Here is a 72089-nt window from a genome sequence, read left to right on the forward strand (position 1 = left end):
TGGGAGAGGATAGACATGGATTTTGTCGTTGGTATTCCGAAGACCTTAGGCATGTTTGATTCGATTTGGGTCATTGTAGGTGTTACACCCCGTATCTTCGAAGAGCACTTATCAAATTTGAAATATAAGTACGATGAGTTATGGTTAAGTAAAACCACTTTGGAATATAAGGAGCAAGCATTATTAAGTATATTTAATGAGTGAAGGATTTATATAAGGTATACCGGAGGGTTTTATAATGAAATGAGTAGAAGAAATGGAGTAGTACAACTTTGGAGGAAGGATGGGTAAAGTTTCGTGTGAAAATTTTGGTCCAACTTGAGGGATGAATATCTCTTAGTATATGAAGTGTTTTGAAGTGAAACAAAATCCTAAAATGAATTTCATCGAGTCTAGTTTCCAACGCAACAAACTGCTCATCGATAGGACATCAGAGTAGAGAATTATGGACGTTACAAGTTCGGCTGACAAAGCAGAAACGCGTGCTACAATACTGCTACAGTGCCCCACCCGAATTTGAACCTTATAAAAGGGGAAAACCCCCATTTTTTCACCAAAAATCAGATTGGGAGCTCAGCAACGTATAGGGGTATTTATGTCATAAAGAAAGTGAGGAATTGGAGTGATTTTTATTAGTCGAAGCTCGGGTAGCGCATAATCGTAATTCTAGTATTGTTGTGTGGTGGATTTTGATGTGGATTCCAAGTGGATATTGAAGATATTGCTATTTCAACAAGAATAAGGAATGAATTCTCTTTATTAATATTACTTTTGGTTTATTCACGAATATAGAGTGATTAAATGGTCGTATAATAAAGTTGTTGGTTGTGGAAATTGGAAAAACGTCGTGAGGGATATTTTATGGTACATATTGGTGTTGGAGATGATGTTATTAATGTTGATATTGTTGTTGCTGTTGTTGGTTGTTGAATTGTGATTTCAGGCTAGGCATATAATGTCACGACCCAACCCCGTAGGCCGTGACTAGTGCCCGATCTGGGCACCCAAACACATTTATCAAATGCTATCTCTAAATGTTTTTTTCAAACGCATTCAAGTATATAGCAGAAGCCGACAAAGCTATATTCCAAATTTAGTTAATTTCCAAAAAAATTTCGGCAGAGTTTCCTTTGTTTTACAGACTATCCAAGATAACCCTGCACACAGAAAATACCAACAAAGGCCACACCGGCCAACAAGGCAACATGTAAACATATGCGGACCGGCCGCCGCGGCGAATGGGATCGCCCAAACCCAACATATACACACATCCGTACAGAAAGACCCCAACCCACGAACATGTCTACAGGCCTCTAATACAGACAACAGAATCATATGGCGAGACAGGGCCCCGCCGTACCCCAGAATAGTCATAAACACAACAATATGTACAACTGAACGATCTGTACCAAAAGGGTGGGCTCCGGAACAAAGGAGCACTCCCAAAAGCAGACTATGTACCTAGGCTGGCGGACCTCCACAGTAAGCGTTTGTACCTGCGTGGCATAAAGCGCAGCCCCCGAAGAAAGGGGGTCAGTACGGAATATGTACTGAGTATGTAAAGCCTGGAATACAGAAAATATAAACATAACCGGAACAACGGTACCAAAGCAAGTATGCTATCCAAAATACCAGAGTGCTTACCTTCCACACACGAGTCATCTATATATTTATACGACGTTGTCGGAGGCCAGAAGAAATACAATAATTACGTGAATCATCCTGTGTACCAAAAGCTCACCTACCAAACTCAGGGTGTGCATGACAGGGTTCGTATCTCTTATATGTATTTATCAAATAACATGCCCCGGCCCTTTGTGAGGGGCGCGGAAAATGGAATCATATATGTTAACATCATATATCAAATGTTCATGTATCGTGCCCCGACCCTTGGTAAGGGACGCGGTGAATCATATATCAAATATGCCAATGTCATGTATCATATATGCAAGTAACGTACCCCAGCCCTTAGGGAGGGGCGCGGTGAATCATAATTCATGTATGTCAATGTCATGTATCATGCATGCATATAACGTGCCGCGGCCCTCTTTTGCGGAACGCGGTGAATGGAGTCATGATATGCCATCCTAGCCACCTCCCCGTAATCATACCATGTACATATACGTGCCCTGGTCCGCAAGTGAGAGGGACGCGGTGAATAATGCAGAGAAGTACGCACGAGAACATATCCTGGCCCGGGCTCAGTGAAATCCAAATCAAAGCTTGCACGAACAGAGTAGAGCGAAACCACATGCACACAATCAAGACCCGAGATACACACATACTTATATGCAAATACATTATCGACATCTGGAGGTCCAGAAACAAGCTTCGGGTCAATCGGAACTGGTATACGAAAGTTACGAGCGTTCGAAGTACAGAACGCTCCATAAATGTTTCGTAAATCAATTATTGCAAAACCAAAGTGTTAGTCATATCAGATATCTTTCGGATGATGTATAGATCAAATTAAGTACAACTTAGCTTCATACGCACATACCATTACATATCAAGGTATTAATTATATCACTTATTTTATTTTATTTTATTTTCTTCTTTATATTAACAACTAAGGAACATATCAATGGGTCTTTAGATATCGCGCCAACTTCATATAGATTAAATCAAATAACTTTCGGAATCATATGTACGTATCATAACATATCAAGCCTCGGTGAAAACATCATACGTGGTGTCGTATTTACAAAATCTTCTTTACAACATGCTTCACGTAAGTTGGAGACATTATGACTCATAATATTCTTTCCGATACAAATTCTTTATACTTATTTCGTTACTCAATCATGTCGTAAGGTGGATCATGTCAGGCATACTTCTATCAATATAATTCAGAATCATAGGAAGACTCGGAACATTTTAGCTAGCACTTTAGAAGTGAATTACTCCTGGATATCTTACGGATCAGACCAAATATAATTTATAGGATCGCGTGTACATATCAAAATATAGATTAAAAACTCAATGGAATAGTAAGACAACCATCGTTTGGTAATCGGGACAACAACCAAGCGTTTCCTTTAATAATCTCACGGAATTAAGCCAAGTAGAACAATAGGGGAGGATTCGGGAATAGTGGGTCCACCTCGGATCAAGTCGAGGTGGCGAACATGAACCTCGGATATTAAGGGCTATAGAGTCATCCAAGGAAGTTTCGAATCGATTTGATTATATTTACAAAAGTTTCGGACGTTTGATTACTTTCCAACCAAAACATGAGATTTATAGTTCAATTAGATTGAATGAATAGTGCTCAAATTCAATTTCGGATTTCTATGAACAGAATTGCACCCGAGGCTCAAGTATCGACCTACTATGCCTAGGACATGCCAAAAGAAGGAATAGGGTAGCCTTACATACCTTTCTCGCGGCTTATGCGCGCGCAAAATCAAACTCCGTCTCGTCCAAAATCTGCAATTGGTCATAAGTGCCAAATGTGAGTTGTGAACTTTTAAGAATTCAATTTAGATTCATATTTGTCTACCGAAATTCCGGCAGCATTTCCCCTATAAATTCAACCTCCCCGAGACTCAGCTCGATCATAATATCAACAACAACAACCCAGCAATACCAACGACATCAAAATTCACAACGAAATAGATTCTAACATCAACGTTCTTCCTTTCTACATAAGGCGACAACTTCCATTCAAACTTTGCAATGTCAAACTAATATCAACATTATCATGTTCGTCTACTAATTCAAGGTTATTCAAACGTATTTCAACAACATTCCAAGCAATATACGTGAATTCAATTATTCCCGCAAATTTCCATATTCCATCCGAAACTCCTACAAATGCGACACAACTACTAAACCGCGTCATCTTCTTTCCAATTCAATAACAACAACGTTAATTCACATTTTAAATTCTTACCTTCACAATTATATAAAAACTATATAGAAATCATATAATTTCCATAACAACCCGCAACCATTTTCAATGCCAATTCAACCCGTTAAACATTCATTCACGTAATAAATGCCACAACGACGCAACTAGCGAGCTAAACAAAATCTAATTCATCTTCCCTTGACCACACCATGGCTCACGGCCTTACACCTACTCACACACCTTCACGGCTACCTCCATATATATTCGCAACACACAATTTCACGCTTTCATTCATTTCCACACGTCACAACACATATATAATCTTCCATAACATAATAAAATCATAGAATTCTTACCTCTTCTTCCAACTTTCACTTGCCACAAACGTTGCCTTCTCGCCAAACTAATTACACCACGTTGTAGAGCGTCTTACACTTGTTAAGAATCCAAGAAGAGGAAGATTTTTGGGATGAAGATTGAAGGACTAAAATTTTCTCTCTTTCTCCTTGTTGTGGCCGAAACCCCCTTAGCCTTTAGCTCCCTCTTTCTCTTTTGTTTAGTTTCTTGAATGTTCTTGAAGACTAAGTCTTCTTATATTAATAGAACACATGACCATCACATGACTAATTAGTTCATGGATTTGGGCGAACTTATGGATCATGGCCGGCCACCCCTATGGTTTAGGGCCTCAATTTTTTATTTTTTTTTAATTTGGTGAGCCCAACTTGTTAAAAATCTCGTTTTATAATTCCCAAAACAAATTTCCGAAATTCCAATTTCGCCCTCGGCCTTCTTCAACACTTCCACAATAATATTTTCCATAGACAACACACACATATATTAATTCAAATCAACATACAACCTTTTTCCTTACAAATCAAAGTTATTTCAAATTTTCCCGAATGCGCGAAAATACGGGATATAACATCCTCCCCCCTTTAGGACAGTCCTCAAATGTTCAATTAACCTTAGGGGTGGTCGTGTAATACTTCGGGGAAGTCTCTTTCCTCCCTTCATAACTTTTCAAGAATTATAATTGCTATCTACTTGTCTTCCATTTACTCACCAAACACTTCCAAACGCCTATTTAGACTTACCCTAGTTCCAGAACTGTATTGTGTTTCCTTCTTCTTCACCGACCGAGTCTGCTTTGGTCTACCCGATCTATCTAAGGTTCCTAACCATTTGGTACATTCTTATTTCTTTTAGGTTACCCCTGGTTTCCCATCTTTTATATTTACATTTACGAAAATTTTGGTGTACTTCCCAGGGGGTCACCCATTCCAAAATTGCTCCGCCCCTAGCACGCTTAACCCCGAAACTTCCGGGAATTTTGATGCATTAGTGCTAGTATAATCGCGTCGACTGCCTCACACGACCTTTGTCACGCACTTTACGGCAGGTCGGTGTCTTAACACTTTCCGAAAGGTTCTCGTAGCGGGTCCCACTCTGATCTGGAGAGGATCGTTTATTATTATGAAACTACCGGGTTAGCCCTCCTTTTTTTTTTTGAACAAGCACTTTCATCTGTACATATGACTACCACAGACGGTTTTATCGATTCGGGTCTCATCCCAGTTTTACTAGCAATCGAGGGGGGAAATATATATCAATACATATTCATTTCGGAAGAAAGTTAATAATATACCTGTAACTGCATCTGGTGGTGCCTCCTGATCCTGTCGGCTGGCCAACACATACAAGCTGTTTGAAGGACCACTGGAACTGGGAGCTCCGCCACGACCTCTGCCGGGGCCTGCTGGTATCGGCACACCCTGCCCCGTGGGGCCCATAGCTACGGAAAGGAGAGACGAGCCAGCAACTGACCCAATGGGCTGAGCTGAACCACCTGAACCTCCCCTATACGGGCACTCTCTCATAACATGGCCTTGACGGCCGCAAGTAAACCAAGCACCGGTGGCGCGACGACACTCTCCCAAATGGCGTCTACCGCACTGGGAACACTGAGGCATAAGTGACCTAGTCTGGCTGAGCCCGCCACTTACCTGTGAATCGGGAGCCCTAGAGCTCTGGCCAGCTCCTGAATATCTAGCACTATCAAATCTCCCACCGGTAGGCCGTGGGGGAGCACTTTCCGCGGGCTGAGAAGACTGTTTGACATACTGTTAAGGCTGTCCGCCTCGAAACTCCCCAGAGTATCCCATGGACCTGTCCCTCTTGGGCGGCCTCCTATCTCGATCCCTACTAGGATAATCAGTCCTGTGTCGGTCCTCAATACCCTGAGCATAGGCCTGTAGCCGGGCGATATCCATGTCTGTCTGCAATGCCACTGCCAGCAGCCATCAATCAAATAGCGGTCTAACCCCATCACGTACCGGTGCATCCGGTCAGTCATATCTGCTACTATAGTAGGTGCATACCGGGCCAGAGAATCAAACTCCAAATTATACTCACGAACACTCCGACCCCTCTGCTGCAGATGCAAAAATCGATCAACCCGCGCCCGCCGTAACTCTGGTGGCAAAGAGTGGTGGGTAAAAACAGCCACGAACTCGTCCCAAGTAGCTGGGGAAGCACCCTCACCCCTGGATAGCTCCCAGGACTCATGCCAGTGAGCAGCAACATCCCGTAGTCTATGCGAAGCCAACTCAACAGACTCAGTCTCTGAAGCCTTGACCAAATCTAGTGAGCGCCGCATCCCCCGAATAAAGTCATGGGGGTCCTCGTCGGGCTTAGACCCGAAAACCTCTGGGGGGCCACATAATAGGAACTCTTGAACCCTCAGGCTGTCACGCCTGTCATCATCATCCTCATCTCTCCGCTCGCGTCTGCGAGCCTGCCCCGCTACCAGTGTGGTCAATAACTGCACAGCCTCCCTCAGCGTCCTGTCCTCCGCCCCTGGCTGAGGAGCTGGAGGCTCGGGTGCTGGTACTCGGGCCCCTGGAGCTGCTGATGGACCTGCTCCAGGCTCCGCCGGTGGTGTAGCAGATCCCTCTGAGTGGGGTACAACCTCGGAAAATCCTGAACACGAGCCCGGGTAACTCGCAGCGCTTGACTGGTCTCTCCGACCATCACCTTACCCTTCTGGGCAGCCGTAGCCTTCTTTGGAGGCATCACTAAAAAACACAACAACCGATCAGAACAGAATGACCCTAATAGCACAGCTCTATGGCACGATCTAAGATCCAAAGAAAGGTAACACTCTAAATGTCCTGTAGCCTCCCGTTTATATATGTGGTGCACAACACACCGATAAACAAGACTCTACTAGACACGGCCTGTAGACATTCCGAGGACAAACCGCTCTAATACCACATCTGTCACGACCTAACCCCGTAGGCCGTGACTAGTGCCCGATCTGGGCACCCAAACACATTTATCAAATGCTATCTCTAATTTTTTTTTTCAAACGCATTCAAGTATATAGCAGAAGCCGACAAGGCTATATTCCAAATTTAGGTAATTTCCAGAAAAATTTCGGCAGAGTTTCCTTTGTTTTACAGACTATCCAAGATAACCCTGCACACCGAAAATACCAACAAAGGCCACACCGGCCAACAAGGCAACATGTAAACATATATGGACCGGCCACCGCGGCGAATGGGATCGCCCAAACACAACATATACACACATCCGTACAGAAAGACCGCAACCCACGAACATGTCTACAGGCCTCTAATACAGACAACAGAATCATATGGCGAGACAGGGCCCCGCCATACCCCAGAATAGTCATAAACACAACAATATGTATAACTGAAGGATCTGTACCAAAAGGGTGGGCTCCGGAACAAAGGAGCACTCCCAAAAGCAGACTGTGTACCTAGGCTGGCGGACCTCCACAGTAAGCGTCTGTACCTGCGTGGCATAAAGCGCAGCCCCCGAAGAAAGGGGGTCAGTACGGAATATGTACTGAGTATGTAAAGCCTCGAATACAGAAAATAGAAACATAACCGGAACAACGATACCAAAGCAAGTATGCTATCCAAAATACCAGAGTGCTTACCTTCCACACACGAGTCATCTATATATTTATACGACGTTGTCAGAGGCCAAAAGAAATACAATAATTACGTGAATCATCCTGTGTACCAAAATCTCACCTACCAAACTCAGGGTGTGCATGACAGGGTTCGTATCTCTTATATGTATTTATCAAATAACATGCCCCGGCCTTTTGTGAGGGGCGCGGAAAATGGAATCATATATGTTAACATCATATATCAAATGTTCATGTATCGTGCCCCGGCCCTTGGTAAGGGACGCGGTGAATCATATATCAAATATGCCAATGTCATGTATCATATATGCAGGTAACGTACCCCGGCCCTTATGGAGGGGCGCGGTGAATCATATTCCATGTATGTCAATGTCATGTATCATGCATGCATATAACGTGCCCCGGCCCTCTTTTGCGGAACGCAGTGAATGGAGTCATCATATGCCATCCTGGCCACCTCCCCGTAATCATACCATGTACATATACGTGCCCCGGTCCGCAAGTGAGAGGGACGCGGTGAATAATGCAGAGAAGTACGCACGAGAACATATACTGGCCCGGGCTCAGTGAAATCCAAATCAAAGCTTGCACGAACAGAGTAGAGCGAAACCACATGCACACAATCAAGACCCGAGATACACACATACTTATAAGCAAACACATTATCGGCATCTGGAGGTCCAGAAACAAACTTCGGGTCAATCGGAACTGGTATAGGAAAGTTACGAGCGTTCGAAGTACGGAACGCTCCATAAATGTTTCGTAAATCAATTCTTGCAAAACCAAAGTGTTAGTCTTATCAGATATCTTTCGGATGATGTATAGATTAAATTAAGTACAACTTAGCTTCATACGCACATACCATTACATATCAAGGTATTAATTATATCACTTATTTTATTTTATTTTCCTCTTTATATTAACAACTAAGGAACATATCAATGGGTCTTTAGATATCGCGCCAACTTCATATAGATTAAATCAAATAACTTTCGGAATCAGATGTACGTATCATAACATATCAAGCCTCGGTGAAAATGTCACGACCCAGCCCCGTGGACCGCGACTGGTGCCCTACTTGGGCACCCAAATGGACATACCAACTAAATCATCATTTTTAAACAGAGTTGAGAACGAATATTATCTTGCGCGATTGCGCGTACAAAACATTATATATCAGAATCAGAAGAGGCAGCGAAATATACATCGCCGAACATATGCACATATATCAAAAAGCCGGCAAGGCTATCAAATATGTCAAAAGCCGACAAGGCTGTCAAATGGCACAACGGCCCAAAACGCATATACAAATGCACGCCGACAAGGCTGCCACAAACATATACAAAATGCACGCCGACGAGGCTGCCATAACGAATAGAGTCATGCAAACACATCCGTACAGAAGTAAGCACACACACCCACAAATATGTCTACAGACCTCTAAACAGACAAACCGAATCATACGGCGGGACAGGGCCCCGCCGTGCCCCTGAACAAATACATATATACATAGCGAACGAATATATACCGAAATGTGTGCTCTGAAATGAGAAGAGCACTCCAAACAGCAGAAGAGGGTGTCCTGAATGGGTAGATCACCAAACTGTGAGTCTGTACCTGCGGGCATAAAACGCAGCCCCCGAAGAAAGGGGGTCAGTACGAAATATGTACTGAGTATGCAAAGCAGAATATACAGAAAGCAAATCTGAGACATAAACGAAATGGAAGTACCAAACATAAGTGCAAATCCAACATATCAAAATTTGCTTACTTTCAAAAATATGTAACTAATGCATAGGGTACAGAAGAATATGGTCGCCCACCCGTCGATGGCGCCATAACACAGCATAACACTAGAAAGTTTCAAATCTCCGTATCCCCGTCACATATCACATCACAACATAACGCCATACACAGCATAACACCAAATATAGGTGGAACCCGACCCTCTTTTGCGAGTAGCTCGGTGAACCATAAACACAGCATAACTCCGGAGTATATCAAAATGCGCACGACAACAGAACCGGCCCAGGACTCGGCGAAAGGAATAACAGAATGCACGAGTAGAGTCGTGAGTAGTCATATGCATAAAATCATTATCATAAATTCAAACATAAGTAAAATGATCATATTTGAAATCGGAATAATAATCATACCAAATTCTTTCAAAGATTCTCTGAATTACATAAAGGAAAGTCGCGGGACCCACGGATGGGTATTTACCCAAGTCGGGCCCGCCTATGGAAAACATACGTATCATACATAATGCAAACTTTTATAAAAATATTGGAGCAATCCAAGCATTTATGTGAAATGTATGGCATTCAGAAATTTCGAAGTTCTTTAAAGTGAAACCTTTTTGCGCAAAGTTCGGAAAGCGATTATTTCAAATACATAAAGGTTCATATTTCATCAAATCATACATAAGAGTGCCAAGGAACATATATAGATCATATCATGCTCGGATTTCGGATTTGGAATTTCCTTAAGGCTCTAATCTAGCCTATGTAAAACTAAGACATGCCAAAAAGAAGGGAGGTTGCTTTACATACCTCGTACGCACTCCAAGATGGCCAATCTAAAGTAAATTCCAATCTACGCCTCGGGCTCCCCAAGGTCTACAAATATGCCAACGAATATCCAATATTAAACATAGGCACTTAAGCCATTTATTCCAACTAACATTAAATTCTACAGACAATTCGGCAGCATTTCCCCTGTAAATAGGTCATCCCGAGAATTTAACTCGCTCAAAATCAACAACAACAACCACAATAACCAACCTAGCAACATCGATAATCAATTCGAAAGGCAAAATAATAATAGTAGCTCTCTTTTACACCATTCGACAACTTTCCAATTATTCAATTCAATGGCTTACTTTCAAGCCACAATATCGTTCGTACATTCGATTATTAACCCAAACTCATACTAACAACATTCGAGAACATTCTAAACAATTCACATAATTTTTCCAACAATCCACAATTTCTCCAAATTTTTGGCCAAAAACAGCCCCTACCCGTGAGCAGCCCACTGGGCACACTTCCGACTTTCAATTCATGTTTTGTATCACAATTCACAATATAACGATACCATTTTCATAAAATATACAAATTACATCAACGCACAATAACCCTCAAATCAGCCCGTACAATCTCAACATCAATCTTAAGTCATTAAATGCTCAATTCCAAACTAGAATTCGTAACGACGACACGAAAGCGCTTAAGCGATAATAATGCGATATTCGGCATAATCTATGACTCACATTCGTTCACACTACACATATTCATATGTTAATGGTTCTCATATATAAGGATTGCATTAAATGCACAAAGTTCTCCAAATCAGTCCGCAACGCTTACTATATCAATTCGGGACATTTAACTCTCATTTCCAACATACAAATCATCACAACAACCATTACGACGCTAAGCGATATTAATTCATTCTTTGCTACCATTTGGAGGCTATATACACGGCTACACTACACATATACATGTATCGATGATTTTTATTCTCTTCTCCACTCTACGACAATCAATATGCTACAAGCAATTAATTCATCAACCCAATACCACACCACACACATATACTTCACACGGTCAACACACCCAACACAAGACCCAACTTCAACATTTCATATTTCATGATTTTAATCCATTTTAGCATACTACAATATGCATACAACATTTATAACTCCAAAAACAAGATTAGAACTCACCTTTATTCTCCAATCCACCAATAGGCTAGGGTTTGCAAATGGGCAAAATGAGTGGTTCAATGACCCAAACAATACTTCCACGCTACTTAGGGACCTCCAAATAGTGGGTTTTCTACCAAAGAAATAATTTTAGAGAGGCAAAAATGGGACTTGATTTTTCTTGGTTGTGGCCGAGAACCATGGGGGAGTGGAGGCTCTCCAAGTCTTGTTATTTTTCTTTAAGTGTAGAAGTGGGAAATGAGAAAGATGACTTAGTCTTTTTTTTTTTTTTAAGTATCCACAAATATCTCCCTTTGTTTATGGCCCACACATGTGTTGGACCAATTAAAATTGGCCACACAATGAGTGGGACCATTTCAAGTCCACACGGCCACCATGGCTTTTGGTGCAAGATTTTTAAATTCCAATTTTATGAATTGTGGTCCCAATTTTTCCTAAGTGTCCAATGCCCTCAATTTCATATTCAACTTATGTCACAAAATAAAAGCAAATGGTCAAAAGTCCCGACTTCAAATCCCGGAATAGTCTTGGCCCTTAATTGTCATAGTTAATCCGGGTTGTCCCAAGGTATAAAAATACGGGACGTAACAGGAAACATCATACGTGGTGTCGTATTTACAAAATCTTCTTTACAACATGCTTCACGAAAGTTGGAGACATTATGACTCATAATATTCTTTCCGACACAAATTCTTTATACTTATTTCGTTACTCAATCATGTCGTAAGGTGGATCATGTCAGGCATACTTCTATCAATATAATTCAGAATCATAGGAAGACTCGGAACATTTTACCTAGCACTTTAGAAGCGAATTACTCCCGGATATCTTACGGATCAGACCAAATATAATTTATAGGATCGCGTGTACATATCAAAATATAGATTAAAAACTCAATGGAATAGTAAGACAACCATCGTTTGGTAATCAGGACAACAACCAAGAGTTTCCTTTAATAATCGCACGGAATTAAGCCAAGTAGAACAATAGGGGAGGATTCGGGAATAGTGGGTCCACCTCGGATCAAGTCGAGGTGGCGAACATGAACCTCGAATATTAAGGCCTATACAGTCATCCAAGGAAGTTTCGAATCGATTTGATTATATTTACAAAAGTTTCGGACGTTTGATTACTTTCCAACCAAAACATGAGATTTATAGTTCAATTAGATTGAATGAATAGTGCTCAAATTCAATTTCGGATTTCTATGAACAGAATTGCCCCCGAGGCTCAAGTATCGACCTAGTATGCCTAGGGCATGCCAAAAGAAGGAATATGTTAGCCTTACATACCTTTCTCGCCGCTTATGCGCGCGCAAAATCAAACTCCGTCTCATCCAAAATCTGCAATTGGTCATAAGTGCCAAATGTGAGTTGTGAACTTTTAAGAATTCAATTTAGATTCATATTTGTCTACCGAAATTCCGGCAGCATTTCCCCTATAAATTCAACCTCCCCGAGACTCAGCTCGATCATAATATCAACAACAACAACCCAGCAATACCAACGACATCAAAATTCACAACGAAATAGATTCTAACATCAACGTTCTTCCTTTCTACATAAGGCGACAACTTCCATTCAAACTTTGCAATGTCAAACTAATATCAACATTATCATGTTCATCTACTAATTCAAGGTTATTCAAACGTATTTCAACAACATTCCAAGCAATATACGTGAATTCAATTATTCCCGCAAATTTCCATATTCCATCCGAAACTCCTACAAATGCGACACAACTACTAAACCGCGTCATCTTCTTTCCAATTCAATAACAACAACGTTAATTCACATTTTAAATTCTTACCTTCACAATTATATAAAAACTATATAGAAATCATATAATTTCCATAACAACCCGCAACCATTTTCAATGCCAATTCAACTCGTTAAACATTCATTCACATCATAAATGCCACAACGACGCAACTAGCGAGCTAAACAAAATCTAATTCATCTTCCCTTGACCACACCATGGCTCACGGCCTTACACCTATCACACACCTACACGGCTACCTCCATATATATTCACAACACACAATTTCACGCTTTCATTCATTTCCACACGTCACAACACATATATAATCTTCCATAACATAATAAAATCATAGAATTCTTACCTCTTCTTCCAACTTTCACTTGCCACAAACGTTGCCTTCTCGCCAAACTAATTACACCACGTTGTAGAGCGTCTTACACTTGTTAAGAATCCAAGAAGAGGAAGATTTTTGGGATGAAGATTGAAGGACTAAAATTTTCTCTCTTTCTCCTTGTTGTGGCCGAAACCCCCTTAGTCTTTAGCTCCCTCTTTCTCTTTTGTTTAGTTTCTTGAATGTTCTTGAAGACTAAGTCTTCTTATATTAATAGAACACATGACCATCACATGACTAATTAGTTCATGGATTTGGGCCAACTTATGGATCATGGCCGGCCACCCCTATGGTTTAGGGCCTCAATTTTTTATTTTTTTTTAATTTGTTGAGCCCAACTTGTTAAAAATCTCGTTTTATAATTCCTGAAACAAATTTCCGAAATTCCAATTTCGCCCTCAGCCTTCTTCAACACTTCCACAATAATATTTTCCATAGACAACACACACATATATTAATTCAAATCAACATACAACCTTATTCCTTACAAATCAAAGTTATTTGAAATTTTCCCGAATGCGCAAAAATATGGGATATAACATCCTCCCCCCTTTTAGGACAGTCCTCGAATGTTCAATTAACCTTAGGGGGGGTCGTGTAATACTTCGGGGAAGTCTCTTTCCTCCCTTCATAACTTTTCAAGCATTATAATTGCTATCTACTTGTCTTCCATTTACTCACCAAACACTTCCAAACGCCTATTCAGACTTACCCTAGTTCCAGAACTGTATTGTGTTTCCTTCTTCTTCACCGACCGAGTCTGTTTTGGTCTACCCGATCTATCTAGGGTTCCTAACCATTTGGTACATTCTTATTTCTTTTAGGTTACCCCTGGTTTCCCATCTTTTATATTTACATTTACGAAAATTTTGGTGTACTTCCCAGGGGGTCACCCCTCCCAAAATTGCTCCGCCCCTAGCACGCTTAACGCCGAAACTTCCGGGCATTTTGATGCATTAGTGCTGGTATAATCGCATCGACTGCCTCACACGACCTTTGTCACGCACTTTACGGCAGGTCGGTGTCTTAACACTTTCCGAAAGGTTCTCGTAGCGGGTCCCACTCCGATCTGGAGAGGATCATTTATTATTATGAAACTACCGGGTTAGCCCTCTTTTTTTTTTTTTTGAACAAGCACTTTCAGCTGTACATATGACTACCACAGACGGTATTATCGATTCGGGTCTCATCCCAGTTTTACTAGCAATCGAGGGGGGAAATATATATCAATACATATTCATTTCGGAAGAAAGTTAATAATATACCTGTAACTGCATCTGGTGGTGCCTCCTGATCCTGTCGGCTGGCCAATGCATACAAGCGGTTTGAAGGACCACTGGAACTGGGAGCTTCGCCACGACCTCTGCCGCAGCCTGCTGGTATCGGGACACCCTGCCCCGTGGGGCCCATAGCTACGGAAGGGAGAGACGAGCCAGCAACTGACCCAATGGACTGAGCTGAACCACCTGAACCTCCCCTATACGGGCACTCTCTCATAACATGGCCTTGACGGCCGCAAGTAAACCAAGCACCGGTGGCGCGACGGCACCCTCCCAAATGGCGTCTACCGCACTGGGAACACTGAGGCATAAGTGACCTAGTCTGGCTGAGCCCGCCACTTACCTGCGAAGCGGGAGCCCTAGAGCTCTGGCCAGCTCCTAAATATCTGACACTATCAAATGTCCCACCGGTAGGCCGTGGGGGCGCACTTTGCGCGGGCTGAGAAGACTGTCTGACATACTGTTGAGGTTGTCCGCCTCGAAACTCCCCAGAGTATCCCATGGACCTGGCCCTCTTGGGCGGCCTCCTATCTCGATCCCTACTAGGATAATCAGTCCTGTGTCGGTCCTCAATACCCTGAGCATAGGCCTGTAGCCGAGCGATATCCATGTCTGTCTGCAATGCCACTGCCATGCAGCCATCAATCAAATAGCGGTCTAACCCCATCACGTACCGGTGCATCCGGTCAGTCATATCTGCTACTATAGCAGGTGCATACCGGCCCAGAGAATCAAACTCCAAATTATACTCACGAACACTCCGACCCCTCTGCTGCAGATGCAAAAATCGATCAACCCGCGCCCGCCGTAACTCTGGTGGCAAAAAGTGGCGGGTAAAAGCAGCCACGAACTCGTCCCAAGTAGCTGGGGAAGCACCCTCACCCCTGGATAGCTCCCAGGACTCATGCCAGTGAGCAGCAACATCCCATAGTCTATGCGAAGCCAACTCAACAGAATCAGTCTCTGAAGCCCTGACCAAATCTAGTGAGCGCCGCATCCCCCGAATAAAGTCATCGGGGTCCTCGTCGGGCTTAGACCCGAAAAACTCTGGGGGGCCACATAATAGGAACTCTCGAACCCTCAGGCTGTCACGCCTGTCATCATCATCCTCATCTCTCCGCCCGCGTCTGCGAGCCTGCCCCGCTACCAGTGTGGTCAATAACTGCACAGCCTCCCTCAGCGTCTTGCCCTCCGCCCCTGGAGGCTCGGGTGCGGGTACTCGGGCCCCTGGAGCTGCTGATGGACCTGCTCCAGGCTCCGCCGGTGGTGTAGCAGATCCCTCTGAGTGGGGTACAACCTCGGGCAAATCCTGAACACGAGCCCGGGTAACTCGCTGCGCCTGACTGGTCTCTCCGACCATCACCTTACCCTTCTGGGCAGCCGTAGCCTTCTTCGGAGGCATCACTAAAAAACACAACAACCGATCAGAACAGAATCACCCTAATAGCACAGCTCTATGGCACGATCTAAGATCCAAAGAAAGGTAACACTCTAAATGTCCTGTAGCCTCCCGTTTATAGATGTGGTGCACAACACACCGATAAACAAGACTCTACTAGACACGGCCTGTAGACATTCCGAGGACAAACCGCTCTGATACCACTTCTGTCACGACCCAACCCCGTAGGCCGTGACTAGTGCCCGATCTGGGAACCCAAACACATTTATCAAATGCTATCTCTAAATTTTTTTTTCAAACGCATTCAAGTATATGGCAGAAGCCGACAAGGCTATATTCCAAATTTAGGTAATTTCCAGAAAAATTTCGGCAGAGTTTCCTTTGTTTCACAGACTATCCAAGATAACCCTGCACACAGAAAATACCAACAAAGGCCACACCTGCCAACAAGGCAACATGTAAACATATGCGGACCGGCAGCCGCGGTGAATGGGATCGCCCAAACACAACATATACACACATCCGTACAGAAAGACCCCAACCCACGAACATGTCTACAGGCCTATAATACAGACAACAGAATCATATGGCGAGACAGGGCCCCGCCGTACCCCAGAATAGTCATAAACACAACAATATGTACAACTGAAGGAACTGTACCAAAAGGGTGGGCTCTGGAACAAAGGAGCACTCCCAAAAGCAGACTATGTACCTAGGCTGGCGGACCTCCACAGTAAGCGTCTGTACCTGCGTGGCATAAAGCGCAGCCCCCGAAGAAAGGGGGTCAGTACGGAATATGTACTGAGTATGTAAAGCCTGGAATACAGAAAATAGAAACATAACCGGAACAACGGTACCAAAGCAAGTATGCTATACAAAATACCAGAGTGCTTACCTTCCACACACGAGTCATCTATATATTTATACGACGTTGTCAGAGGCCAAAAGAAATACAATAATTACGTGAATCATCCTGTGTACCAAAAGCTCACCTACCAAACTCAGGGTGTGCATGACAGGGTTCGTTTCTCTTATATGTATTTATCAAATAACATGCCCCGGCCTTTTGTGAGGGGCGCGGAAAATGGAATCATATATGTTAACATCATATATCAAATGTTCATGTATCGTGCCCCGGCCCTTGGTAAGGGACGCGGTGAATCATATATCAAATATGCCAATGTCATGTATCATATATGCAAGTAACGTACCCCGACCCTTAGGGAGGGGCGCGGTGAATCATATTTCATGTATGTTAATGTCGTGTATCATGCATGCATATAACGTGCCCCGACCCTCTTTTGCGGAACGCGGTGAATGGAGTCATCATATGCCATCCTGGCCACCTCCCCGTAATCATACCATGTACATATATGCGCCCCGGTCCGCAAGTGAGAGGGACGCGGTGAATAATGCAGAGAAGTACGCACGAGAACATATCCTGGCCTGAGCTCAGTGAAATCCAAATCAAAGCTTGCACGAACAGAGTATAGCGAAACCACATGCACACAATCAAGACCCGAGATACACACATACTTATTTGCAAACACATTATCGGCATCTGGAGGTCCAGAAACAAGCTTCGGGTCAATCAGAACTGGTATACGAAAGTTACGAGCGTTCGAAGTACGGAACGCTCCATAAATGTTTCGTAAATCAATTCTTGCAAAACCAAAGTGTTAGTCATATCAGATATCTTTCGGATGATGTATAGATTAAATTAAGTACAACTTAGCTTCATACGCACATACCATTACATATCAAGGTATTAATTATATCACTTATTTTATTTTATTTTCTTCTTTATATTAACAACTAAGGAACATATCAATGGGTCTTTAGATATCGCGCCAACTTCATATAGATTAAATCAAATAACTTTCGGAATCATATGTACGTATCATAACATATCAAGCCTCGGTGAAAACATCATACGTGGTGTCGTATTTACAAAATCTTCTTTACAACATGCTTCACGAAAGTTTGAGACATTATGACTCATAATATTCTTTCCGACACAAATTCTTTATACTTATTTCGTTACTCAATCATGTCGTAAGGTGGATCATGTCAGGCATACTTCTATCAATATAATTCAGAATCATAGGAAGACTCGGAACATTTTAGCTAGCACTTTAGAAGCGAATTACTCCCGGATATCTTACGGATCAGACCAAATATAATTTATAGGATCGCGTGTACATATCAAAATATAGATTAAAAACTCAATGGAATAGTAATACAACCATCGTTTGGTAATCGGGACAACAACCAAGAGTTTCCTTTAATAATCGCACGGAATTAAGCCAAGTAGAACAATAGGGGAGGATTCGGGAATAGTGGGTCCACCTCGGATCAAGTCGAGGTGGCGAACATGAACCTCAGATATTAAGGCCTATAGAGTCATCCAAGGAAGTTTCGAATCGATTTGATTATATTTACAAAAGTTTCGGACGTTTGATTACTTTCCAACCAAAATATGAGATTTATAGTTCAATTAGATTGAATGAATAGTGCTCAAATTCAATTTCGGATTTCTATGAACAGAATTGCCCCCGAGGCTCAAGTATCGACCTAGTATGCCTAGGACATGCCAAAAGAAGGAATAGGGTAGCCTTACATACCTTTGTCGCGGCTTATGCGCGCGCAAAATCAAACTCCGTCTCGTCCAAAATCTGCAATTGGTCATAAGTGCCAAATGTGAGTTGTGAACTTTTAAGAATTCAATTTAGATTCATATTTGTCTACCGAAATTCCGGCAGCATTTCCCCTATAAATTCAACCTCCCCGAGACTCAGCTCGATCATAATATCAACAACAACAACCCAGCAATACCAACGACATCAAAATTCACAACGAAATAGATTCTAACATCAACGTTCTTCCTTTCTACATAAGGCGACAACTTCCATTCAAACTTTGCAATGTCAAACTAATATCAACATTATCATGTTCATCTACTAATTCAAGGTTATTCAAACGTATTTCAATAACATTCCAAGCAATATACGTGAATTCAATTATTCCCGCAAATTTCCATATTCCATCCGAAACTCCTACAAATGCGACACAACTACTAAACCGTGTCATCTTCTTTCCAATTCAATAACAACAACGTTAATTCACATTTTAAATTCTTACCTTCACAATTATATAAAAACTATATAGAAATCATATAATTTCCATAACAACCCGCAACCATTTTCAATGCCAATTCAACTCGTTAAACATTCATTCACGTCATAAATGCCACAACGACGCAACTAGCGAGCTAAACAAAATCTAATTCATCTTCCCTTGACCACACCATGGCTCACGGCCTTACACCTACTCACACACCTACACGGCTACCTCCATATATATTCACAACACACAATTTCACGCTTTCATTCATTTCCACACGTCACAACACATATATAATCTTCCATAACATAATAAAATCATAGAATTCTTACCTCTTCTTCCAACTTTCACTTGCCACAAACGTTGACTTCTCGCCAAACTAATTACACCACGTTGTAGAGCGTCTTACACTTGTTAAGAATCCAAGAAGAGGAAGATTCTTGGGATGAAGATTGAAGGACTTAAATTTTCTCTCTTTCTCCTTGTTGTGGCCGAAACCCCCTTAGTCTTTAGCTCCCTCTTTCTCTTTTGTTTAGTTTCTTGAATGTTCTTGAAGACTAAGTCTTCTTATATTAATAGAACACATGACCATCACATGACTAATTAGTTCATGGATTTGGGCCAACTTATGGATCATGGCCGGCCACCCCTATGGTTTTGGGCCTCAATTTGTTTTTTTTAATTTGTTGAGCCCAACTTGTTAAAAATCTCGTTTTATAATTCCCGAAACAAATTTTCGAAATTCCAATTTCGCCCTCGGCCTTCTTCAACACTTCCACAATAATATTTTCCATAGACAACACACACATATATTAATTCAAATCAACATACAACCTTATTCCTTACAAATCAAAGTTATTTCAAATTTTCCCGAATGCGCGAAAATACGGGATATAACATATAAACAGAGGAGATGCTGCCGAAATTTCGGCAGATTCTAGAAAGGTTTACTTGAAAGTTTAGCACAAGTATACTACGATGAGTCTAACGATAGTGTGAATCCTTTTAAATGTAGACTTGAGAGCTCGGACGAATAAGTGTAGATAATTGGAGGCTGAACAGGTATGTTAAGGCTCGTCCCTTTCTTTCGGAGGCATGATTCCTATGTTATGATTCCATAAATGTTTCCATAACTTCCTCGTTTTCAAAAGCTAGAAGTTCATGATTCTTAAAGCTTCCCATGATGTTAAAGATGAGAATTATTCTATGATGATTATATTGATGATGATGATTTCATTTTTAAAGGTTCCAAGTTTATGATTTCAATGTTATTACGAGAATGTTGAGTTATTTCATGATTTTATCAATTTTATTCATTGTTGTTGATGTCGCCTTATAATAATTATTCCTTCAAGGTGAGATAGAGCGATGATGATTATTCCATAATATAATCGGAGGTTACCGACCTTATATCACTCCGATAGAGTCATAGCGTTCTTTGGGCTCTCATGCTTGCTACTTATGTTATAATGTATTTATATGTATATATTTATATAATCGAGTCCCTTACTAAAGGGCCGGGTATGATTTATATTTATATAACCGAGTCCCTTACTAAAGGGCCGGGTACAGTATATATTTACATAACTGAGTCCCTTACTAAAGGGCCAGGTAAGGTATACAGAGTATATATATGCATGACTCACCATATAAGGTACAGATGCATTGGTATCCCTTGATTATCATACTTATCTCATGTTATCTTTTCATTCAGTCATGACCTTCACTACTGTGTTTCATGCTTTACATATTCAGTACATTTTCCGTTTGACCCCCTTTCTTCGGGGGCTGCGTTTCATGCCCGCAGGTGCAGACACTCAGTTTGGTGATCCGCCAGCCTAAGACTTCTGCCCAGCTGATTGGAGAGCTCCATTGTTCCGGAGCTTGAGTCATTTTGGTACAGATCCTTTGATATAGACTTATGCATATCCAGGGGTATGGCGGGGCCCTGTCCCGTGATATTTCACTGTTATACTCTTAGGTCGGTAGACATATGTGGGTTGTATATGTGTTTGGTCCGCTATATTGACGTACTTCGTTTTGGATATTCCCGTATATAGTGGCAGCCTTGTCGGCTTGCATATTTTGTTATGTTTTGGTTAGCTGTGACTCTTCAGGAGACAGGTTCACTCTAATATATGACATTATCAGCCTACAGCATGCTTTTACAATTTATATATTGTCATTAGTTCAGTTTGATTATATCTAGCAGGTTCATATACGAGTGTCTAGCTCGGGCACTATCCATGGCCCATCGGTTTGGATCGTGACAGTAGGTAGGTTGACTAAGTCTGCTCATTTCATACCAGTTTAGATTATCTACACTACTCAGAAGTTGGCCCAGATTTATATCCGTGAGATTGTTCGGTTTCATGGGGTCCCTATTTCCATCATATCTGATAGAGGCTCGCAGTTTACGTCCTAATTTTGGAAGACTTTGCAGGTCAAGTTAGGCACCTGATTGGATATCAGTACAACTTTTCACCCTCAGACAAATGGTCAGTCTGAACAGACGATTCAGGTTCTCGAGGATATGCTCCGAGTTTGTGTGATTGCATTTGGTGGTCATTGGGTCTAGTTCTTACCGTTGGTAGAGTTTGCTTCTAATAACAGTTACCATTCCAGAATTGATATGACTCTGTTTGAGGCTCTTTATGGAAGGAGATGCTGATCTCCTATAGGATGGTTTGATACCTTTGAGGTAAGGCCATGGGGTACTGATCGTTTGAGAGAATTGTTAGATAAGGTTAAGGTGATTCAAGATAATATTTTAACAGTTCAGAGTAGACAGAAAGAGTATGCGGACCGAAAGGTCTGAGATCTTGAGTTCATGGTTGGGGAGTAGGTTTTGTTAAAGGTCTCACCCATGAAGGGTGTGATGAGGTTTGGGAAACGGGTAAGCTCAGTCCTAGGTTCATCGGTCCATTTGAGATTCTTATACGTGTGGGGGAGGTAGCCTATGAGTTTGTTACACCTCAAAATTGTTTTTGTTCATGCCCAGTGAATAGACTGACGAAGGCCACGACGTACACGGTGTTTTGATAAGTAAGAAATAACATTTTGATGATTCTAAATGAGATTTCGAAGACATGAGAAGTAGGAGACGGAAGTTGTTAAGGAAGGCAAGGCATACGTTATGTATCAGAAAGCATTTTCGAGTAACGAGTTAATGATGATTTGATGATGCTTTGGAGAAGAATTATAACGTCCCTCAGATTGGTATTGAGGTGTTCAACAAGTGTCAAGAAGGTTCCATAAGGATTGGAGATCAAACGAGTCAACGGGAACGACTTTAGAAAAACTGTGGATTGTACGGTCCACTATATGGACCGTACAAAAGATACGGGTCGTAAGTCTGGCCGTATAACCTGTCCAGAGATGAGCCTTCACTGGAACCATTATACGGTCACACATACGGACCGTATAAATTGTACGGACCGTATGTGTGTCCGTATAAATGTGTAGGGACAGATTTTGGGTATTTAATAAGGGGCCAAGTTCATTTCATTTCATTTCCCCTTCACTCCCCTTCTCTCTAAAACATCTCTCTACACTTCTCCCATAATAATTCAAGGGATATTTGTGATCAACTACATCAAACCAAGGAAATCAAGTGTAAGAAACCCATTAAAGTTCATCCAAGGCAAGGAATCCAAGTGAAAGTGAAACTAGGGTTTTGCTCAAGTGAGGAGTTTCCACCCAAGGTTCATTCCTACACCATCTAAGGTAAGATTTATGATATTTCCATGTTGTTTAAGGTATTTGAAAGTTCAAACACTTGGATTGTAGAATAATATAGAAATGGGTCATAAATGTGGGAATAATGTCATTTTGAGTGATAGCTTCCATTGAGTCATGATTCTTGATGTGTTGTGATATGGTTATGTTACAAATGATAGTAAGGACACGGGGGTAAGCATTATATGTGAGAAAACGTACTAGTATACTATGACCATGATTATGGATGAATTGAAGTGGAATTGTCAAATAAGGGTAATGTAGATGAATGACTATTGTTGGTTATGATATAGTGAACGCTATTATAAATGTTTGGGAGTTGATATACAATATGGGGAAGGTTGTGTAAAAAAAGGAAATGTTGCCCAATTTTCTCTAGCTTTAGTAGGCACGTTCATGTAATCGATTAGCTAATGTGAATGTGAATTCTCTTGAAGGTAGAAATGTGAGCATTGTGTCACGACCCAACCCCGTGGGCCGTGACTAGTGCCCGAGTTGGACACCCATACACACTCACTTACCAAATCGACATATCAATGGCTTATCCGTATTCAACATACATTACTTTAGATAGATACTGAGAACAAAATTCGTCTTAAGCGGTCACATATAACAAATATATCATACCGAAGCCGGCGAGGCTATCGGAAAAGATATCGCCTAGATATATACATCCATACACATACATATGGGCCGTTTCGGCCATCACAGCAAACGAGAAAGCTTAAGGCGCAAATCACAGACATAACCGAACAATAACGACCCATGACCGACATATATGTCTACAGGCCTCTACGAATAACAACCGAAACATATGACAGGACAGGGCCCCGCCGTACCCAAAATAGACATATATATACATAAATATGTGCAACAAAAGGATCTGTACCAAAAGTATGAGCTCCGGATCAAAGGAGCACTCCAAAGTAGAAGAATAGGTATCCTAGGCTGGCAGATTACCACACTGAGCGTCTGTACCTGCGGGCATGAAATGCAACCCCTGAAGAAAGGGGGTCAGTACGAAATATGTACTGAGTATGTAAAGCATGAAATACAATAACCAAGATCATAACGGAAATACGAATGTATGGAAAATGAGTATAAAAATTAATATATCAAGAAGCTCGTTTTAAAACACAAATGATGCATATATAAAAGTCATGCATAGGGCTCAGGAACGTGGTCGTCACTACGACGCTGGCGCCACAATACATCATACTCTAGAAGGTTTCAAATCTCTGTACATCCCCGAAACACGCCATAACACATCATGACGCCGTATACAAGCGGTACCCGGTCCTATAGCGGGGGACCCGGTGGACCGTAACACATCATACTGCCGAATATAATATAGTGCGCACAACAACAAAACAGGCCCGGGACTCGGCGAACGATATAATAGTAGTATGCACGAGCAGAGTAGTGAGAGACTATATGCACATAAATCAATTTTAAGATTCAATAGACACGTATACTTACCGACACCTGGAGGCTCAGAAACAAGTTTCGGGTCAATCCGATTTAGTATAAGAAAGTTATGAGCGTTTGAAGTTTAACCCCAGGATTCCAAGCAATCGGAAACTGCATACAAAAGTTTCAAACCTTATACGCTTTAGAACTTCCCAAGAACGTATCGGAGCGATCCGAGCTCGTCTATGAAAGTTAGAGACGTTATTCGACATATAGCTTTTTGGAACAAAATTTCTTTACACATATCTTTTATCCAATCATACAAAAAGACACAAAGACCATAGTTCGATTTCAATAGGAATACTAATATCAAGAAACGAATAAAATCGTCGGCATGCTCGGATCTTATGAATGGAGTTACCCCGAGGCTCATATCATAACTTACTTACAACTAAGACATGCCAAAAGAAAGAAAGGTTAGGCTTTACATACCTCGCTCGCTTCCTAAGCTAATCCCGACTCAAGTCTCGGGCTCCCCATGATCTACAATACCGTCATTAAATACCAAACGTTAGCTACAAGTACTTAGAAATTCAATCCTAACTAGCACTTGTCTACAGAAATTTCGGCAGCATCTCCCCTATAAATACAACAACCCCGAGAATTCAACTCGGCCAAATTTATCAACAACCATACCAACAATTATTTCAACAATACCAACAATCAATTTTGAAACATATTCTAACATTAGTAACCCGCTTTAACATAATTCGACGGCATTCCTTTTACATTCACTTCAACTACATACAATCAAACCAACGCCAATGCTCATATACTCAAACACTAATCCAAAGTCATTCAAACAAGATTCAAGAACATTTCAAACAATCCGCACAATATTCAAAACAATCCATACAAACACAACAAGAACAACAACAACACATTTCCTTCTTTCAAATTCATGAACTACATCAAAAATTCACATGCTAGCAACATTATTTTCTATAAGTACAAGAAACTACATTCAAATCACGTTGACTTCTAAAACAGCCCACAACGAATTTCAACTTCAACTTGAATCATTAAACCTTCATTTGCATCATAGAATCCACAACTAACATACTAAGTAAAATTAATTCATCTCTTCTCCACCACATAACACCCACACGGCCACAACACTTCACACACACCTACACGGCCACACATAACACACATTATTTTCATGATTTTCATTCACTCCTACATACTACATCATACACAAACCTTCCATAACATATAAAAGAAGAATAAATCTTACCTTTTTCCCTTAACTTCTCACTTGGCTAGGGTTGTGAATTTGCAACAAAGAGTAGTTTTCTTGCTCCAACAATTATACCACGTTAAAGAGGACCTTCAAATTAGTAGGAATACTAGAAGAAATAATTTTTTTGATCAAGATTTTTGGTCTTCAATTTTTGGCTCCATTGGCCGAATGGGGTGGTCTTTTGTTTTCTCTCCAAGTTTCTTGATTGTTCTTAAGTTAAAGATGAATTTGTCATCTTTTAGTTACATATATTGAACTCCCATATGGGCCTTGGCCCATTACCTTGGCCGGCCACCTTGGCCATTTATTCAAGCCTAATTTTTTTTTTTGTTTCAAGCCCATTTTATTTCACGACCAATTTTTGTAATTCATGAAAAACTATATTCCTAATTTCCAAATTTTCCCTTAGCCTTCCTCAATATTTCCACATCAATATTTTCATGAACAACTTATGTATTAAACAAGATCAAAATATATCCTTGTCCTTAACTTGTCGCAATTACCTCAAAATATCTGAATGTGTAAAATACGGGATATAACATCCTCCCCCCCCCCCCCCTTTATAACATTCGTCCTCGAATGTTAAATTAGTCTTATAGGGTCTTACAAGTATTCTGGGGAAGTTTCCTTTTATAGTCAGCACATATAATTCATTCATCAATCAATATAATCAATTAAGGAGTTTAAATTACCTGTAGGCATAGGAAATAAGTGAGGATACTTCTTCTTCATCTCCTCTTCAGCTTCCCAAGTCATCTCCTCCCTGTTATTGTTGCGCCACAGTACCTTAACGGAAGCCACATCTTTATTACGCAGTCTCCTCACCTGACGATCCAGGATGGCTACCGGCTGCTCTTCGTAGGACAGCTCCTCTGTGACCTGAATATCTTCCATGGGAAATACTCTGGAAGGGTCACCAATACATTTGCGGAGCATTGATACATGAAATACCGGATGTACTGCTTCCAAATCGGATGGTAAGTCTAACTCGTAGGCGACCTTGCCTATCTTTCGAACAATCTGATAAGGCCCAATATATCTCGGACTGAGCTTTCCTTTTCTGCCGAATCTCATAACACCCTTCATAGGTGATACCTTCAGAAATACCCAATCAATAATCTGGAATTCCAAGTGTCGACGTCGATTGTCTGCATATGATTTCTGTCGACTCTGGGCTGCTAATAACCGTTCCCGAATGAGTTTTACCTTATCAACTGCTTGCTGGATCATATCTAGGCCAATTAACTCAGTTTCACCCACATCGAACCAACCAATCGGTGACCTGCATTTTCTACCATATAGGGCTTCATATGGTGCCATCTGGATGCTGGAATGATAGCTATTATTATAAGCGAACTCAATAAGCGGAAAATGATCATCCCAGCTACCTCTGAAATCAATAGCACAGGCCCGTAGCATATCTTATAATGTCTAAATAGTACGCTCGGCCTGTCCATCAGACTAAGGATGGAATGCGGTGCTAATACTCACCTGAGTCCCCAATCCTTCCTGAAATGACCTCCAGAAGTTAGCTGTAAACTGAGCACCTCTGTCGGATATAATAGATATGGGAACTCCACGGAGTCTTACTATCTCCATAATATATAACCGAGCGTAATCCTCAGCCGAATAGGTAGTCCTGACTGGGAGGAAATGGGCCGATTTCGTCAGCCTATCAACAATGACCCATATGGAATCATACTTTCACGGGGTGCGTGGTAAACCTGTAATGAAATCCATATTAATTATTTCCCATTTCCAAGTTGGAATTTCCATTTCCTGTAACAACCCACCAGGTTTCTGATGCTCGATCTTAACGTGTTGGCAATTTGGGCACTGAGCAACGAACTCTGCGATGTCTCTTTTCATACCATCCCACCAATATAAACATCTAGGGTCATGGTACATTTTTGTTGATCCCGGATGAACAGAAGATCGAGCATGATGTGCCTCTCCCATAATCTGTCGCCGCAGCCCTGCAACGTCAGGTACACATAACCTGCCTCTACATAATAATACTCCGTCAGGTGTAATCTCGAACTGAGTCTTCTCCTTATCAAGAGCTACATCTCTGTACTGCACCAGAATAGGATCCTCGTATTGGCGTCATTTTACTTCTTCCATAATAGATGATTCAGCAACTTCTCGGACAGAAACCCTAATATTTCCAGAATCGGCCAAACGGACTCCAAGAGTGGCTAGCTGACGAATTTCACGAACTAATTCTTTCCTTTCTGACTGCACGTCGGTCAAGCTGCCTATATACTTGCGGCTAAGTGCATCTGCTACAACGTTGGCTTTTCCAGGATGATACAAAATGTAAACATCATAATCTTTCAACAACTCGAGCCACCTCCTTTGCCGCAAATTCAGCTCCTTTTGCTTAAAAATATATTGGAGGCTTTTGTGATCCGTATAAATATCAATATGAACCCCATATAAGTAGTGCCGCCATATCTTCAAAGTGTGAATTACCGCTGCTAATTCCAGATCATGAGTAGGATAATTTCTCTCGTGCGGCCTGAGCTGCCGGGAGGCATAGGCTATAACTCAACCATGCTGCATTAATACACAACCTATCCAAACACCAGAAGCATCACAATAAATAACATACCCGTCTGGCCCCTCGGGAAAAGTTAGAACTGGAGCTGTAGTCAATTTTTCTTTCAGCAACTGGAAGCTGCGTTCACAAACATCGGTCCACTGGAATTTTGCTGCCTTCTGAGTTAGCTTCATTAACGGTGCTGCAATCAAAGCAAAATTCTCCACGAATCCCCTGTAATACCCTCCTAGCACTAGAAAACTACGTACCTCAGTCGGTGTCGTAGGCCTAGGCCAATTCTTTACGGCCTCAATCTTCTGTGAATGAACCCGAATACCATCAGCTACGACGATATGCCCCAAGAACGCCACTGAAGTCAACCAAAATTCACACTTGGAGAACTTAGCATATAATTTCTGTTGCCGAAGTGTCCCGAGTACTGTCCTCAAACGATCTGAATGCTCTTCTTCTGATCGCGAATAAACCAGAATGTCATCAATAAATACAATCACGAACATGTCCAGAAACGGCCTGAATATCCGATTCATCAAATCCATAAACACTGCTGGAGCATTAGTTAGCCCAAAAGACATCACCCTGAACTCGTAGTGTCCATATCGGGTCCTGAACGCCGTCTTTGGGATATCTGCCTCTCTGACCCGCACATGATGATTGCCTGAACGCAAATCTATCTTCGAGAAGTATTTAGCACCCTGCAATTGGTTAAATAGATCATCAATCCGGGGGAGGGGATATTTATTCTTTATGGTCACCTTATTCAGCTATCTGTAATCAATGCACATCCGCAGCGATCCATCCTTCTTCCTTACAAATAGTACCGGTGCCCCCCAAAGTGATGTACTGGGTCTGATGAAGCCTTTTTCTAATAAATCCTTCAGCTGCTCCTTCAATTCTTTCAGTTCTGCAGGTGCCATCCTGTAAGGAGGAATAGATATAGTGTTATATCCCGTATTTTATACGTTCGGATATTCCAAGGTAGTCATAACGAAGTTAGGGGAATGACCATTTTCCAAATGTATTTCAATGAACAAGTGGGTTATAAATATTATTCACAACATTGGTATTATGGAAAAATTAAGAAAGGTTGAGGGCGAAAAAGGAAATTCGCAAAATAGAACCATGGTGATATTATGGAAGGCTAGGGGTAAAATGGGAATTTCACAAAAGTCTTGAAAGTTCATAAAATTTCCATGTTGGTTGTGTGGCATAAGTATATGCCCACATTGCTTTGGGGGCTAAAGTGTACCAAGGAAAACATTTGGTCTTCTTTGACCAAATAAAACAATTCAAAAGAAAAAAAAAAGGGAAAGAAAAATCAAGAAAATGGAAGAGTTTTCTAGAGAAGGGGCATGTGCCCCTCACATGACTTGGAGGATATATGTATATATATATATAAGTAAGGGGCCTTTGTTTTAACTCTAGAATTTTCAAGAAAAAGGAAACAAAGAAAGAAGGAGAGCCACAACCATGGCCATTTCGGCCAAGCTCTCAAATTTTTGCCCCTTGAAATTTTGCTCCTAAAATTATTTTCTTGTGGTATTCCTACTAATTCAAGGGCCCTCTACAACCTGGTGTAATTATTTCGGAAGATAGGCCATCCGTTTCATTGTTTTCCGCACTTTGGTTGAGTAAAGAAGTTGGGAGGAAAAGGTAAAAATTAATCCTCTTTTATATGTTATAAATGGTTTGTGTATGTTGTGGTATGTGGAAATGGAAGAGAAGCATGAAAACATGCATGTTGGAAGCTTGGCCGTGTGTGTACATGTTGTTTAGGAAAAAAATGGAATAATTTTTATATGGTAATTTGATTGTTGTTGATAAGAATCGTATGATGAAAATGAGAACTTGATGATTCAAGTTGGAGTTGAGATTAGTGTGTGTAGCCGTGTGTGTGTGTGGTGTGTAGAAATGATGAATTAAGTGTATTTAGCATGATTATGTGTTGTTGTGATGTGCAAAAAAATGGATGAAAATTATGGAATGTGTGTGTTGAAGGGCTAGCCGAAAATGGACTGTTTTGCATGTCAAAGAATGAACTAATTTTATTTAGTATGTTTGGGTTGTTGTGTTGTGGATTATGTGATGTAAATGAGAGCTTAATGATCTAAGATGGTGTCGTAATTGTTGCGGGCTGTTTTTGGAAACCAATTTGAATCAAATGTAGTTTCTTGTAATTATGATAATAATGTTGTTAAAGTGTGGTTTGTTGGTGTAGTTTGTGAAGTTTGAAGAAAGAAATGTGTTGTGATGGTTCCTATGGAAGTTGGAAGATTTCGGGTTCCATGGTGCATTGTTGGGTTGTTTGAAAAATTGTGTCAATTGTTTAAAGCATTCGTGAATATTGTTTGAATGGTCTTGGATTAGTAATCGAATGCATAAACGTTGATATTAGTAGGAATATTGTGAACGTTGTTGGATTATGTAAAAAGAGCGTTTAATGTTAGAATGTATTTTTGAATTGATTATTGATGCCATAGCTTGGTTGTTGGTTGGGTTGTTGTTGAATTGGGCCGAGCCATATTCTCGGGGTTGGTACATTTACAGAGGAGATGCTGCCGAAATTCCGGCAGAATATAAGTGAATGTGTTTGAAAGATTAGGGCAAGTATTTGACAACGAATCTAATGAATGGATGAATCCTCTTGAATGTAGATTAACAAGCTGGAGGCACAAGCGTAACTAGTTGGTCGCGGCGCAGGTATGTAAGGCTTACCCTTTCTTTCTTTGGCATGTCCTAGAGCCAAGTAAGGTATAATGTGATATGCTGCCTTGGGGTAACTCTGTTCTGTGATTCTGAGTCTGATTATGATTCTAATTCACTTCTTGACCTGAGTTTGTGATCCTAGTTCATCCCTTGATATAAGTATTTGATATAAGTATTTTGATATAAGTATTTTGGTACAAGTATTCTGATATACGTGTTTTGATATAAGTATTCTGATATAAGTATTTTGATATAAGTGTCTTGATATAAGCATTTTGATATCAGTCTTCTGATATAAGTGTTTCGATATGAGTATTTTGATATAAGTATTCTGATGTAAGTATGCTGATATAAGTATTCCGATATGAGTATCCTGATATGAGAATTTCGAAATCAGTATCCTGATATGAGCATTCTGATATGTTTATTCTGGTTCGAGAACTTCTGTAAGATTTAATGTCCCTAACTCCCGTATACGATCTCGGATTGCTCTGAAATGTTCGAAGAGGTTTCTGTATCAAGACGTCCATAATTTTCTTATACGTGGGTATGGTTCCAAAATCTCTGTTTGATCTGATTCGTAAGGACATCCGAAGGTGCCTGGTATACCTATGACTCTAATTCTCCGAAAAAGGCTTCTGAAACGCTTATAAAGCGCTCTGTACTTCAAACGCTCGTAACTTCCTCATACTACGCCGGATTGACCTGAAATCTGTTCCGAGCCTCTAGGTATCGGTAAGTACACTGGTCTGTTGAGTCTTGAATTCTATGCATGTGGTTTCTCACAACTCTGCTCGTGCATGACTCAATGTATCGTTCACTGCGACCCGGGCCAGGTTCTGTTATGTCCTCGTGTGTCCGCTACGATATGATTCACTGCGTCCCGGGCCAGGTTCTGTTATCGTGCGCATTCCCCTGCATTGTTCACCGCGTCCCTCATAGGCGGGCCGGGCTCTATTATACGGTATGATGATATGATGATATAGGGTGGTGGCCAGGATGGCATATGATCTGTCTGTTCACCGCGTCCCGTACTAGAGGGTCGGGCTCTGTTACCGCGCCCCTCACTGGAGGGTCGGGTTCTGATATATGCATATATGATACATGAATTTGACATATGATGATTCTGTTTACCGCATCCCTTATCACAGGGCCGGGTTCTGTTATACGCATATGTGACGTACGATTCTGAGTATTCTGTACGTTCTGTATTCCGTCCGATATATGACATCATCTGAGTAATCTGTACGTTCTGTATTCTATCCGATATATGACATCATCTGAGTAATCTGTACATTCTGTATTTCGTCCGATATATGACATTATCTGAGTAATCTGTACGTTCTGTATACCGTCCGATATATGACATCATCTGAGCATTCAGTACGTTCTGTACTCCGTCTGACGTATGACATTATCTGTGCGTTCTGTACGTGCCACACTCCTTCTGATGACTGATATCGGTATGTGCGATCGGTGTCTGGAAAGTAAGTATGTCGGCATTCTGTATGCTCTGTATGATTTTGTTACGCTCTGTATAATTTGTACGGTCTATATGATCTGTATTGGTCGGTACAGTCTGTGTCGGTCTGTATGGTCGATATTCGTCTGTATGATCTGTGTCTGAGAGGTAAGTAATTCGGCAATCTGGATAATATGCCCACCCTTGGTACTGTTTGTTTTAATTATGGTTCTGCTTTCTGTATTCTATGTCTTACATACTCAGTACATATTCCGTACTGACCCCCTGTTCTTTGGGGGCTGCGTTTCATGCCGCGCAGGTACTCCCAGACGAGATGAGGACACTATAAAAGATATTTCAGCAGTGGTGGCGAACTCCATTTGCTCCTGGAGGACTGCCAAGTCAGGGTATGGTATATGTGTTATGGTTTCTGTATGGTATTAGAGACTTTGCAGACAGCGTCGTGGGTATAGTATGTCAGTCTGTAAGCGGCTCCATCAGCCGATATGTCGGTCTGTGTTATGTATTGAATTTTGTATGACTATAGATTTGTTCGCTTGGAAGCTTCGAGAAAGAACATTTCTGAAAGAAAGAAAAAAAAATACTATGTATTTTATCTGATTTGATTTAAAAGTTTGATGTAACTTTATGTGCAGCAAGTGTCTGAGGGTTCGCTCGGCCCTAAGTAAGGGTCGGGTGCCCATCACACCCTAGTAAGGTCGGGGTGTGACAAAGTGGTATCAGAGCAGGTCGGTCTAAGGGTTGTCTGCAAAGTCGTGTCCGGTAGAGTCCTGTTTATGGTGTGAAGCGCGCCACATTTATAAACAGGAGGCTACGGGGCATCTAGGGATTGTTGACCTTCTTTCTGTCATAGATCGTGTGATAGAGACAAGTCATAGGACATGAGATCCCTTATATGCAAGCCTTACATACTATGGAAGAAGATGGGAAATGATATGGAAAGGTCACAAGGGCAAGTCTGGAGATATTCGTTCTGTTACCTGAAACAGAAAGTTCTGGGCGGCTAGGATGTGATATATAGCCGTATGCTCTGTAAGGTATTGTTGATATTTGCTGCGTACATATTTCGAATGATAAGAATTTGTAAAGGTGGTATGGAAGACCGAAGAGGGTAAAATAGTAATTTCACAAGAAAGGACGTGTTACGAATGTGTCTCAGAATCTGTAAAACCTTGACTTGCTCCAGATTACGTAGTAAAGGACATACGAGGAAGTGGACGTGATTATATCACCGTTAAGGCGCCAAATTCCACCAAGGTTTTGAGGTTAAGCGTGCTCAGGTGGGAGCAATTTCAGGATGGGTGACCCCCTGGGAAGTATGCAGGAAATTCCAAAGATTTAGCTATCAGAGACAAATGGAAAACTAGAACAACCTGAGAGAAATTGGAGTATACAAAATGGTTGGAGAATGTAAAAAGCCATGTGGCACGCGACAAGCTAGACTAGAAAAAAAAAATAGAAAGTGCAGTGCGGTTTTGGAATTTGGATAGGCTTGAATAGCGTCTGAAAGTATTTTGCGGGTTAGTTGATACTAATTATATGTGTATATGTATATGAACATGTATGATATCTCATCTGTGAGGGTATCGACGGAAAATGAAAGGAAAACTTATGATACGGAATTTTGCTATGTTGTCCACGTAGTCGAAAAGAAGAACCGTTGGCATATGAGGAGCCCCTTAAAGGGGGGGAGACCGCATTATATTAGACCAAAAAGGGATTACCATATTCTCAAGTACCAGAAGGGAAACTTATGACATAAACGGAGGATTTGTGTAAAGGCCAAGGAGAGTAAGATGAAAGATAAGGAACGAGCATGAAGGAAAGGACGAATACAAAAGAGATCTTCCCGATGTATTATGACACCCCATAAGATCGGTTGAACATTCGAGGACGAATGTTCTAAAGGGGGGGAGGATGTTATATCCCGTATTTTATACGTTCGGATATTCCAAGGTAGTCGTAACGAAGTTAGGGGAATGACCATTTTCCAAATGTATTTCAATGAACAAGTGGGTTATAAATATTATTCACAACATTAGTATTATGGAAAAATTAAGAAAGGTTGAGGGAGAAAAAGGAAATTCGCAAAATAGAACCATGGTGATATTATGGAAGGCTAGGGGTAAAATGGGAATTTCACAAAAGTCTTGAAAGTTCATAAAATTTCCATGTTGGTTGTGTGGCATAAGTATATGCCCACATTGCTTTGGGGGCTAAAGTGTACCAAGGAAAACATTTGGTCTTCTTTGACCAAATAAAACAATTCAAAAGAAAAAAAAAAGGGAAAGAAAATTCAAGAAAATGGAAGAGTTTTCTAGAGAAGGGGCATGTGCCCCTCACATGACTTGGAGGATATATGTATATATATATATATAAGTAAGGGGCCTTTATTTTAACTCTAGAATTTTCAAGAAAAAGGAAACAAAGAAAGAAGGAGAGCCACAACCATGGCCATTTCGGCCAAGCTCTCAAATTTTTTCCCCTTGAAATTTTGCTCCTAAAATTATTTTTTTGTGGTATTCCTACTAATTCAAGGGCCCTCTACAACCTGGTGTAATTGTTTCGGAAGATAGGCCATCCGTTTCATTGTTTTCCGCACTTTGGTTGAGTAAAGAAGTTGGGAGGAAAAGGTAAAAATTAATCCTCTTTTATATGTTATAAATGGTTTGTGTATGTTGTGGTATGTGGAAATGGAAGAGAAGCATGAAAACATGCATGTTGGAAGCTTGGCCGTGTGTGTACATGTTGTGTAGGAGAAAAATGGAATAATTTTTATATGGTAATTTGATTGTTGTTGATAAGTATCCTATGATGAAAATGAGAACTTGATGATTCAAGTTGGATTTGAGATTAGTGTGTGTAGCCGTGTGTGTGTGTGGTGTGTAGAAATGATGAATTAAGTGTATTTAGCATGATTATGTGTTGTTGTGATGTGCAAAAAAATGGATGAAAATTATGGAATGTGTGTGTTGAAGGGCTGGCCGAAAATGGACTGTTTTGCATGTCAAAGAATGAACTAATTTTATTTAGTATGTTTGGGTTGTTGTGTTGTGGATTATGTGATGTAAATGAGAGCTTAATGATCTAAGATGGTGTCGTAATTGTTGCGGGCTGTTTTTGGAAACCAATTTGAATCAAATGTAGTTTCTTGTAATTATGATAATAATGTTGTTAAAGTGTGGTTTGTTGGTGTAGTTTGTGAAGTTTGAAGAAAGAAATGTGTTGTGATGGTTCCTATGGAAGTTGGAAGATTTCGGGTTCCATGGTGCATTGTTGGGTTGTTTGAAAAATTGTGTCAATTGTTTAAAGCATTCGTGAATATTGTTTGAATGGTCTTGGATTAGTAATCGAATGCATAAACGTTGATATTAGTAGGAATATTGTGAACGTTGTTGGATTATGTAAAAAGAGCGTTTAATGTTAGAATGTATTTTTGAATTGATTATTGATGCCATAGCTTGGTTGTTGGTTGGGTTGTTGTTGAATTGGGCCGAGCCATATTCTCGGGGTTGGTACATTTACAGAGGAGATGCTGCCGAAATTCCGGCAGAATATAAGTGAATGTGTTTGAAAGATTAGGGCAAGTATGTGACAACGAATCTAAAGAATGGATGAATCCTCTTGAATGTAGATTAACAAGTTGGAGGCACAAGCGTAACTAGTTGGTCGCGGCGCAGGTATGTAAGGCTTACCCTTTCTTTCTTTGGCATGTCCTAGAGCCAAGTAAGGTATAATGTGATATGCTGCCTTGGGGTAACTCTGTTCTGTGATTCTGAGTCTGATTATGATTCTAATTCACTTCTTGACCTCAGTTTGTGATCCTAGTTCATCCCTTGATATAAGTATTTGATATAAGTATTTTGATATAAGTATTTTGGTACAAGTATTCTGATATACGTGTTTTGATATAAGTATTCTGATATAAGTATTTTGATATAAGTGTCTTGATATAAGCATTTTGATATCAGTCTTCTGATATAAGTGTTTTGATATGAGTATTTTGATATAAGTATTCTGATGTAAGTATGCTGATATAAGTATTCCGATATGAGTATCCTGATATGAGAATTCCGAAATCAGTATCCTGATATGAGCATTCTGATATGTTTATTCTGGTTCGAGAACTTCTGTAAGATTTAATGTCCCTAACTCCCGTATACGATCTCGGATTGCTCTGAAATGTTCGAAGAGGTTTCTGTATCAAGACGTCCATAATTTTCTTATACGTGGGTATGGTTCCAAAATCTCTGTTTGATCTGATTCGTAAGGACATCCGAAGGTGCCTGGTATACCTATGACTCTGATTCTCCGAAAAAGGCTTCTGAAACGCTTATAAAGCGCTCTGTACTTCAAACGCTCGTAACTTCCTCATACTACACCGGATTGACCTGAAATCTGTTCCAAGCCTCCAGGTATCGGTAAGTACACTGGTCTGTTGAGTCTTGATTTCTATGCATGTGGTTTCTCACGACTCTGCTCGTGCATGACTCAATGTATCGTTCACTGTGACCCGGGCCAGGTTCTGTTATGTCCTCGTGTGTCCGCTACGATATGATTCACTGTGTCCCGGGCCAGGTTCTGTTATCGTGCGCATTCCCCTGCATTGTTCCCGCATCCCTCATAGGCGGGCCGGGCTCTGTTATACGGTATGATGATATGATGATATGGGGTGGTGGCCAGGATGGCATATGATCTGTCTGTTCACCGCGTCCCGTACTAGAGGGCCGGGCTCTGTTACCGCGCCCCTCACTGGAGGGTCGGGTTCTGATATATGCATATATGATACATGAATTTGACATATGATGATTCTGTTTACCGCATCCCTTATCACAGGGCCGGGTTCTGTTATACGCATATGTGACGTACGATTCTGAGTATTCTGTACGTTCTGTATTCCGTCCGATATATGACATCATCTGAGTAATCTGTACGTTCTGTATTCTGTCCGATATATGACATCATCTGAGTAATCTGTACGTTCTGTATTCCGTCCGATATATGACATTATCTGAGTAATATGTACGTTCTGTATACCGTCCGATATATGACATCATCTGAGCATTCAGTACGTTCTGTACTTCGTCTAACGTATGACATTATCTGTGCGTTCTGTACATGCCACACTCCTTCTGATGACTGATATCGGTATGTGCGATCGGTGTCTGGAAAGTAAGTATGTCGGCATTCTGTATGCTCTATATGATTTTGTTACGCTCCGTATGATTTGTACTGTCTGTATGATCTGTATTGGTCGGTACGGTCTGTGACGTATGGTCGGTATTGGTCTGTATGATCTGTGTCTGAGAGGTAAGTAATTCGGCAATCTGGATAATATGCCCACCCTTGGTACTGTTTGTTTCAATTATGGTTCTGCTTTCTATATTCTATGTCTTACATACACAGTACATATTCCGTACTGACCCCCTGTTCTTTGGGGGCTGTGTTTCATGCCGCGCAGGTACTCCCAGACGAGACGAGGACACTATAAAAGATATTTCAGCAGTGGTGGCGAACTCCATTTGCTCCTGGAGGACTGCCAAGTCAGGGTATGGTATATGTGTTATGGTTTCTGTATGGTATTAGAGACTTTGCAGACAGCGTCGTGGGTATAGTATGTCAGTCTGTAAGCGGCTCCGTCAGCCGATATGTCGGTTTGTGTTATGTATTGAATTTTGTATGATTATAGATTTGTGCGCTTGGAAGCTTCGAGAAAGAACATTTCTGAAAGAAAGAAAAAAAAAATTACTATGTATTTTATCTGATTTGATTTAAAAGTTTGATGTAACTTTATGTGCAGCAAGAGTCTGAGGGTTCGCTCGGCCCTAAGTAAGGGTCAGGTGCCCATCACACCCTAGTAAGGTCGGGGTGTGACATATAAGCTGAGTATCTGGTAGCACATCTATCGTGAATTCTATCTCCCGTTCAGGTGGAAGACCTGGAAGCTCGTCCGGAAATACATCTGGAAATTCATTCACTACTCGGACTGACAGGATAGTAGGTGCTTCCGCTTTAATATCATGCACGCGAACCAGATGATAAATATACCCTTTCTGAATCATCTTCCTGGCCTTGAAGTATGAAATAAACTTACCCCTCGACGATGCTGTATTTCCTGCCCATTCTATAACTGGTTCCCCTGGAAACTGGAAGCGAACTACTTTTTTCTGGCAGGCAACATTAGCATAACAAAAGGCTAACCAATCCATGCCCATAATAACATCGAATTCTGTCATATCTAATTCTACCAAATTGGACTTGGTGCAACGGCCACATATAATTACAGAACAATCCTTGTATACCTTCCTTGCTATAATAAAATCCCCGACCGGTGTATCTACCTTGAACGGTTCTATCGGTTCAGGTGTTATCCCAATTTTACTAGCGACAAGGGGAGAGATATATGATAAAGTAGAACCTGGGTCTATCAATGCGTATACAGCTCGGGAGAAGACCAATAATGTACCTGTAACCACATTTGGCGACGCCTCCTGATCCTGTCGGCTGGCCAAGGCATATATGCGGTTCGAGGGACCGCTAGAATCAGAAACTCCGCCACGGCCACTACCGCGGCCCGCTGGTGCTGGCATACCCTGCCCCATAGGGCGCATCACTGCAGAAGTAGAAGACGAGCCAGCAACTGACCCTGTAGGCTGAGCTGCGCCACCGGAACCACCCGCCAATGGATAATGTCTCATAATATGGCCCTGGCGGCCACAAGAAAAACAGGCACCCGTAGCTCGATAACACTCTCCTGGGTGCGACCTCCCAAAATAAGAACATCGAGGCATAGGTGGCCTCGCCTGGCTGTAACCTCTGCTCACCTGCGAACCCGAGGCTCTGGAACTCTGGCCTGCTCCTGAGTGCCCTGCACCATCGAATCGTCTACCTGTAAACTGTGGATGTGTACTCTGGCCTGACTGAGGAGGATATCTGCTATACTGCTGCTGAGGCTGCCCGCCTTGAGACTCCCCAAAATAGCCAGCTGATCTAGCCCTCTTGGGCTGCCTCCTATCACGATCTCTATCGGGCTGGCGCCCTCTGTGTCGATCCTCCATTCCTTGTACGTACGCCTGGACTAGGGCAATATCCATCCCAGGCTGGGATGCCACTGCCATACTGCTATCGACCAAATAATGATCCAAACCCATCACGTACCAGTGCATCCTGTCGGCCATATCAGCTACAATGGTGGGCGCATATCTGGCCAGAGAGTCAAACTATAGATTGTACTCTCGAACACTCCTGCCCCTCTGTCTCAGTTGTAAAAATCTGTCAACCCTCGCTCACCGCATTTCTGGAGGCAGAAAATGGCCGAGAAAGGCTGCTGTAAACTCGTCCCACATAGCTGGAGGAGCATCCTCGCCTCTAGACAGCTCCCAGGACTCATACCAATTAACCGCTACATCACGCAGTCTATGTGAAGCCAGCTCGACAGACTCAGTCTCAGAAGCCCTGACTAGTCTCAATGTACGCTGCATCTGTCGAATAAAATCCTGGGGATCCTCCACGGGCTTGGACCCGTAGAACTCTGGGGGATTACAGGTCAAGAAATCACGAACCCTCAGACTGTCATGTCTTTCCACATCATCACCCCTTAGCCCGCGTCTGCTGTCACGACCCAGCTCCCGGGGCCGCGACTGGTGCCCTATTTGGGCGCCCCAAACAAACTCACATGCTAACTCGTCATATTCTAATTTAACTCAGATCTCGTGTTGATTATTTTAAACAGATTTGAAGTCAAATATTATCTTAAGCGGTTGCGCGTGCAAAGATATCATATCAAAGCCAAAAGAGGCGGCGGAATACACATCGCCGAACATATGCACATATACAAACATATGGGCCACCATGGCCGCCATAACAGGTAGGACCGCATTAAGACACAAATCATAAACAGAACAAACACACGTAGGACCCTCGACCCACATATATGACTACAGTCCTCTACAAACCAAAACGAAAACATATGGCGACGCCTCCTGATCCTGTCGGCTGGCCAAGGCATATATGCGGTTCGAGGGACCGCTAGAATCAGAAACTCCGCCACGGCCTCTACTGCGGCCCGCTGGTGCTGGCATACCCTGCCCCATAGGGCGCATCACTGCATAAGTAGAAGACGAGCCAGCAACTGACCCTGTAGGCTGAGCTGCGCCACCGGAACCACCCGCCAATGGATAATCTCTCATAATATGGCCCTGGCGGCCACAAGAAAAATAGGCACCCGTAGCTCGATAACACTCTCCTGGGTGCGACCTCCCAAAATAAGAACATCGAGGCATAGGTGGCCTCGCCTGGCTGTAACCTCTGCTCACCTGCGAACCCGAGGCTCTGGAACTCTGGCCTGCTCCTGAGTGCCCTGCACCATCGAATTGTCTGCCTGTAAACTGTGGATGTGTACTCTGGCCTGACTGAGGAGGATATCTGCTATACTGCTGCTGAGGCTGCCCGCCTTGAGACTCCCCAAAATAGCCAGCTGATCTAGCCCTCTTAGGCTGCCTCCTATCACAATCTCTATCGGGCTGGCGCCCTCTGTGTCGGTCCTCCATTCCTTGTGCGTACGCCTGGACTAGGGCAATATCCATCCCAGGCTGGGATGCCACTGCCATACTGCTATCGACCAAATACTGATCCAAACCCATCACGTACCAGTGCATCCTGTCGGCCATATCAGCTACAATGGTGGGCGCATATCTGGCCAAAGAGTCAAACTATAGACTATACTCTCGAACACTCCTACCCCTCTGTCTCAGTTGTAAAAATCTGTCAACCTTCGCTCACCGCATTTCAGGAGGCAGAAAATGGCCGAGAAAGGCTGCTGTAAACTCATCCCACATAGCTGGAGGAGCATCCTCGCCTCTAGACAGCTCCCAGGACTCATACCAATTAACCGCTACATCACGCAGTCTATGTGAAGCCAGCTCGATAGACTCAGTCTCAGAAGCCCTGACTAGTCTCAATGTACGCTGCATCTGTCGAATAAAATCCTGGGGATCCTCCACGGGCTTGGACCCGTAGAACTCTGGGAGATTACCGGTCAAGAAATCACGAACCCTCAGACTGTCATGTCTGTCCACATCATCACCCCCTAGCCCGCGTCTGCTGTCACGACCCAGCTCCGGGGGCCGCGACTGGTGCCCTATTTGGGCACCCCAAACAAACTCACATGCTAACTCGTCATATTCTAATTTAACTCAAATCTCGTGTCGATTATTTTAAACAGATTCGAAGTCAACTATTATCTTAAGCGGTTGCGCGTGCAAAGATATCATATCAAATCCAAAAGAGGCGGCGGAATACACATCGCCGAACATATGCATATATACAAACATATGGGCCACCATGGCCGCCATAACAGGTAGGACCGCATTAAGACACAAATCATAAACAGAACAAACACACGTAGGACCCTCGACCCACATATATGACTACAGGCCTCTACAAACCAAAACGGAAACATATGGCGGGACAAGGCCCCGCCGTACCCCAAATAGTCCAAATATATACAGAAACAGATACATGACAAAAGATATGTACCAAGATGTAGGCTCCGGATCAAGATTAACGCTCTGTAATAGCAGAAAGTATGGCCTACACTGGCGGGTCACGAACCTCAGCACCTGCGGGCATGAAACGCAGCCCCCGAAGAAAGGGGGTCAGTACGAAAGATGTATTGAGTATGTAAAGCATAGAGTACAGAAATCCAAACCATAACTGTAGTAAAGGTACAGAAAGAGAATACCGAATCAGTATATCAAACCGGTACAGAAATCATATGTACATAATGCAAATAAAAGAAATCATGCATAAGGCTCAGGAACGTGGTCGCCACTCCGACGCTTGCGCCACAACACAGCATACTCCGGAAAGTTTCAAATCTCCGTACAACCCCGAACATAACATATCATCACACTTATCACATCATCAAAGCATATCATAAGCCATATCACAGCATAACTCCATAAATGGTACCCGGCCCTATGGCGAGGTCTCGGGAACCGTAACACATCATACTGCCGAATATGTCATAATGCGCACGATCACAAAACCAGCCCGGGAACCGGCGAATGATATCATAGTAATAGGCACGAGCAGAGTAGTGCGGAAAATAATGCAATTTACATATCAAACCATTTATGAAATTGGATATAATCATATGACAACCCGTTAGGCAAACTAGTCCGGACAACTGACCAATACGGAGTTTATCTCACAAAAGAACTTCTGAAATCGTATTCATAGTTCAAAATGTAAATCAGAATATCATGGAGTAATCAAAACATTATTATTTAATAGCTAGAGTCATAAGTAAAAGTCTCCTTCCGATATCGTACAAAGTTAAGTCAATTAGGGCAACGAAGGAGACTCGGAGCTAGTGGGCCCAACTCGGTTCAAGTCAAGGCGGCGTACGAATTTTACAGACATTTGACCCTATGGAATCATCCATGAAAGCTTAGGGGTAATTCGATCATGTTTACGAACGTTACGAAAGTTTGAACATTTCTTTTCAACAAAGCATAAGTTTCTAATTCAATTTCGCTGAATGGAATAGTACTAAAAGTAAACTCGAATTTCTATGAATAGAATAATTCCCGAGGCTCAAACTCAAACCTAGTACATCTAGGACATGCCAAGAGAAGAAAAGGGATAGCTTTACATACCTTTTTCGCCTCCTATACGTCTCCAAAATCACGTCTCAAGTTCGCCAAAATCTACAATTTGGTCACATTTACCAATTGTGAGTTATAGCTTCTAAGAATTCAACTTAAATTCATATTTGTCTACCGAAATTTCGGTAGCACCTCCCCTATAAATTCAACATCCCCGAGAATTTGCTCGGCCAAAAATATCAACAACAACAACACCACAATACCAAGAGCATCAATAATCATCACAGAATATATTATAACACAACTATTCTTCCTTTCTACATAGTTCAACAACTTCCATCCCAACTTCACAATTTCGAGCTAATATCAACATTTCCATATTCATTTACTAATTCAAGATCATTCAAACATAATTCAATAACATTTCAAGCAATGCTCATGGATTCAAGCATTCCCGCCAATTCCATATTCTATCCAAAACCTCCACAATTGTAACAAAACTACCAAATCACACTGTCCTCTCCCAAAATTAATAATAATAACAATAATTCACATTCTAACATCTTACTTTCGTAATTACATATAACTATATAAAAATCACATTAAAATGACATAATCTTCTACAATCAATTTCCATGACAATTTAACTCATTTAACCTTCATTTACATCATAAGGGTCACAACTAACATATTAAACAAAATTAATTCATTTTCATTCCCCCACTATATACCACACGGCCAACACCTTTTTTTTTCTTCACTTCAACCAATTTCATTCATCTTTCATTTCCAATACAAAACCCACAACAACTACAACTAGGATACGACAAAAATTTAATTCATCTTTACCTACCCAACACACACATATACGGCCACATACATACACACACACCCACCAAGCAAACTTCCATTTTTCCATAAATTCTACCCATTTCTACATACTACAACATAAGTAAGCCTTCATAACATAACTTAAAGGGATCAATTCTTACCTTTTCTTCAAACTTCAACTTGCCGCAAACGTTGTTCTCTCGCTAAACCAAGTATATCACGTCGGAGAGTGTCTTGAACTTACTAAGAATTCAAGAAGAAGAAAACTTTAGGATCAAAGCTAAAGGAACTAGAATTTATTTATTTTTTGATTGGAAAGGGGTTCGGCCGAATGGCCATGGAACTCTTCAACTTTTTCTTTTGTGTTTCTTGAATCTTCTACTAGAAGATGACTAAGGACCCCTTTATTTTAATTGTCACATGTTAATCACATGACCATTCTTGTGGGCTTGGGGCCAAGCCCATGGCCGGCCACCCCACATACAATTGGGCCTCATTTTTCTTTTATATTTTGAGCCCAATTAACTTATGGATCTTATTTTTGTAATTCCCGAACTAATTTTCCAAAATTCCAATTTTTACCCCTAGCCTTCCTCAACACTTCCTCACTAATATTTTTCTTTCATGAACAACTCATATGTTGAATAAAATTAATTATGACCTCATTTCTTACAAGTCAACATTATTTCAAATTTTTCAAGCACGCAAAAACACGGGATATAACATCTGCGAGCCTGTCTTGCTACTAATCTCGTCAATAACTGTACATCATCTCTCATCGCCCTGTCCTCCGCCCCTGGCAGAGGAGCTGGAGGCTCGGGTGCTGGGGCCTCCGGAGCTAATGGTGGAGCCTCCCCCTGATCCATGGTGGCAGCGGCTGCTGCTCGAGGCTCCTCTAATGGTGGGGGTGTAGCAGAACCTGCTGACTGGGGCGCAATATCGGGCATAGTCTGAGCACGAGTCCGAGTGACTCTCTGTATCTGACTGGTCTTTCCTGCCACTGCTTTGCCCTTCTAGGCCGCCGTCGCCTTCTTCTGAGGAATCACTGTAAACATAACAATTGGTTAGAAAGGAATCACCCTAATAGTACAGCTCTATCGCACGATCTAAGATCGAAAGAAAGGTAACACCCTAAGTGTCCTGTAGCTTCCTGTTTATAGATGTGGTGCACAACACACCGATAAACAAGACTCTACTAGAAATGGTCTATAGACATTCCGAGGACAAACCGCTCTGATACCACTTTTGTCACGACCCAACCCCGTGGGCCGTGACTAGTTCCCGAGTTGGACACCCATACACACTCACTTACCAAATCGACATATCAATGGCTTATCTGTATTCAACACACATTACTTTAGACAGATACTGAGAACAAAAATCGTCTTAAGCGGTCACATATAACAAATATATCATACCGAAGCCGGCGAGGCTATCGGAAAACATATCGCCCAGATATATACATCCATACACATACATATGGGCCGTTTCGGCCATCATAGCAAACGGGACCGCTTAAGGCGCAAATCACAGACATAACCGAACAATAACGACCCATGACCCACATATATGTCTACAGGCCTCTACGAATAACAACAGAAACATATGACGGGACAGGGACCCGCCATACCCCAAATAGACATATATATACATAAATATGTTCAACAAAAGGATCTGTACCAAAAGTATGATCTCCGGATCAAAGGAGCACTCCAAAGTAGCAGAATAGGTATCCTAGGAGGGCGGATTACCACACTGAGCGTCTGTACCTGCGGGCATGAAACGCAGCCCCCGAAGAAAAGGGGTCAGTACGAAATATGTACTGAGTATGTAAAGCATGAAATACAATAACCAAGATCATAACGGAAATACGAATGTATGGAAAATGAGTATAAAAATCAATATATCCAGAAGCTCGTTTTAAAACACAAATGATGAATATATAAAAGTCATGCATAGGGCTCAGGAACGTGGTCGCCACTACGACGCTGGCGCCACAACACATCATACTCCAGAAGGTTTCAAATCACCGTACATCCCCGAAACACATCATAGCACATCATACGCCATAACACATCATGACGCCGTATACAAGCGGTACCCGGTCCTATAGCGGGGGACCCGGAGAACCGTAACACATTATACTACCGAATATAACATAGTGCGCACGACAACAAAACCGGCCCGGGACTCGGCAAACGATATAATAGTAGTATGCACGAGCAGAGTAGTGAGAGACTATATGCACATAAATTAATTTTAAGACTCAATAGGCACGTATACTTACCGACACCTGGAGGCTCAGAAACAAGTTTCGGGTCAATCCGATTTAGTATAAGAAAGCTATGAGCGTTTGAAGTTTAACCCCAGGATTCCAAGCAATCGGAAACCGCATACGAAAGTTACAAACCTTATACGCTTTAGAACTTCCCAAGAACGTATCGGAGTGATCCGAGCTCGTCTATGAAAGTTAGAGACGTTATTCGACATATAGCTTTTTGGAACAAAATTTCCTTTACACATATCTTTTATCCAATCATACAAAAAGACACAAAGACCATAGTTCGATTTCAATAGGAATACTAATATGAAGAAACGAATAAAATCGTCGGCATGCTCGGATCTTATGAATGGAGTTACCCCGAGGCTCGTATCATAACTTACTTACAACTAAGACATGCCAAAAGAAAGAAAGGTTAGGCTTTACATACCTCGCTAGCTTCCTAAGCTAATCCCGACTCAAGTCTCGGGCTCCCCAAGATCTACAATAACGTCATTAAATACCAAACGTTAGATACAAGTACTTAGAAATTCAATCCTAACTAGCACTTGTCTACAGAAATTTCGGCAGCATCTCCCCTGTAAATACAACAACCCCAAGAATTCAACTCGGCCAAATTTATCAACAACCATACCAACAATTATTTCAACAATACCAACAATCAATTTTGAAACATATTCTAACATTAGTAACCCGCTTTAACATATTTCGACGGCATTCCTTTTACATTCACTTCAACTACATACAATCAAACCAACGCCAATGCTCATATACTCAAACACTAATCCAAAGTCATTCAAACAAGATTCAAGAACATTTCAAACAATCCGCACAATATTCAAAACAATCCAACCAAACTCCTTTCCACCCGAAACCATACAAACACAACAAGAACAACAATAATACATTTCCTTCTTTCAAATTCATGAACTACATCAAATATTCACATGCTAGCAACATTATTTTCTATAAGTTCAAGAAACTACATTCAAATCACGTTGAATTCTAAAACAGTCCACAACGAATTTCAACTTCAACTTGAATCATTAAACCTTCATTTGCATCATAGAATCCACAACAACACAACTGACATACTAAGTAAAATTAATTCATCTCTCCTCCACCACATAACACCCACACGGCCACAACACTTCACACACAACTACACGGCCACACACAACACACATTATTTTCATGATTTTCATTCACTCCTACATCCTACAACATACACAAACCTTCCATAACATATAAAAGAAGATTAAATCTTACCTTTTTCCCTTAACTTCTCACTTGGCAAGGGTTGTGAATTTGCAACAAAGAGTAGTTTTCTTGCTCCAACAATTATACCACGTTAAAGAGGACCTTCAAATTAGTAGGAATACTAGAAGAAATAATTTTTTTGATCAAGATTTTTGGTCATCAATTTTTGGCTCCCTTGGCCGAATGGGGTGGTCTTTTGTTTTCTCTCCAAGTTTCTTGATTGTTCTTAAGTTAAAGATGAATTTGTCATCTTTTAGTTACATATATTGAACTCCCATATGGGCCTTGGCCATTTATTCAAGCCCAACTTCTTCTTTTTTTTGTTTCAAACCTATTTTATTTCATGACCAATTTTTGTAATTTATGAAAAACTATATTCCTAATTTCCAAATTTTCCCTTAGCCTTCCTCAATATTTCCACATCAATATTTTCATGAACAACTTATGTATTAAACAAGATCAAAATATAGCCTCGTCCTTAACTTGTCGCAATTACCTCAAAATATCTGAATGTGTAAAATACGGGATATAACACATTGAAGGAGAACAATCAAGCAATGGAAATTGTTAAATGAAAGAGGTATGTAAGGCTAGTCCTTTCTTTCTATGGCATGACTCTTATGGTATGAATCCTCCCATCTTTCCATGATCTTCCTACATATCGGGAATTATAAATCTACGAGTATAAAGAGCTTCATACGAGATAAAGAAAAGAGATACGTTACGAGCATGACGATACCGATGATGAATATAAGTCTAGAAGTCCTAAAGCTCAGGATATGACATTCTTACGAAACTAATGATCCTTATATATGATTCCTACGATATTATTTTACTGAAGAGACGCACTGCAGACCGTATTTCAAAATACGGCCCGTATTTCAAAATACGGCCAGTATTTAACTGGGCGGAAATGTTAATTTTCCAGAACAGTATATACTCGTCCGTATCAGTTCACATCATTATTTTTCATTCCTTCAAGCCCTAGAACGACCTCCTACCCTCCTCCATCATCAAGAACACCAAGGTAAACCCACTCTATTTATTCCAACTCAATTCTAACATATATCCTAATAATCTAAGCAAGAAATTATTGTTCCTAATCTAGGGTTTTCAAGAAAACCCATCTCAAGGTTCAAGAATCAAGATTTAGGAAATCTTCTCCAAAACTCAAGTCTTTAATTCAAGTTTTGGAGCAATTAAGGTATGTAGAACTTCCATCCACATGTGGGAATCTCTACGTTCTTCCCCATGCTCCGTTTCTTGATATCCATGAAGTTCAAATCCTAGGGCATTAAACCCAACATATTGGTAGCCCGTATTTATGTACATGAATGTTGTATCTATATTCGTTATTGTATTCCTAATCTTCCATTACGGTTATTACGAACCCTAGCTTAATCCATGAATCATGAATTCTTCCTTATGTGTTCTCATTATGTTTATATGAAATTTTATGATTTTATCTAGCAAGTTACAAGCATGTTATATATATATATATATATATATATAATTATGAACTATTGTTATTACTCATGAATCAAGAACATGTTTGCAAGACTATGACAAGTTATCTTATGAAACCATATTACAAGATATTTCATGAAACCATGTTACAAGTTATTGCGTGAAATTGTCACGACCCAACCCCGTGGGCCGCGACTGGTACCCTAACTGGGTACCCGTACATACCTACCCGACCGACTTTCGAATCATACGGATTTTTTTTATTTTTTTTTTTAAGAATTTACAGAAGTAGGTCGATACAAATACGGCTCGCGCGCAAACATACATATATATACATACATACCTGAACATACAAACATTTACATATAAGCCGATAAGGCTAACATACCGACGAAACCCGTAACCCACACATCTATCTACAGGCCTCTACAGACATACAGAATCATATGACGGGACAGGGCCCCGCCGTACCCAGAATTTCCATACATACAGAACATACGGAAGAACAGAAGATATATACCCAAAAGTATATGCTCCGGATCGAAGGAGCTCTTCAAATAGCAGAGTCAGAAACCTACGCTGGCGGCGTATCACCTGGTGCGTCTGTACCTGCGGGCATGTAGCGCAGCCCCCGAAGAGCGGGGGTCAGTACGAAAAATGTACCGAGTATGTAAAGCAGAAACATAGCAAATATAAACATAGTCCGAACCGGAGTCACAGAAATATAACGGACAGACCCAATAATCAGACGGACGGACAGAGTCATGATCCAGACAGACATACAGAGTCGTGGTTCATACAGATAAACAGAATCATGGTTCGGACAGACAGACGGAATCATAATACGGACAGACGAGCAGAATCAGTATCCATACAGACATACAGAATCGGAGTCCATACGGGCGTACCGAATAAAAATCCATACGGACATACAGACATAGTCGTAATTCAGACGGACAGACAGAAGTATGTCGGACAGAATTATGCATGCAGAGTAGTACAGAGTCATACAGAATCATACAGAGGCATGTGCTTAAATAAATACAGATGGCACACGCATACATTCATACAGATCCCGACCCTGTCTGGGGGCGCAGTAACAGAACCCGGCCCTCTTAGTACGGGACGCGGTGGACAGACAGAATCAGATCAGATCACATGCCATCCTGGCCGCCATCCCCATACACAGATCATAATATCATACAGACATACAGATCCCGGCCCGCACGCCGAGGGACGCGGTGAACAATGCAGAGAAATATGCACGATAACAGAACCTGGCCCGGGACGCAATGAAGGAATGCATTGAGACAGACACGAACCGATAAATGAGAAACTACTTACATACAGACTCAACATGCAGACTCAATCAAACTGAAGGGTGCCAAACGACAAGTCAAAATCAGAGTATACGGATAGTATGCATAGTACACGCCTATATCCTACTTGGGAAGGCACGACCGATTATTATCAGAATCAGATTCTCAGATGTTCAGAAATCATTTTGTAAGAATTTCATAAAAATAGTTGTATCATAATCAAGATAATAGTTCAGATGGTTTCTCAGAAAATCGGACAAAACGGAAGTATTTAAAGTATTACAGAAGATATCGGGCCTTGCGGGCCCGCCTCGGACCAACACGAGGCAACATAGGTAAATTATCGCGAATAGACCTTATGAGGTCATCCATAATCGTTTGGAAGTGTTCCGACTCCGTTTAGGGAAGTTTTGTACGAAAACTCACTTTAAAGGCAATTTGTAAGAAAATAGCTTCAATTGAATTGAAGGAATTGGAGCGGTTTTCCGTCTCGAATTCCGGGGAACGGAGTCGTACTTAAGGCTCGCGGCCGAGCCTATCACATCCAGAACATGCCTAGGAACAAAGGGAAATGCTTCACATACCTCGATAGCGCCTTACGCTCGCTTGGCGTCGACTTAGCTCGGCTCAATTCATCATCACAACAACCCAGAATAACATCAAAACAACAATAGACATTAAAACATACACTATCGCATCACTAGCCATCTTTCGACATAACGAAACATCATTCGTTTCAAACTTACATTTCCAAACCAAACTTATCATTTTCATATTCATCAACCATCAAAATCATTACAACATACGTCGAAGGCATATCATACCATTTTCACATAATATTCATAAGATACACAACATTCAAACTTTCCATTAAGTCACTACTTTTCCAATCTTTTCCTAACTTTCAACATACAAGTTCATTATACATTTCCATCCTCCAAATTCATCAACAATAATCATAATTTGCCTCTTGATACATTCATTTCCATTTTTACATAATTCATAACAAAGTTGTATACTTTCCTACAACAACTTGATAACCATTTTTCCAAAACAATAAAGATTGTTATCTTTCCATTCACTTCACCATAACATACTTAACATACAAACAAGATCAAATTCATACTCCATCAACACATAACAATACCACACGGCCACCTCCTACATTCTTCAATTTTCACTAATACATTCCACTTCCATTTCTAATAAAATTTCCACCATACTACAACTAAATTACAACATGAATTCAAATTATCCAAGACATGTAATACATGTGCATGTATTCGGCCAACATGCATATTTTTCCACACACAAAATTTCCATGTTTTTCATTCATTCACACATACTACAACATACATATACCATTTATAACATAACAAAAGCATTAAATCCTCACCTTTCTTCAAGTTCTTCACTTGGAGGATAGAATTGCTTTCTTGCCACAATACTTATACCAACTTGTAGAGGGCTTTGCACTTGGTAATATTCCCACAAGAACTTGATTTTTAAACCAAAGATTAGGCCTCAAAAATTTTTTCTTTCTTTTTCTTTCTTTTTCTCCTTCAAACCCGAAATGCCTCTTTCTCTTCCTCTCAATTCATTTTCTTGAAGCTTCTTTGGATAAACATGTATTATTACCTCTTTATATTAACTAGTCATGTGACTAATCACATGACTTATGGCCATGGATTTTGGGCCAATATGGCCGGTTGGGCCTCCAAGTTTGGGCCTTGTTCTCTTATTTTTTTTTTGAGTCCAACTTAGCTAATTTTGTAATTTATGGAACAAGTTTCCAAAATTCCAATTTTGCCCTTGGCCACCTTTCGTAATTCCACACCATTGAATTCATAACCTACACATTCATACCAAGTAAGGTCCAATTGTGGCCTTATTCATTACAAGTCAATTTATCTAGAATTTTTCAAATAAGCAAAAATGTCGAATGTAACAGAAATCATGATTACAAGTTATTTATAAGTTATTTCACGAAATCATGGGCTTCTTAGCCAACTATATCATGTTCATGTTTTTGGGATTTTCTTAGTTAACTGAGAAGGCTCAGATAGCCTGAAACTACGTAGCCACCGTAGGATAAGGGTTGTCAGCAAAGAGGCAACACCTTCATTATGCAGTTTGGATCCTTACATGCTTATTATTACTTAAATCTCATATCCCTGGCAAGGTGTGAATGTTCTGCTGGTAGGACGCAAGTACCATATCATGTTATCGGTTATACTATAGCATTCCCCACATTACAGGCAGTTTTATATACATGTATTTCAATTGATTTGCTATTTTCAGACTTTACTCACGTTTCATGCTCATGTTCAAGTTACATTCAGTTTCAGTTCATGTCCTATACCTATGTTGTGCCATGTTCTTCATTTCAGCAGGTTTTACATACTAGTACTATTCACTATATACTAACGTCCCTTTTGCCCAGGGCCTGCACTTCACGGTGTAGATACTGGCTTTTAGGAGCATACACCTGCGCAGTAAGATCACTTCAGTTATCAGCTTATTGGTGAGCCCCACTTCTCTCGGGGTTCAACACGGAGTCTTCATTAGTATTCAGTTTATGGTAGTCCAAGGCCATGTCTTGGTAGTTAGTATACAAACATGTTTTAGAGGTTTCATAGACAGATGTTAGTCCACAGAGTCAGTTATGCTTTCATGTTTGCAGACTGTTATGTTTTCATGATATTTCATACTACGAGATAATTTCAAAACTTTATTCCGCAAATTACATTTTCATGATTCATTTAAATTGCATCATATAGATTATATAGTTTTGGTGAAGATATAACCTGCGTAACTACCTTTCATGCCTATATCATATATAATCATAGTACATGTATCATCATAGCGCATACCTCATCGTATCATATATATATATATATCATAGTACCATATCTTCTATGATACGGTACTCGAGGGTTGTATATATATTAATGTGTATGAGAAGATACGGTACTATGATATATATATATATGATACGATGAGGTATGCGCTATGATGATACATGTACTATGATTATATATGATATAGGCATGAAAGGTAGTTACGCAGGTTATATCTTCACCATATGTATCATGATATAGGCATGAAACTCTATTATGCTCATTCCATTCATGCCTTACATACTCAGTACAATATCGTACTGACGTCCGTTTTCTTTGGATGTTGTGTTCATGCCCACAGGTAGACAGGGAGGTGACCCAGATATATAGAAGCCGATAAGCAGACTTTTGAGAGCACTCCATTATTTCGGAGGTGCCATTGATTCACTATTTTGTGTACATATATGTTTTGGGCACGACGAGGTCCTGTCCCGTCCATATGTCTAGTACTCTAGTAGAGGCTCGTAGATACGTATGTGTGGCTAGTATGGTCTCACGATTTCCCACGTGTATATATATATATGTGTGTATTATTTTGATAGCCGAAGGGCTTATGTATATAAAGGGAATTATGTTTCCAAAAAAAATGATTTTCCTATGATTTGAGTATGAATTTTATGAATGAACGCTTAACGAGTATGATATGTAGTAGAATGAGCGGTGCTCGGTGGTTAGCCCTGGGTACCCGTCATGGCCCCTAGTCGGGTCCTGACAAAAGTGGTATCAGAGCAGTTCAGTCCTAGGAAGTGTCTACGAGCCGTGTCTAGTAAAGTTATTTTTATGGTGTGTTGCGCACCACATCTATAAACAGGAGGCTACAGGACATTTAGGATGGTTACTCTTCTTTCATCTCTAAGATCGTGCGATAGAGCTAAGCCATAAGGAATGAGATTCCTTATACTAACCCCTGATTGCAGCAGAAGAACGGTATTGACCGAAGAAAGTGATTGATGACGTTGAAGATATAGCGCTAAGTCACTTTGTTGACACCACGTTTGTCACGACCCGCCTAGGGGCCGTGACGGGTACCCGGGCTAACCACCGAGCACCGCTCGTTCTATTACTCATTATACTCATTCAACGTTCTTTTATCAATTTCATATCCATATTATAAGAAAATCATCTTTCATTAGCAAACATAAGCACTTTTATATACTTAAGCCCTTCGGCCGTCAAAATAATATATACATATACATAGTAGCAATATCGTGAGACCACATAACCCACACTATGTATCTACGAGCCTCTACTGGAGTACTAGACATAAGGACGGGACAGGACCTCGTCGTGCCCAACATACACAAAATAATAATCAAGCACCTCCGGAACAAAGGAGTGCTTTCAATCAGCTGACAGCTCCTATGAGTCTGGATCGAGCTCACCTCCCTGTCTACCTGTGGGCATGAACACAGCGTCCAAAGAAAATGGACGTCAGTACGAACATTGTACTGAGTATATAAGACAATAATGAAACAAATATAATAGAAGGATCATGAGCCATAAGAGAAGGATATAACCTGCATAAGTTTCATAGGCAAATACATTTCGTACATATATCATATTTTACATAATCGTGGTACATATGTCATCACATCACATATATCCTCACATCATAATCCTCATCGTTAACCCGCGTCCGGGTAACCATCATATGCCGCCCACTAGTGGTGATCATGCCTGGCCCTCTAGGCTCGGTGTAAACATAGCAGCCCGCCTTAGCAGTGACATGCCCGGCCATTTAGGCACGGTGGAATCATATGCAGCCCGCATTAGCGGTGACATGCCCGGCCATTTAGGCACGGTGGAATCATATCGTCATGTAATCAATCATAACCCATCATTAATACACATCTCATGAACATATCATAATCTTATCATAGCTTTGCATTTTCATACATAATATAGGCATATTACAAGCTAGCATTATTGATCATCTTACAGACATATCATGACTTAGTATCATTTCACATTTATTATATGGAGCATACATTAGATTTCGAAGGAAACTATGGCTATGTCGGGGTGACATAAGGTCATGAACCCCCGATTATATTATGCACATTTATGAGTATTCTGCCTCACCTTGAAGGAAATAGTGTATAAAGTGAGTGTTAGCAATAATGACATCCTTAACGTTTTTGGGTCATCATACCATGAACTCTCGAATCTCTATACATTAACTCATCATCATCATTATCATGCTCGAATGTAGTTTGGTATATTTACGAACTCATAAGCTCCATCATATAGGAGGATCATGGAAAAACTTGGAAGATTCATGCCTTTGAAGGAAGGGATTAGCCTTACATACCGTTGTCGTTTAACTAATCTATCGCTTGCCTGTTCTCCTTTAATGCACACGTTCTACCTTCAAGAGAATTCGTATTGACTTAGCTAACAATTATAAGAAGGGACTTACTAACGCTAGAGAAAATTGGGCATCATTTCCTTTGTTTCTACTACTTTTCCCGTGTTCTATATCAACTCCCAAGGGCTCACAACAACATTCACAATATTGCAAACAACAATCGTCATTTATCTACATTATCCACATTTCACAATTTTTACTTTAATTTATCCATAATCATGACAATAGTTCACTATCGTGTTCTTTCACATATAATACTCATTCCATGTTCTACATGTCATTCATAACCTATTTACAATCTCAACATATCCGTTTTCATGATTCATTCCAACTACAACTCAACAATGTCACTATTCACACTTTCATGACCCATTTTCTATATTCTTCAACAATCCAAGTGTTTCAACTTCTCAATATCTCAAACATCATGAAAATATCATAAAACTTACCTTATATATTGTAGGAACAAGCCTTGAGTGGTATTACTCTTCTTGCACCAAAACCCTAGTTCACTTCTCTTGGAATTTCTTGGCTTGGATGAACTTGATGAATTTCATACACTTGATTCACTTAAATTCTTGACATTAACCTTTGATTTCCTTTGTTTTCTTGTGGATGAAGAGTGGGGAATATTCTAGAGGTTTCTAGAGAGAAGTGGTGTGGAAATGAAATGAATTAATGAACTTGTGTCCCCTTTTTAAAGACTTAAAATCTGATCTGTCAGGCAATTATATGGACAATTATATGGTCCGTATAAATTTATACGGTCCGTATAATTGACCGTAAAACTTTTCCAGTGATCACCCATTCCTGTGTCATTTGACGGTACATTATACGGGCCGTATAATTTATACGGTCCGCATAATCGACCGTGAAATCAAACCTTCAGGAACTTCATTCTGTGGCACTTCTACGATCCATTATACGGTCCGTATAATATTATACGGTCCGTATAATAGACCATATAACCCTTCAGTTCACTGAATCTTATTTTCGTCACTTCGTTTGATCTCCGATCCTTATGGAACCTTCTTAACACTTGTTTATCACCAAAATACCAATCTAAGGGACGTCATTGCTCGTCTCTAAGACATCATTATGCCATCATTAACTCATCGTCCATAATTCCTACCCGACACATAACATATCCTTTACTTTCTTTACCAAGCTTCTTTCTTTTGATCAAATGTCTATGAATCTCGATTAAGATCATCAAATGCTATTCCTCACTTATCCGAATCACCGTATACCTCGTGCTCTTCGCTAGCCTATTCACTATACATTAACGGGAAATTTTCCAAGGTGTAACATTCTTCCTCCCTTTTGGAACATTCGTCCTCGAATGTTAAACACTCGGGAATTCTACAAAAATTTTGCCAGAGTTTCCCCTGTAATATAGCACTACCATCCTGTCACAATAACCCGTAATATCATTGCCTCACAGGTCTATACAACAATATCAACATATCTATGGCCACACACGACCAAAATCATGAAAATAAAGCATACATACTTTCACGACCCAGCCCCGTGGGCCATGACTAGTGCCCGAGCTGGACACTCGTATACGTACTTGTTACATACAGACAAACTGATTCTTAAAAACAATATGGGAACTTGCCAAAGAACCCCAAAGGTTTATAACGTCATCATATATATGTATCCAGATAACCTGTCTCCCGAGGAGTCACAGCTAGTCAAAACATAATAGGATACGCAAGCTGGCAAGGCTGCCACCACATGTAATATCATACACAAGCCGACAAGGCTGCCATAACATATCAACACCAATACGCAAGCCGACGAGGCTGCCATTTCAAGCGGGAGGACAACCAAATCGAGTATCTGTACCTGCGGGCATGAAACGCAGCCCCCCGAAAAAAAGGGGGTCAGTACGAGATATGTACTGAGTATATAAAGCATGAAATACAACAAAGAGAGTCACGACTGAAATAGAGATTACAAGAGACAAGTATGACATTTAAAATACCAATACACTGGCCTTATGAAACGTAAAACATGCATGTCATTATCATATATCGTACCTGGCCCATTACGGGACTCGGTGAATGAAGTCATCACATACCATCCTTGGCGCTATAATCACATCATCATATCATCATATCATAACATTATCATATCATCATATCATCATATATATACATATACCGTACCCGGCCCTCTAGTGAGGGACTCGGTGAACAATGCAGTGAAACTGTGCACGAAAACATACCCGGCCCAGGACTCGGTGTAAGATATATTAACGGCATGCACGAGCAGAGTAGTGAGCAACCATATGCAAACTAAATCATCATTTGAGACTCAATAGAATAAGTAGAATGAACTAATACTTAAGTATCAAAGACACCATTCATGTCAAGTACCCCTCGAATAACACTATAGATTATATCAAATAAAACTTCAGGAATCATAGACACGTATCGAGACATAAGGAAATAGGTTCTGGAAATCAAGAACATTAGCCATCCTAGTGTCTCTAAGAATAGGAGTTTCTTTGGAGCCTATATATTCGTCGTCAGTTTGTTTCATAAAGATCATGCCAAAAAGAAAGAAATGATAACTTTACATACCTGTCGTAGACAATCGTAGCCAAGCTTACCACAAACCAGATCCCGGGCTTCCCAATCTACAGTAATATTATTGATATCAAGTATTAACTATAGCGCGCTCAAAATCCAAGGCCTAAGCTAGCACGTTACTTAATAAAATTCGGGCCCCTGAAAACATAACAACCCTCGAGATTCCAACTCAACCAAAACATCAATCAAAATACCGACAAAGAAATACCCACAATTTCATATCAAACAAGAATTAAATCCATTCTTAAATCACTTCCAAAAACTGCCCAATATACATTCGTATACCAATGCTTGCATACGCTTCTTTATTTTCGTATATACATAGTATAGCGGCAACCTATATAACAACAACAAAAACTACAACCAATCCCATGATATTCCAGCCCAAAAAAAAATTTATAACAACCACCAAACAGCCCACATGATAACAACAACAATAACTTATCCGATTTCCCGCAGTTAATTTCGTAGTTCCCATCTCAAATTTTAGCTATGGCGGGGATGAATTTAAATATGCTTAGAGAGAATAATTCTTACCTTATATTCCAAGAAATGATCTTTTCCCACTTTACTTCCTTACAAAAACAAAAAAAATCCCGGAATCAACAACACGACCAACGAAACAATGAGATCGAAATAGAGAGCAACAACCGCTATGCTTCTTCGTGAGGGGGAGTATACATTTCCTGTTGGTAGAAGTGGAAGCCGTGGCTGCTGGTTGAAAAATAAGAGCCATGTTTCTGCTTCATAATGTTATACTAAGCATTTCATTGAACATAGATAAAGATCCCCACAATTGTTATAAAATGACTTCTTAGTCATATAGGATAGATATTGTTTTACACTTTGTGTTCTACACGTGTTTCCAATTGTCACACACACAAATGACATATTTCCACATCACCTAATGACCATGGAGGACCACCCATTTGCTGCACTCTCCATCATTTACGTGGAAATAATATTTATCCGATTTTCAATATAATATTTGTATTTCTTTCATCTAGCAATGTAGATACGACTTGGATAAATCAAATACATCTTGGAGACAGGATTTCTTACCTTATATAAAAAGAAGTACTCTTCTTCCACCTTACTTTACTTTGAAGAAAACCCGGATTCAACCAATTACTCACATAATTAATTTCTTGATCAATCCACTCAAATAGTGGTCATTTTTAATACACTTCATATACTCATTGTCATGGTCATGTGACATAGCACTAGTCCATACCCCTTTTGGTACACACAAAATATTATTTGCAGTCATCGTCGTTACACTTTTCCATCTTAAATCATTTCGGGACTTCTTTCCTTGTATACACCGAGTTCTTGATTTTCATGTTTGAATATAACCAAATCCTACAGCCTCGGTAAAATCGCTCATGTTGGATTGTTCATTTTCTTGGTCCAAAAATACGGGATGTAACATCTCCTTCCCCCCTTTAGAACATTCATCCTCGAATGTTAAACTTGTCCTGTATAAGTATACTAGTTATGGCGATCTTATGAAAAATCAATTACTCTTCCATCATGTTATGCCTCTCCTTGCCTGACGTAATACCGTTCTCTACCTGACATCAGTTATTATTGAATTTCCAAAGAAAGTGGTCATAATTTTGCTACCTCCGTAATTGACCGCAACTTACTATGTCCATCTATACTTGAAGCTTAATTCGAGTTTTTCTTGCCTTGGAATTATCTTTCCAGTAACAATGTAAAATAGGAGTTGTCTTTCCTTTGGGTAGGTTTACCAACGCATTTTGGTTCTTCTTGTTTCCTCTTCTAATTTTTATAGGTCTACTTCCACTCTTTATTTAGGTCGCATAGTCTGCAGCGTCCCTCCTTCTTGGAGTTATCATTTCAATCCTCTGACATGCATTATCTATAATATTCCCTTTGAATAGTTGAAAATGAGTTTCCTTCTTAGTAATGACTCTCGGTTGCAATACTCCCTTGATTCCTCAGGAATGTCCTTTTAAGAGATATAAGTGAGTCGCTTTCCTGATATGACCCTTCTTGGTACCCGGACTCGTCAATCCTTTTTCTTGCTCAATAATGGTATTAATTCACATCTGTAGAGTCTAGGTAAATTCAACCCGAGATACCCTGTCGTAGGTGTCCCGCGTCGACTCTTTAAACTTTACAATCCTTGAAGTATTTCATGCCTCTGGTAACCTGTAGACCCTTCGCAGTCTCTACAATAAAACGAAATTTTCCAAGGTGTTACATTATTTTACTTTAATAGTCTTACATTGCTCTGTTGTTCCAGTCCATATTCTGGAATCTTCAACCTCATGTATCACTTTTCGACTTTTTAGCTCTTAATTTCGATCTTTAGAGTTGGATGTCAAGTAACGCTGGAGTTCCCTCATATAATAACTTTACATAGCTGCCATGTGCTCTGTCTATCCTTAACTGGTATCATTCTGTAAGAAAAAAAATTGATTCGACATATAAATTCACTGTCCTCTAGTAACTAGCTCGTTCTGATCATTTCGCTTAAACCATTTCATAATTTCCCTTAACTCAACTTGTAATACTTTAGGCACATTCTCACGTGTCATTTCTTTATTTTTAATTCAAACTTTCCTATTGCCTCTTTACTCAGATCTTGCTCTTAGTTTCCTGCCACACATTATGTTGCAATCTTTCCAGAATATGAAAAGGTGCCCCAATTAGCCTAAGAAATACCTTAGCGTCATTTCACTAGTTCTCATGCTTTACCTTGCATTCTCCTCTCGTATCTTACAATTGGTATCGGGGCTCAACACTGGCCATGTCCTATTCGCCCTCAGTACTAATCCTATCTCGGTAATCTAGCTCAAACCGTCTTATGCCTTCCCTTAATGTATCCAAAATATCACAACCGCATTGTTATTACTGAATCCTTACTCTTCTTTTCAAGTACTCACTTTATCTCATCCTTAGTATACAGATATTCGTAGGTTGCATAGCTATTCTTGTACAACTTATATAAAACATATCCAATCTTAGTCATAACCTTTCCTTCTCCTGGTTCATTATGCTCTACTTAATCAATCCGTACTAAAACGCGCTCGTAGCCTATCTTGTCATACTTTTTTCCCTTCCTTTATTCACCCCTTTGATTTTCTCATATCTTACTATAAGAGATTTCTATCCCTTCTTTTTGCTACCTATAAGTCGCAATATCATTAGCGCACGACTCTATTGTCAAATCTTAGCCTCTAATCTAGTATAGCATTGCTGTCCCTTATAAAATCTCTTAGGTTACTCGTTACCAGACTCTTGTCGTACCCTTTCTTTTTACAAGTACCCACTTCCTAATGTCACATCATACAAGATCTTTACAAATGTTCCTCGGTCTTGTCTCAAATACCATCCTACCTTCTATCCGTTTACTGTTGGCCTTCAGATCTTGCTAACTTGTTTCAGCAAGGGATCTCACTTGATGTTTAAGCATCCATATCAAATATATTGCAGCGTTAATCATTTCCATCTTACACTTTCACTTCTCTCACCTGCTTCCCCCCTTAAGGGCGTACTTATATCATTAGCTTTGTATATTCTGCTCTATGTCCCCATTTCCAATCTCAAATTCATCTGACACTTTCCCAATTCACTTGGTATACTGTACCATATCCATGTCCTCTCTTTATAATTCATAACATGATTATCCTCGTATGAAACCTTAACAAAATCATGAAGCGACGAGACCCTTTCTATATATAGTACAAAATCTCATCTGACCATCTGTACTCGAGTAATGTAACCCATGTAGCAACTCATCCAAGGCCGCATTCCACTTACTCCAATCAATGATTCATTAGTACTTGTAGTCATTCAAAATTCTCAATTGGTAGCACTTATATTGTGATAATAAGTGTCCAAGTTCTCTTATAATATTATCTTTATCCCAACCTATATTATCTGTTTCCTTTAATAAATTTACAATACATTATTTGTTCCTCAGGCCTACAGTCCTTGTCCTTTAAGGATTTCACTATTTCCGAGGTGAAGTCATATACACGTAGTACTCATTTACGCCTTATGCTCTTTTTTTTTTTACCCTTGTTGTGTACCCAACACTGACTTCTAACTTACTCTAAATCATATTAAGTTCGTCTTAATAATGGTCTTATCTTGTCACCTTGTCGTCATACTACACCTTTAAGTTCGTAGCTATATATTTCCCTTTTATTTTATATTCGTACTCAATTAATTACGTCTATCTCGGGTGCTTCCTTTAGTATTCCTTTCCATTTCTCCAGTCTATGTCAATCTTTTATTCTGTGCACGAGGAATCTCATGCCACCCCTGTATCCTTCGGAAAACACTACTCCCGCATAATCCCTTTCTCTTTTTCAGAACATATTCTATTCATCCCTTAGTCACTTCCTCGCTAGGCTTTACTCATTTTCATAACAACCCTTATGATATTCACATTACCTCCTGTTCGTAATCAATCCTATAGCGTAACACTTCTTAACTTTTTACCCTTTCTGGTAAATCTTACCCTTAATACTGCACAAGCTGTATTATCAATACATTCATATTCGTCACAATTCTTCTTCCTCTGTACTCTTGCCTCAATCATACTATTACTTCTTCCAACTATAAACTCATCGTAATTTATCCCTACTTATCAGTTCACTCGATACTTCAATAAAACGTTCTGTTAAGATTTGCCACCTTTTCCTAAATCATCCCTTAGTGTCACAAGCCCTTTCCAAATTATCCTAGCATTTCATTAACAACACATGAAACACATGATCTAAGACAGCCCACAAGTTTGAGTTTTCCTTCTACAAATTCCATCTCCAATTAGTTGATTAAGAACTAATAAACTCAAGGACATAAAGATATGATGAAATGTTATCTCAAGAACACAGGAACGCTCCAACTCCAAGATTACGTCACCATAAAGCATCCTCCAAAACCACCACCAGAAGAAGAACTAGAATCCGACAAGCACCACGGGACTTCTAATGCTTGATTCACATAGTTTACCTTCAGATTGTTTTTGGCTCATGAACGAACTATTTAATTCATACACTGCCTGTTGTATGCTTTGTACTCTTCAAATAAAAGTGAACTTAATTGTGAACGTTTTTGCTCTTCAACATGAGCCTTTTCTAAGGTAAAATGTGGCTAGAAAGTATTCTAGTCCGTTCAAATGAATTCCAAACTTTTCTCCTCATATTTGCTTCTTCCAAATAAAATTTCCCGAATAAGAATGATGCCTCTTACGGATGACATGGAGGGTATCTCTTAAAGCTCTAATCCAACATGATAAATTTACCATATCGACATCGACCTCATAATTACTATTACTATCAATTCAACCGTTAACTTTATTTCTCGAAGCCAGACGTACTTGCAACTTAGTCAAATATTATTATTACTGTTGACATGACCTTTCAAGACTTTTTACAAACTTATATCTCATTCTTTCTTTTTACTTCTAGGAAAAAATTTGGCAGAGTTTCCTCTATATTTCTTACTATCCCAAAACCTGCACGCAGGAAATACCAACAATGCCTCACAGGGCCAACATATATACGTATATATCATATCATATCATAGCCACACAGGGCTCCCAATTTCAAGTAAAAGGATAAAGATGTTGAAACTTACCTCATATATCACACCTCGAGACATACCTGATCCTTTAACGATCTGTCCTGTTATACCTTCCCATCTACCTTCCGTTTCATTCTTCAACTTTACATTTCAATCATACTTCAATATTCTTACCTTATCCGACATGCATCTTTCGCACCGTTACTTACCAGTGTACTTTGTAACTTCCAATATCATCAGTCACTTTCTTCTGTCGATGTCGTTCTTCAGCTGAAATCAAGGGTTAGTATAAGAAATTTCATTTCCTATGGTTGGGCTCTATCGCACGATCTTAGATATGAAAGAAAGGTAACATCCTAAATGTCATGTAGCTTCCTGTTTATAGATGTGGTGCACAACACACCGATAAACAAGACTCTACTAGACACGGTCTGTAGACACTCCGAGGATGAACTGCTCTGATACCACTTCTGTCACGACCCAGCCCCGTGGGCCATGACTAGTGTCCGAGCTGGACACTCGTATACGTACTGGTTACATGCAGACAAACTGATTCTTAAGAACAATATGGGAACTTGCCAAAGAACCCCAAAGGTTCATAACGTCATCATATATATGTATCCAGATAACCAGTCACAGCTAGTCAAAACATAATATATACACAAGCCGGCAAGGCTGCCACTACATGTAATATCATACACAAGCCGACAAGGCTGCCATAACATATCAACACCAATACGCAAGCCGACGAGGCTGCCATAACATATCAACACCAATACGCAAGCCGACGAGGCTGCCATTACAAGCGGGAATATCCATAGCAAACCATATAGACACAGCTGAACAAAACTTATACACAACCCACATATATGTCTACAGACCTCTAAGATTATTGTTAGTGAAATATGAAGGGACAGGGCCCCGCCGTACCCCTGGATAAACATATATATATATATATATATATATATACCTCAAAAGATCTGTACCAAAAGTCTAGGCTCCGAAACAATGGAGCTCCCCAAGACAGCTGAGTGGAAATCCTAAGCTGGAGGATCACCAAATCGAGTATCTACACCTCCGGGCATGAAACACAGCCCCCCGAAGAAAGGGGGTCAGTACGAGATATGTACTGAGTATATAAAGCATGAAATACAACAAAGAGACTCACGACTGAAATAGAGATTACAAGAGACAAGTATGACATTTAAAATACCAACACATTGGCCTTATGAAACGTAAAACATGCATGTCATTATCATATATCGTACCTGGCCCATTACGGGACTCGGTGAATAAAGTCATCACATACCATCCTTGGTGCCATAATCACATCATCATATCATCATATCATCACATTATCATATCATCATATCATCATATATATACATATACCGTACCCGGCCCTCTAGTGAGGGACTCGGTGAACAATGGAGTGAAACTGTGCACGAAAACATACCCGACCCGAGACTCGGTGAAAGATATATTAACGGCATGCACGAGCAGAATAGTGAGACCATATGCAAACTAAATCATCATCTGAGACTCAATAGAATAAGTAGAATGAACTAATACTTAAGTATCAAAGACAACAGTCATGTCAAGTACCCCTCGAATATCACTATAGATTATATCAAATAGAACTTCAGGGATCATAGACACTTATCGAGACATAAGGAAATAGGTTCTGGAAATTAAGAACATTAACCATGCTAGTGTCTCTAAGAATAGGAGTTTCTTTGGAGACTATATATTCGTCGTCAGTTTGTTTCATAAAGATCATGCCAAAAAGAAAGAAAGGATAACTTTACATACCTGTCGTAGACAACCGTAGCCAAGCTTACCACAAACCAGATCCCGGGCTTCCCAATCTACAGTAATATTATTGATATCAAGTATTAACTATAGCGCGCTCAAAATCCAAGGCCTAAGCTAGCACGTTACTTAATAAAATTTGGGCAGCATTTCCCCTGAAAACTTAACAACCCTCGAGATTCCAACTCAACCAAAACATCAATCAAAATACCGACAACAACAATACCCACAATTTCATATCAAACTATAATTAAATCCATTCTTAAATCACTTCCAAAAACTGCCCAATATACATTCTTATACCAATGCTTGTATACGCTTCTTTATTTTCGTATATACATAGTATAGCGGCAACCTAAATAACAACAACTAAAACTACAACCAATCCCATGATATTCCAGCCCAAAAAAAAATTTATAACAACCACCAAACAGCCCACATGATAACAACAACAATAACTTATCCGATTTCCCGCAGTTAATTTCGTAGTTCCCATCTCAAATTTTAGCTATGACGGGGATGAATTTAAATGTGCTTAGAGAGAATAATTCTTACCTTATATTCCAAGAAATGATCTTTTCCCACTTTACTTCCTTACAAAAACAAAAAAAAGCCCGGAATCAACAACACGACAAACGAAACAATGAGATCGAAATAGAGAGCAACAACCGCTATGCTTCTTCGTGAGGGGGAGTATACATTTCCTGTTGGTAGAAGAGGAAGCCGTGGCTGCTGGTTGAAAAATAAGAGCCATGTTGCTATTTCATAATGTTATACTAAGCATTTCATTGAACATAGATAAAGATCCCCACAATTGTTATAAAATGACTTCTTAGTCATATATGACAGAAATTGTTTTACCCTTTGTGTTCTACACGTGTTTCCACTTGTCACACACACAAATGACATATTGCCACATCACCTAATGACCATGGAGGACCACCCACTTGCTGCACTCTCCATCATTTACGTGGAAATAATATTTATCCAATTTTTAATATAATTTTTGTATTTCTTTCATCTAGCAATGTAGATGCGACTTGGATAAATCAAATACATCTTGGAGAGAAGATTTCTTACCTTATATGCAAATAAGTACTCTTCTTCCACCTTACTTTACTTTGAAGAAAACCCGGATTCATCCAATTACTCACATAATTAATTTCTTGATCAATCCACTCAAATAGTGGTCATTTTTAATACACTTCATATACTCATTGTCATGGTCATGTGACATAGCACTAGTCCATACCCCTTTTGGTACACACAAAATATTATTTGCAGTCATCGTCGTTACACTTTTCCATCTTAAATCATTTCGGGACTTCTTTCCTTGTATACACCGAGTTCTTGATTTTCATGGTTGACTATAACCAAATCCTACGGCCTCGGTAAAATCGCTCATGTTGGATGGTTCATTTTCTTGGTCCAAAAATACGGGATGTAACACATACCTCATAATGTTGGGGCTTCATCTTGAATCTCCTCTAGGGGTTGGAATAAATGCGGGTACTTGGACTTCATACTCTCTTCCGTTTCCCAAGTCATTTCTTCCCGGTTGTTGTTTCGCCATAAGACCATGACTGATGCTACCTCTTTATTTCGAAGTCTTCGCACTTTCCTGTCTAGAATGGCAAAAGGCACTTCTTCATATGCTAGCTTTTCTGTCACTTGGACATCATCAATCGGAACAATTCTCATGGGATCTCCAACACACTTGCGGAGCATCGAAACATGGAAGACTGGATGGACTGATTCAAGCTCCGAAGGCAAGTCCAACTCATAGGCTACATGACCCACCTTGCGGACAATTTTATAGGGTCCAATGTATCTAGGACATAACTTCCCTTTCTTGCCAAATCTCATCACCCCTTTCATTGGCGACACTTTCAAAAATACCCAATCATCAACCTGAAATTCCAAGTCTCGTTGGTGATTGTCCGCATATGACTTTTGGCGACTTTGGGCTGTCAACAATCGTTCTCAGATCACCTTGACTTTTTCCACTGCTTGCTGAATCAATTCAGGGCCTATTAACTGAACTTCTCCTATTTAAACCATCCAATTGGAGATCTACATTTCCTTCCATATAATGCTTCATACGGAGCCATTTGGATACTAGAATGGTAGCTATTATTGTATGCAAATTCAATAAGGGGTAAATGATCATCCCAACTACCACCGAAATCCATCACACATGCTCGTAGCATATCTTCCAGGGTTTGAATAGTACGCTCGGCTTGCCCATCAGTTTGCGGATGGAACACCGTGCTAAGCTTCACTTGCGTGCCTAGACCTTCTTGGAACGACTTCCAGAACTTGGCTGTAAACTGTGCTCCTTTATCTGTGATAATGGATAGTGGAATGCCATGGAGTCGTACAATTTCTTTGAGCTACAACCTCGCACAATCTTCAGCCGAGTAGGTAGTTCTAATCGGAAGAAAATGAGCTGCTTTCGTGAGTCTGTCCACGATCACCCATATAGAATCATACTTGCCTCGGGAATGAGGTAAACCCACAATAATATCCATATTGATCACCTCCCATTTCCAAGTAGGGATTTCCATTGCTTGCAATAATCCTCCTGGCCTTTGATGTTCGACTTTTACTTGTTGGCAATTTGGACACTGAGCTACAAATTCTGCTATGTCTCTCTTCATGCCTGTTATACCCCGTATATTTATACGTCGAATTATTCGCAAGAAAATCGACTCAAGTTAAAGGCGGAATTATTTTCGGGCAGGAAATAAGAACTTTTAATTTTCAATTTTAATTAATACATAAATCGTTTATAAATTTTATTTAGTGTAAAAGTATTATTGGGGATTTGGAACTAATTAATTATGATTAGATTATTAAGTAGGGATTAGCGATTAATGAAAATTAATTAAATTAATTACAACTTGTGGGCACCACCCGTTTTTAATTAAATAAATTAATAATAAACAAAGGTATTAAGGTGATGATTCACCAATATGGGCACGTGTTGGGATATAGGGAATCATATAAATGATCAAGCTAATGACTAAAGTCAGGATTCATTTCATTTTTGCAAAATTGATGCTTAAGAAAAAAAAAAAGAAAAAAAAAGAGAGCATGGCCATGGCTGCTGCTCACGGCCAGCCATGGCCAGGAAAATGTTGTTGTTTTTTTGTTTTGATTTAATTCCAATATAATTTGCAAGTTCAAGGAGGTGATAGCAACATTGGATATTAAGTTGGAGAAGAAGAAATTACAAAATTGGAGCAATTGAGTGTACAAATTCCTCCGAGAAAAATTTGGTAAGATTTTCTTATTTTATGGTGTGATTATGTTAATGGAGTTGTAATGGCAGGATTAAAATTGGATTGGGCGAAATTGGAATTAAGAAAATGCATGAAATCATTGTTATACGAAATTGTGGGTTGAAAAGGATTAAAAAGGGTTATGGGATTGTTAGGATTGTTATGGGCTGAATTGTGAGAATTTTGTATGTATATCTCTATTTTTGGTATTTCTGTGTTAACAGGAGAATAATTGGAAATTCGGGTTAGGCGAATATATAGGGAAAATGCTGCCCGATTTTCGTTAAGTCCTTAACTAATGAAAACCCTAATCGAGAAAGTATAAGTTAAAGAATGAGTCCTATAAGCGATGGGCTACGGATTTATGAACTAGAAAGTATTGTTACTAACGATAGCGTTACTGTTATATTAAATAGGCTAAAGGGGCGACGAAGCGAACGGGTTTGCGATTAATCGTTAACAGGTATGTAAAGTTGTCCCTTCTTTCTTTTGGCATGTCTTAGATTTAAGTGACGAATGATATGAGCTTTGGGGTAATTCTATTCATAAGTTTCGAGTGTGATTCATGATTCCTATTCACTTCTTCATGTTAGAACTCTTGAAATGATTGAGCTTCCCTCTCAAGTTTTCTATACGTTGGATAGTAGTCGATATATATAAGCTCCTATTCATAGAGACTCTACGATAATTTATGTCCTTGACTTCTATAAGCTGTTTCATTCTATATTGACATATGTCTATGGTTCTTAAGGCTCTTTTGATATTATTTATGATGACGTTCGAGGGATATTTGGTATATTGTCACTATACTCAGGTGTAAATCCCTTCTTCTTATTCTGTTTGGGTCTTGATAATGTTTTAAATTGCATATGGTTGCTCACTACTCTGCTCGTGCATGCCTCAATATGTCTTTAACCTAGTCCCGGGCCGGGTATGTTATCGTGCACAGTTTCACTGCATTGTTCACCGAGTCGCTCACTAGAGGGCCCGGTACGATATATATATATATATATATATATATATGATATGTTATGGCGGCCCGAGGGCATATGATGACTTTATTTACCGAGTCCCATAATGGGCCGGGTATGATATATGATATTGACATGCATGATTTATGTTTCAAAAGGCAAGTGTTTTGGTATTTTGAATGTTATATTTGTCTTCTGCACTCCCTATTTCAGTTATGATCCTTTTTTCTGTATTTCATGCTTTACATACTCAGTACATATCTCGTACTAACCCCCTTTCTTCGGGGGGGCTGCGTTTCATGCCCGCAGGTACAGATAGTCGGTTTGGTGACCCCTCAGCATAGGACTTCTACTCAGCTGTTTTGGAGAGCTCCGTTGTTCCGGAATCTAGACTTTTTGTCCAGATCTTATGATGTATATATATATATATGTTTATCCAGGGGTACGACGGGGCCCTGTCCCGTCATATTTCGCTACTAATACTCTTAGAGGTCTGTGGACATGTATGTGGGTTGTGTACAGATTTGATCAGCTGTGTCTATATGGTTATTGTGGATGTTCTGTCGTGATAGCAGCCTTGTCGGCTTGCGTAATACAATGATATATACAGTGGCAGCCTTGTCGGCTTGCGTATGTTATTACGATGTGATTGATTGAGGACCTATAGTATCAGTCCGATTATGTTTGACAGGTACATATGGGTGTCCAGCTCGGGCACTAGTTATGGCCCACGGGGCTGGGTCGTGACAGAAGTGGTATCAGAGCAGTTCATCCTCGGAGTGTCTACAGACCGTGTCTAGTAGAGTCTTGTTTATCGGTGTGTTGTGCACCACATTTATAAACAGGAAGCTACAGGACATTTAGGATGTTACCTTTCCTTCATATCTAAGATCGTGCGATAGAGCCCAGCCATAGGAAATGAAATTCCTTATATTCACCTTTGATTTCAGCTGAAGAACGACCTCGACAGAAGAAAGCGACTGATGATATTGGCAGTTACAAAGTACACAGGTAAGTAACGGTGCGAAAGAGGTATGTTGGATAAGGTAAGAATATTGAAATATGATTGAACTGTAAAGTTGGAGGATGAAAGAGAAGCTGGATAGAAAAGTATAACAGAACAGATCGTTAAAGGATCAGGTACGTCTCGAGGTGCGATATGTGAGGTAAGTCCCGACACCTTTATACTTTTTCTGGAAATTGGGAGCCTTGTGTGGCTATGATACAGTATAATATATGTGTATGTATGTTGGCCCTGTGAGGCATTGTTTGTATTTTCTGCGTGCAGGTTTTGGGATAGTAAGAAATACAGAGGAAACTCTACCCAAATTTTCCCAGAAATAGAAAAGGCAAGAGAATAAGATATAAGTTCATAATATGTCTTGAAAGTCGATACCGATAGGGTAAATTTATTATGATTGTACTAAAGCTGTAAGAGATATCCTCCATGGCATCCGTAAGGGGCACCATTCATAATTGGGAAATTTTATTTCGAAGAAGCATATATGAGCAGCAAAGTTTGGAATTCATTTGAACGGACCAGAATACTTTCCAGCCACATTTTTGCCTTATAAAAAGCTTATGTTGAAGGGCAAAAACGTCCGGTAATTAAGTTTCACTTTTATTGAAAAGTTCAAAGCATACAGTAAGTAGTTTATGAACTAAATAATTCGTTCACGACTCAAGAATAAACCTGGAGGTAAACCATGTGATTCAAGCACTAGAAGTCCTGTGGTGCTTGTCGGATTCTAGTTTCCTTTTGATGATAGTTGGAGAATGCTTCATGGCGACAGTTTATTAGTTTTTAATCAACTAATTGGGGATATAACTTGGGGAAAGAAAGCTCAAACTTGTGGGTTGTTTAGGATCATGCATTTTATATGTTGTTGGTGAAATGCTAGGGTGATTCGGAAGGGCTTGTGATACTAAGGGATGATTTAGGAAAAGGTGGCAAATCTTAACAGAAGGTTATATTGAGGTATCGACTGAACTGATAAGCAGGGATAAGTCACGACGAGTTTACAATTAAAAGGAGTAGTAGTATGATTGAGATAAAAGTATGGAGGAGGAAGAATTATTACAAATTATGAAGGTATTGATAAGACAGCTTGTGAGAGATTAAGGAT

This window comes from Lycium barbarum, chromosome 3 (assembly GCF_019175385.1).
Source record: "Lycium barbarum isolate Lr01 chromosome 3, ASM1917538v2, whole genome shotgun sequence".
Taxonomy (NCBI): Eukaryota; Viridiplantae; Streptophyta; class Magnoliopsida; order Solanales; family Solanaceae; genus Lycium; species Lycium barbarum.